At 40.1% G+C, this 71,449-nt stretch overlaps 5 protein-coding genes across 5 annotated transcripts; 4 read left to right on the top strand and 1 right to left on the bottom strand.

The window, feature by feature from the left end:
• Window positions 1-11,330: 11,330 nt before the first annotated feature.
• Window positions 11,331-18,313, bottom strand: mtfr2 (mitochondrial fission regulator 2). The gene is made up of 7 exons (XM_030787332.1): window positions 18,242-18,313; window positions 17,738-17,842; window positions 17,517-17,641; window positions 16,822-17,039; window positions 15,662-15,965; window positions 14,071-14,254; window positions 11,331-11,375 (listed from the first exon to the last, which is right to left on the bottom strand). Exons 1-7 carry the CDS (start codon window positions 18,311-18,313, stop codon window positions 11,331-11,333), a joined length of 1,053 nt encoding a protein of 350 aa, XP_030643192.1.
• A 1,547-nt stretch (window positions 18,314-19,860) lies between these two features.
• armc1l (armadillo repeat containing 1, like) lies at window positions 19,861-21,934 on the top strand. Its single transcript, XM_030787160.1, has 6 exons — window positions 19,861-20,013; window positions 20,361-20,452; window positions 20,546-20,735; window positions 20,907-21,023; window positions 21,556-21,630; window positions 21,743-21,934. The coding sequence occupies exons 1-6, from the start codon at window positions 19,861-19,863 to the stop codon at window positions 21,932-21,934; spliced, it is 819 nt and encodes a 272-aa protein (XP_030643020.1).
• A 3,288-nt stretch (window positions 21,935-25,222) lies between these two features.
• On the top strand, window positions 25,223-39,253 carry si:dkey-119f1.1 (Structural maintenance of chromosomes protein 6-like). Its single transcript, XM_030787362.1, has 26 exons — window positions 25,223-25,363; window positions 25,574-25,691; window positions 26,019-26,124; window positions 26,419-26,555; window positions 26,832-26,893; window positions 27,141-27,221; window positions 27,414-27,515; window positions 27,786-27,905; window positions 28,227-28,325; window positions 28,975-29,121; window positions 29,309-29,397; window positions 29,719-29,883; window positions 30,278-30,456; window positions 30,715-30,916; window positions 31,120-31,234; window positions 31,326-31,486; window positions 31,845-31,980; window positions 34,745-34,825; window positions 35,071-35,241; window positions 35,585-35,722; window positions 36,172-36,317; window positions 37,246-37,371; window positions 37,778-37,883; window positions 38,036-38,188; window positions 38,285-38,382; window positions 38,828-39,253. Exons 1-26 carry the CDS (start codon window positions 25,223-25,225, stop codon window positions 38,931-38,933), a joined length of 3,285 nt encoding a protein of 1,094 aa, XP_030643222.1. The 3' UTR covers window positions 38,934-39,253.
• Window positions 39,254-41,479: 2,226 nt separating this feature from the next.
• si:dkey-126g1.9 (uncharacterized protein C1orf115) lies at window positions 41,480-45,076 on the top strand. Its single transcript, XM_030786848.1, has 2 exons — window positions 41,480-41,793; window positions 44,274-45,076. The coding sequence occupies exons 1-2, from the start codon at window positions 41,512-41,514 to the stop codon at window positions 44,409-44,411; spliced, it is 420 nt and encodes a 139-aa protein (XP_030642708.1). The 5' UTR covers window positions 41,480-41,511; the 3' UTR covers window positions 44,412-45,076.
• Window positions 45,077-45,381: 305 nt separating this feature from the next.
• tmem18 (transmembrane protein 18) lies at window positions 45,382-48,470 on the top strand. Its single transcript, XM_030787117.1, has 5 exons — window positions 45,382-45,509; window positions 45,817-45,934; window positions 46,043-46,097; window positions 46,217-46,310; window positions 47,897-48,470. Exons 1-5 carry the CDS (start codon window positions 45,417-45,419, stop codon window positions 47,990-47,992), a joined length of 456 nt encoding a protein of 151 aa, XP_030642977.1. The 5' UTR covers window positions 45,382-45,416; the 3' UTR covers window positions 47,993-48,470.
• The last annotated feature ends 22,979 nt before the right edge of the window (window positions 48,471-71,449 follow it).

Below are 71,449 nucleotides of genomic sequence, written 5' to 3' on the forward strand. Positions count from 1 at the left end.
GGGGTCATTAACTTCACTTTAAAATGGAGAAAGTCGTGAGTAAGGTATGGTAGGAGAAGATGTCCTTGCTCCGGTGTATCTTTTTCAGATGTCCTTGACCACACTGTCCAAAAAGGTCTCTAAGAGCCAAGGAGCAGACGAAGAGGGATGGGCCTCCCTGGAAGATGGGGTGCAGGGGGGAGTTGAACATCTCCTCCAGTAAATGTCTTTGAACATTTAACATCATTGCTGTGGTCACATGTGCTGGGATAGAGAGAGCAGTTCACCAGGTGTGATATAATGCTGAAAGTCAAGATCACATCAAATCACCTTAAAAAACAACAAAAAAAAAATCACATTTGGAATTACATTTGGAGACAGAGACAGAGAGACAGAGACAGAGAGACAGAGACAGAGAGGAAAAAATAATTTACTGTGTAAGTTTTTGATTCCAAAGAAACAGGTTCCTCAGGGCACCAATATTAAATTGTTGGGGTTTTTTTTTTTTTTTTTTTTGCTACCATGCCAGCCATGCCACAAAAGCATGATTTCAGCCTTTCACAAGAAACTTGTCATTTATGAGACAGACCATTATTTTCCATAATCTCAGCAAATGGATGGAATTATTCATACACCTCCCCAGCAACGTGAAGGATTATCTGAAGTCCTCCTCATGACTTTACTGAGAGACATGAGTATAATATGACAGTGCTTTCCCATACCCCCTCACCAGCCCTTCAGAGCTCTGGCATGATCTCGGCTCTATTCTCATGGGAAAGTGATGGACCGATACTCGAGCAGTCCGCATCAGTCTGGAATCCAGTCTGGTTGGTTCTCTCTGCAAGTTCTCAGTCCCGACCCAAACACGTACAGACTTGCACAAACCTAGAAAACACTGAGGCATTGAAGGTAGAGCTCAGAGAGCCTGTCTGTAGGCTTACAGTGCACTCAAAACAAAGTGGGCTGTGAAGCGAAGAGACAGAACTGAAACCTCCCTCTTCAGTCAAGTACACTGAAAGCTCCATTACGACCGAACTGTTAAAACAAACAAATAAACCATAAAGTAAGATGATAAACAAACATTTTCAAAGTTTGTTTAGGCTACTTTCTTGGCAGGATTACCTCAGCTGTGCAATAGCAAAGTGCCTGTTATTTCACTATTACAGTTACAGTTCAGATGGTCTGAATGACTGGGACCTGTGGTATTTCTTAAAGAGGATGGACCATACCAAATCTTAGGCTGTTCTTCATGGGCCGTTGTAATGCACTAATAGACTGGTGTTTGTAAAAGGATGTTGTAATACAGTGCCTGAGTCCCGCCCTCTGGCCCATTCATGAAGATCACGTGAGGGTTAATTACAGTAGGAACCCATCACTATAGATGTCAAGAAAGAGCTTCTTTGCTCCCAGAGCATAGTTGAACTCAATCCACAAGGAAGTATAAATGCTGCACATTTTCCCAGCTTTGTCTTTGCTTGTTTAGGATTAAAACAGCCAGTTAGGTGGTGTGAAGTGTTAATATACATAACTGAATGTCAGCGCAAAGCTTTGATATGTTGGCTGTACTCTTGCCTAAGTTTCTGCCTGGCTTTTGTGAGTGGCAGTGGACTACTTAACACAAAACCTTAACATTTTTAGTGAGCATAGTTCAAAGTCAAATTCAAGACATCCTTTATAATGTATCTTTCAAATACATTCAAATTTCAGTATCTAGATCTTTCAGCTAAGTGATAGACTGCACAATCTTTAAGTCTCTGTTCAGGAAAAATAAATAAAAATGAAAAAGTGGTAAAACACACGCCTTCACAAGTTATTAATGAAATCATAATGTAAAGAATGCATGTAGTTGATTTCGTAATGTGAGATGTGTAGGAGAAACAACACGAAAAACTTTTTTTGATCATATACAGAAATGATATAACATTTTATGGATCTCTCTCCATTTGTTTTTAAGTCATTAATTGGGTTAGATTAGCGACACATTTCTTTCAAAATTTGAAAAATTTAGATGTTTAGAGAAATGATCTGTCGGATTATACGTCGACACTGTGAGGAAGTCTCTTTTGTGTCTCTCTTTTTCTCTATCCACTAGGTGGCTGGAGGGGACTACACAGGCTAAGGCTAGTACTGAAGTCCCAGAGAGCATATGTCAAAAAACTCAGGCTTCGTCCAGCCACTTCAATTTGTTAAATTTCAGCATATACATCCAAAATAAGTCAGTTTTCCATCGTTTCCTGTAAAAGGAGGCTGCTGCTCATTCCGGGACCTCAGTTCCCAGCATGCCAAACAGGTTGGTCTAGACTACATTTAAAAGCTCTCCTCCCCTGACAACCTCCCTGGTTCTTTCAGTCTTTCTTTCCTCTCCCGTCCTCCTCCTGTTCTCTCATGCCATTCCCATGATGAGAAAACAGGGGTGGAAAACAGGAAAGACAGGATTTGACAGATGTGGGAAATCTGCCTGATAGGGAAAAAAAATGGATTCTCTTTCCTTACCAAGGAAACTGCCCTGGGCATTCTCAAAGGGAACTGTGTGCTGAGCATACACATTTACTGCTCAATTTTTACACTGTATATATCTCTTCATTCTCTCAGACATGGGACTGTACTGTGTGCATCATACTCAATATTATTACGACCAACTGTATGGACCAACGGGTCATATGGGGAAAGGGGATCCAGTTAGGGAAGCATTCACTGTTGGTTAAACATTCGAGGAAGTTGAGAAGCTGAAGTTCTGTGTGAATGACACAGACACAGTGTCTCTGGTTTAAAATATTAACGCTTGTTTATCGTGAAGATGTACAAATACACTACTACAAGCAGTTTGGTGCCACCAGATACGACATGTGTTAACAGAAACAATTTGCTTGTTTAGGTTGTACGTGGAACTTCACTTTATATTAACTAACATCACACAGTGTATATACGCTAAGAGATTTTTTCATTAAAAAGAAGATAAATTGTTTTCAATAATGTTTCCATGCACACACCTTACCTTACCCTTTCATATACAAACCTGCATATTTGCCAAAAGATCTCACTCCTTCACTGCTTGACTTGTTTTCTTTGAACAACAACATTCTATTGTACAGTTCAACGCCCATCTTTATGATATGTGCAATTTTTTTTCCCACTATTTTGTCCTTAGACTGCCACCTACGGCTAGTCTGTCATAAACAAAGGGCATGTTGAAGTTTGTTCAAGAATTTGTCTTATTCTAATTTGTTTAGCTTGCAGTACCCGTGCGCACAGTGAGTGACATATCTGAGCGGCAGGGAAGTTCCAATAGCAGCTCACAGCCTGGGACACACACACACACACACACACGCACCTGTTCACATTAGAACAACACACTCTACAGCTCATTTCCCAGCAAAATCTGGTCAACTTAGTTCCACTGTCATGGTTAAGGATCAAACTAGCTTTCTCTTTCACTTCCCAAAAATCTCAGATTTAATCTATATTTGAATACTAAATATGACAATTAGAGAATACAAAGAGGTGATTCCATCGTAACCCTGAGCAGAGCCAAGAGCTTGACCTGGCTTTGATTGGCTTTTTAACAATCAAGCCAAAACAACACAAGCACTGCAAAACACATTACGGAGGCCTGGTGACTCTGTTACTTCCTGGGAAAACCTCTCCTTAGCTACATGTTATTATCAGTGAGTTGTTGGAAGACACACTAGACCAACAGGTTGATTTCAAGAAGCACAGGTCTTTTGCAGTCAAGCTCAACCTGGATCAGAATGTTGCTGTGGTACTATTTGTATTACAGTGGCATAGCAGATAAACCAGGCGACTGATGGAAATTAATGTTCTTGTTGTTTTCTTTTTCCAGTTCTCTGTTTGTGGTGTAACATACAGTGGGCGGTTGGCTTAGATTTCAACAAACGTGACTTACTTTGGCCACAAATACTATGATTCCTTTCCGTAACATTATCCTGGAGAAGTCCCAAATTTCACACAGTATCAGTGCCAGATCATTTGTGTTGGAGGAAAAAAAGAAAGAGTAAGCCTTTAAGTCCTGACTGAAAGACCCTGAACTTGCATGTCTTTGTCCCTTTAACCTTGATTACTACTTCTACTACTACTACCAATAATAATAATAATAATAATAATAATAATAATAAGGAGGAGGAGAAGAAGAAGAAGAAGAAGAAGAAGAAGAAGAAGAAGAAGAAGAAGAAGAAGAAGAAGAAGAAGAATATTCCATGAAGAGACAGACAAACACACAGTTTTGTTTTGAGAGAGAGGCAGGAGCAAAGGGAGGAAACTGGGAGACATTTCACAATATATAAAAAAGGAAGTACTGGCTTGGCACCATCATCATCCCCACCCCCGTCTCTCTCTCTCTCTCTCTCTCTCTGTCTCTCTTTCTCTTTCTCTCTGATGATATTTTTCTCTGGAATTAGAACAGTGTCTCCCCTAAGTGAAAGAGATATATATTACTTTGCATTGCTTTTCATATTCTCCTCCCTGTTATGCAAAACTATGCAAATACGCCATCATGTATTTCTTGGATATAAAAAACATATCCTTACCAAAACACATTAGAACAGGGGACGTAGATACAAGCAGGAGGCTGGAGTGCTTCATACACACCTAAGCCTCTCCTCCCTCTGTACACACATGCACAACACCAACGACCACCCACACTCTCCTCCTCTTGGATCTCATCATTTGCATTAAGATTTGCAAGTCAAACGAGCTCCTGTGTTCCCAGTCTTATGCCAAGGGTCTCTCCTTTCAGGTTCCTTTTCACTGTACATAAACATGCACAGACAAACACACACTCGCTCTCTCTCACACAGACACACACACACACTCACTCACAAACAAACAAACACCTAAACCTAAAACTTTTCTGTTTCCCAGAACCCCCTCGGGAATAATCCCAGGTGATTACTAATTGCTCTGGAGGCAAGAGTAAACAGGACCAGCAAGTAATCACGTACCAAGATATGGACAGAGACAGACACACACGCACAACTGACCTAATTTTTGCTCAAACGATCAACTGTGCAAGACAGATATTATCAACAAATCTTTCTTTTTACTAATCTTTCTTTTATTCTTCTCCGTCTGAGCTGATGATAAACGTGGAGCCAGCCCACGGCCGCCTATGGCCAAGAGGATCTCAGCTTGTGAGTGATGATGCACGTCACTGAGAACCAAGGCTTCGTCTCTATTCAGTGACTCTTACATGGTATCTGATGCTAATTAGGCCAATAACAATATATAATCATATCAGACAGCAGAGAAGTCAAAGAACAGGTCAAACTGTCCCAGCAGGTTTGGAGGATATCAACACCTACTGCCCTAATTCAACCTTTCTCTTTCTCTCTTTCTTTCTTTCTTTCTTTCTTTCTTTCTTTCTTTCTTTCTGTGTGACTGCTTGTCTTTTTCTGTCACACACACACATGCATGCGTGTGTGCGCGTGTGCGCACAAATACACACACACACAAAAACAGACACACACGCACACACACACACACACACAGAAGCATGAATAAAAACATGCAGAACAAATCTACAAATCCAAATACACACAACAGGCTTACAAAACAGTCTGTTACAAACACACACAAAGCTGACACACACATGCACTCCTCCTATATTTATGATAGGAGCAGAGCAGGTGTGTGGCAGGTGTGTGTTGTGTTTCATGTTTATGAGGGTTCATAAAAAAAGACACAGCAGGTTATGTATGTGGCATTCCAGCACAAACACACAAAAAACACACAATCTGCAAACATACACTCATATATCAGCATATGAGTGCATCCATAGAGACAGACAGGTCAAGAAACACAGAGAGAGAGAGAAGACATAGAGAGAACACACAGAAAAGGGGGAGGTTTAACTCTTGCTTTCCCAGAATAACAGTCTTACTCATTTAAAAACTGCAGTGACTCTCACTGGGAAAGTACAGACCAGACAACAAAGGGTTAACATGCACGCGCGCGTGTGCGCACACACACACACACACACACAGATATGTGCATGACACACGCACACTCACTCACACAAACACAAATACATACTTTTTGGGAAATTAACTATAGTACAGGGGGAAACAGAAACACGGTAGAAATATGAATGCATTAAATATTAACAGATTTTATATAGAGCCGGCAAGAAACACTCAGGCCTTACTGTATCAGCAGGACAGATGTGTCTATGTGTCTATGTGTCTGTGTGTATGTTTGTGTGTGTGTGTGCGAGTGTGTATGTCTGTGTGTGTGAAGGGGTGCACATTCTCACACTGTCATGTTGGGGTTACGGTGTAAGGGGCTTGTATTTGGTGTAAATATTTACCCTGAAACACACACACATACGAATGAGGAGACAAAACCAGATCATGCTAGATAAGAGCTTGGCTGGTTTTTCCAAATAATATGAAACTGTGAAGGCTGGCTGATCATGTTTGAGTGTGATCACTCTTGATACAGACACTTTTGTCTTTGAGGACCTGCTTTCTGGCGGCAGGATATGTGAGTAAAATATGTATGTTTATGTGTGTGTGTGTGTGTGTGTGTGTGTGTGTGTGCGCGTGTGTGTGTGTTTGCTTGGATGCACCTGTAACTGTCAATAGTTGATTGGCTAATTAATCTCTGACCTCTGACCTAAAGTTTCTGAAGTTCCTGTCCACAGCAGTGTTTACACTCTTTGTCCAAACACCCTGAGGACAGCAAAGCTACAGTACAGCATCAGGCGAGTATTACTCTCTCTCTATTTCTCTCTCTCTCTCTCTCTCTCTCTCTCTCTCTCTCTCCCATACCATCCCACCCCCACTTTTAGACAAATCTCCTCATAGTTAAATGCTCTAAGAGTGTGCAATGACCATGTCACATGACCAATAGATCAACCAGTCAAATGACAGCAAAACTTCTCTAAATCTTTGTTAGATTTGCATTGCAAATAAGCTCTCACAGGTATGAAAATCCAGCTCAGACTGAACTCTTTAACTCTTCCATAAACCCCTCCCCTTTCTCTTTACACTGGACTGGAATTCCAAAACCTAGCTAGCTGTTCATTATCAGTCATGGCAACAATCAATTTAGAATGCAGTGTCAATGGATTTTTATGTAAATAATAATTTTTGACAACTTCATTCTTGCTGTTCTAGTTGCTGGTCCCAGTTTGACACATGATGCTCTAGTGTCCATCAAAGTCCTGTAGGGCAATGTGAGTCGTCAGTCCAACCTGCCCTTCATGACTGAGCAAAGGGAACATATTTAATTGGAGATTGTAATGTTGGCTGAAACAATTGCAATCAAAAACACTCTGCCCTAGAAAGATCATGGGCTTTTAATGCAAGAACAAATCATTTGAGGGGAAATCATTAAGACTAAGCCTTTTCTGTACATACAAATAGAAGCTGACGCTTCAGCAAAACAAATGTCAACGTTAGAGTTTGCGTCGAACAGGGGCTTGTTTTTACTAAGCGCATATTGGCCCAGGGTCTTTATCCATGACACCAGCGCCCTCTAGTGTTTTTTTCTCATTTACATACAGGCAGAGCCAAAACTATATGACTAACCCACAGCGTGACAAGAGCTATAATCAGACCTTTGTTTTGAGTCAGAATCATGACACAGTATTGTCCCAGTAAACGACTTATTTTTGGTATGTGTGATGTTTGAATATTATGAGTGTTTAAGCAATATTTTAAGTGGGGCAAACTCGTTGATCTGATGCAGAAAATGGCTGTTTTTCAAAATTAGTTACTCACTCTGACTAAATTACACTTAAAAAATCCAAAACCATTAAGATAGCACACAAAAGAAAAAAAAAAAAGTCACCAAATTCAGAAACACTTTCCACTTGTTTTCACTGAAAACTGCAGTCAATTTTTTAAGCCCTACACACTTCTCTTCTTAAATCATGATTAGCTTTATATCTTCATCCAGAAAGAACTGCTATTCAATATATCAAACTCAAGTCGCTTCAACTCAACACAATTACACAATTAATACAAATCTTCTAGCTGAAGACAGTGATAAACTCTGATACTGATAAGCTGTTTAATCTGCAATCAGAACTTCTAGGTGAGTAAAAAGGGCCACAGGGGAGTTCATATGTTTTGGAAATATGGAAACCAATAACACAGAGAGACCCACAAATCAGAAGAGGTCTGCAAGGCAGAGGAAGATGAAGGGCATGAAGGATAATTAGCTCTGATAAAATTTGTGCAAATTTGTTGACTTGTTCAAGATATAACATAACGAACACATCAACAAAAACACACAAATACTCTGTGTGTGTGTATGTGTGTGTGTGTGGTGTGTGTGTGTGTGTGTGTGGTGTGTGTGTGTGTGTGTATTTGAACATATTTGAATGAATGGAATTATTTTTTATTTTAAGTTCAGCTGAATTCAGAAAATAAATTTGTCTGTTTTGATGATGTTCATTGTTTTAACAGTGACTACTGCAAATTAAGTACATAGGTTACAGTGTCTGTGCTGCACAGGGCCATATTTACAGAATTATTAACATTACTAACTTATTAACATTTTGTATTCCAGTATTTTAAAACTGATCTCAGAAGTGTGGCATGACTTTTCAGTAGTGTCTATTTTGTCTTTGTTTGCTGACATTTGTGTATCATCTGAAGGCAACATTAAATTCAAATGAAATATAATTTTTTTTTTTTTAGTTGGATGTTTGATTTTGTTTAAGACGTCTGAGGTTTTCTTAATTTAATTCTAAATATTTTCCTTCTAGTCTTACATTTTCTGAAAATTTGTGTTAGGCTGAATGCTGCATCTAAACTACACTTGAACATTGTTGGATGATGTCAGTGACATCCAGCTATGAAGATGAATCCGTCATTAGAAATTATAAGAGCTCAAATAGTTTACTTGTACCACCTCTTTCACTGCACTTTGGCTCGAGGAAGAGTAAGACAAAGAGATCAGTCCAACTTAAGCCCTCAGAGCAAGAGAGAAATAGAGAAAGAACAAGAGCAAGAGATGAATACACAAAGAAAAACAGATCAAGAAAAAAAGAGAGAAACAGAGAGAGAGAGAGGTAGAGAGAGAGAGAGAGAGAGAGAGAGAGAGAGAGAGAGAGAGCGAGAGAAAGAAAGAATGGAAGCACAAGATTCTGGAACTGTAGCGCACAGATTTCAGAGAAAAACATCATTGCCACTGAAGGAGAGAGAGGAGACAGAGACAGAGGGAGGGGGAGGGAGAGAGAGAGAGAGAGACTAACGAGTCCGGAACAGCAGCAATACACAGTTCTTAAAATGGTAACGTTCCATCACCTGTCAGTCAGATAGAAATCATAACACAGCAACGGAAATGAAGGATCAATCAGATTTCAGTGTGTAACCATTTCCTGTCTCGGTAGACCAGTGCATCCTTCCCATGGCAACCTTTAGCGATAGGCAGGATGTGGGTTTACAGGAAGAAAAAAAGACAAATACACTATAATGCATACTGTATATATATATATATATATATATATATCATTCGCTCTCCTGCAAACAGCGTGCACTCCTACTTAAGTGCTTGGCTTAAGATAACATGATAGAGTTAACAGTAGTGCAGCTTAACCATTGTTTGATAGCATGCCAGCGTCCCGCCACAAGTTTTCTGTGCTCATTCTGAATGGAGTGAATTCTGTGCAGGTTTTATGGCCTCTTGACATGTAGCATATCAGAGACGATTCGAGTACACTTTCATTTAGTTTCACCTCAGCAATAGAGTAATACCATCAATGCCCTTTTATCATTTGTTATTCTCTTGCTCTTTCACGTTGACTCATTGCACTTGTATCTGCATGTCTTTGACTAATATGGGAGTTGTTCAGGGGAAATTCATGTTCTTATATGGGGAGGTTCAGTGCGACTAAGGATGATGCTTTGCAAATTTGCACTGTGTCCTCATATGCATTCATCTGATGTGGTTTTGACGAATGAAATTCTTACTAAATGGACTTTACCAAAAAAAAAAAAAAAAAAAGATGAGCCACTATCCCCAAAGAAATAACCAAAAATTTTTCAAAATTGCCCCTCGGCAACATTAACATCAGAGCAGAGAATGAGAAAACAGCTGTGGGCGAAGCTGTTATAACTAGCTGGTGGGTGTACCTCAGGCTAATGATAGAAACACACATGTTTTATGTGAAAGAACAGAAAGGATGTTTATTAAGTCAGAACACCTCAGCAAGTCAGACATGTTGATGAAGACAGCAGTAGACGGATATTAATATTGACAATGAGACAGATAAACAGATGAGTAGAACAGTAAAGAAAAGAAAAGAAAAGAAAAGAAAATACACACACTCTCACATTCACTCACTCTTGTGCACACATGTCGCTCACTCAGTCACTCTTTCAAAGAATTGCACAATGTAAAAGCCATTTTCTTTTCATTCAAAGGGACATGCGACCGCATGAATCACAAAGCGTTCTACATTATTACTATACATTATGAGGAGCAATCTGCACTTTGAACATGAAAAGCCAAGTGTGTCTGTTTGTATGATCCTGGTCAATTTAGCTGCCATCTGACAAACATTTAAAAATATGGAGTTCAGCTAACATGTGTATGACTGTTTCATAGTGTTTGATGCAGAAAGCAATTTTATTCAGTGCAACTTAATGGAAAAAAAAGAAAAAAAAGAAAAAGGAAAATAAACCCATAAAAAATAAACCCACACAAAAATAAACCAAGCCTGAGGCATTGCATAGATTACAGGATTCTGTGTTTTAGAACTTCTCCATCACCTTTTTCACACCTTTCCACCTACATTAAAGGTTAATTTTTACCCGACTACTTTTTTTTTTCAAAGAGAGAGGAGGAAAGAATGTTCATATTAGACAGTCTTGACTCTTGGCTTAATGTTGATAGGTTACCCAGCTATCTGAGAAATCATTCCCTGTTGTCCTAATCCTGACACTTTTTTGATTTAAATTCTTGGCTGATGTAGATCTGCTATGACTTAATACAGACCAAACAACAGCCCAGGGAACTGGTGATTAGCACTGTATTGAAAAGAAAAGAGAGGAAAACAGATGGATAAAAAAAAATCTCAATATGTACAAAAAACATTCTTAAAATGTCTGTATAAAGAAATACAACTCAATATAAACAAGCAAACAATCCATAGTACCGTTTCAAATAGAAGCCCAAATCATGACAGTGGCAAAGACACAAAAACAAACAGAGCAATTAATGCCAGAGACAGTGACAGATAAACAGAGAGAGAGAGAGAGAGAGAGACAGAGAGAGAGAGAGAGAGAGAGAGAGAGAGAGAGAGAAAGGGGGTGGGAGGTCAGAAGTAGCAGTAGTATACTATGTGCCACAGCTTGACTGGGCATTTCTCAAAAGGTCAGAGGTCACAGGTGCATACGACCCTGGCTGCGTCTAGTGTGATGGGAGATCTGAAATCAAACAAAGCACAAACATTCACCGTTATTGAGCAACCATCCATCGGCCATTAATGTCACAGCAGCCTAGCACACTTCACTTTGCATCACCTCCTCCCCACACAGAAATGGCACAAAACACATGCTAACACTCACTAGCTTTCCTGCAGAATATTTCATTAACCTAAAAGAGTTTATTAGGTTACCAAAGGGCAGTCGCAACCTGTTCGTATGGGCAGATGGGGTAGAGCCCCACTAAAAAAAAAAAAAAAAAATCATCCATCCAAAAATAAAGTCCCTCCTCATAAACTATTTTTCCACATTAATATACATCATAATGTTTTATTTCAATGAATATTACCTACTTTCTGTGCAATCAATGAACCAAACTCGTCAACAACTTTTGATCTTTGAAAGTTAAAATCGTCGTTTCAGTGACTCGGTCTCAGTTTAGGGCATCGAGCAATAACAGGAGACCTCAGAGACCTGCTCTCGCTGGCAGATTTATTACAGCACCTTGTGGTCAACGATGGGAACTGCAATAAGCGCCAACAGACACTCATTGGGGCAGCAATATGTCTGCCCTACTCCTCTACTCTGCAACCCTCTACCGCTTTCCTGAGTTAGTCCTCATGTTTAGACTACTGCAGAAATGACGATCAGTCTTGCTGCGCCTGCTGTGTCTAGCAGCGTAGAGTTTATTTTAAAAAGCTCATTTGAATGACTACAACTGCAAGACAAGTTAGTAATTAAGCAGCTTGGCCCTGATAGACCAGATATTAACATTACTCAGCAAACAGTGCACAAAGGGAAAACCTACAACAGGACATTTTCACGTGGTATGACAAGAAAACATGGCAAACATGTCATTTTCATTTTATTTTCTGCGTTCGTCAGCCCAGGTTAAGAATAAACTGAAAGGAGGAAGCAACGGTCTGTCTCCTGATCCTACCTCTTATCAATTTTGAACCTGTCATGTCCTTCTCACAATTATGAAAAATTGGAGTAAGCGATTTTCAAACATCGCTTTAGTTCAGCGTGGGTGGTTCTTTGTCGCGCACGCTCGGGTCATAGAGCCTGCTGTTCATCTTTGAAGTGTGTTGGCTACTGCGGCGTTATGTGAGCTGCTGGCTGGTGTGTTTACAGGTATGTACAGTCTATTCTCTAATATAGTTATTATTATACTTAATTAATATAATAAGTATTTAATATACTTAATTGTTAAAATAACAATATCAAAAGTGGGCATGGCGAGCGATTGATTCAGGAGCTGGAGCCAGTGTGCCCCACTAGTATTTGTGGCCACGGGCTGCTACTGCCAAAGGGTCACTCCATCTGAAATCATGCACCACGACATGCATCCACTCTTCAAAAACCAAAACAAAACAAAGAAAAACTGAGGATATTTGAGTAGACTGAAGGCATATTCTTTCAGCTACAAACATCGCCATCTACTGGCCAGGAAATGACACTGACATTAAAAGAAATACTGACAGTGATGGAGAAAAGAGGCCACCATTATTTCTTCTGAGAATACATTAGAAATATTGAAGAGACTACACCCCGAACTGCAATTTAATAATATTTGATCATCACAGAGAAGAAATGAAACATATTGTGAATAGGGGTTGGCTTGGGAAGGTATGGTAGCTGTCGGTTGATTTGGATAACCCATACACTCACAACTGTCAGTGAGGACTTCAGGACACATTAGATGTTGGAAACGATTTTTACTCCATATTTTGTGATATCTATCTGATCAAAGTACTCATTTTGCATGCAATGAATTAATCGCAAATCACATTATATTTTTACAAAATAACGTCACCAGATTTATTTTTCTTTTTAACCATACATATCATCTGAGAACATATCTTTTAAGACTGTGAGTGTGGAGGTCCACTTCTCTGTTTGTTTTGAGTTGGAATGACACCATCAAAATCACCCTTTTCACATGGAATGAAATTCCAACTGGACCAACATTGGTCCGATCGCTCCAATGTAGTTAAAGAGTTTATATCAAAGTATTGTGCTCCAAACAAGTTATTTAATTCCTCATTAAGGGAATCACATTAAGGGAATCATTCTCTGTGATTTAGAGCCCTTGCGTTCACGCTGTAACTCATAAGTGGAGAGTGGTGAAACAGCGCCACCTGCTGTGCGACTGCTGGTAATGTATTATACATGCATTTTCATGGGTCGTTTTGCCACCGGTATACAGGATGCAATAAAATGCAGTGGAAAAAACATACACAAATAAATTACACATATTTCTATAAATCAATTCAGCGTTAGGCCACCATTTGCTCTCGACACAGTTTTGGTACTTCTTCGAACATTCTGATATTTCTTTAAAAGCCTCTAGAAGCATTCTTCAAGAGTGAAAGCCCGTAGTTCTTTGAGAGAAGGCATTTATCATTGTGTATGGATTGTGTTACTGCCTTAGAAAGATGGGACATCAGCGATGACTCATGTTACAGTAATCTTACAATCAGGTGCTAACTATTTGACCTCTCAAAATGTGCTAGATCTCTGAGGTTGTGTAAGAAACTCACAATTTCAAAGGGGCTTGTACTACAGTTAGGGTGAAGTACATGTAGAATGGTTTTTTACACCGTGATTTACGCACTACACCCATTATTTTGGCTATATTCCTGTGGAGAATTATAAAATATCATCATCATCATGATGATTGTAAAATGTCACTCACGCGTGGTGTGTCTGGACTGCTGAATGGTGAGGGCTCAGCAGAGCGGTTCTCTTTGTCAAACGAATCGTCCTGCTGTCTGTGTGAAAACTTCCTCTTCAGAGCCTCTGCAATCAAAGCCGCAGGGTCTGATGGACACACGTTGCCCTTACTCCTCCTCTTCCTCACTGGAGTTCCCCCTGGAGATCTTAAAAGACCAAAAGACAAACACACACACACACACACAATAAGATTTAAACTCCATTTAGATCGTCACAGTTGATTGGTCCCTCAGAGCCACAATTCCACTCTCTTGTACACTACTCACTGGAACATTTACCGTAAGTCTTTTCAATCACTTAGAGCCAAGATGAGCTGTGATAGCTTTTATAACGGGAAATGATTTCAGACCCAATTAATAGAGCTGGGTATTAGCACAGATGCCCTGATTGAATTCAATTCTGATTCACATGCTAATGATTCAATTCAATCCGATTCAATTCTGATTTGATATCAATTCAAGAAGAATGAGATGTGAAATACTATATAGCACATTTCCATATTTGGAGGGATGTTTAAAAAGCTCTAAAGGGAACAGAAATTCACAAATGCAGAGTCACTGGAAACAAATTGTGAAAACCACTAAAGAAAAGGCCAAAGGCTTGTATACCAAAATCCTTTTCTGAGGAACACATGAGTATAGTCCGTAGGCGATTTGGAGGGGGGATGCCATCCCTCTTGTTAGCAAAATAACCAAAATGCACCCTCCTTGTTAACCTGCCATCCCCCTTCTCTATAGAGTACTGTCAGTTCACCACTGGCAATTTTATTTCAAATAAAAATAGGAAAGTCTAAAAGTCACATGCCATGTTTCACAAGGACTTTAACATAAAGATATGTGCCAAAACATAAATTAGAGTTCCTAATGAAACTTAAATATAAACAAAAACTTAAATAAAAATTTATATTATGCAAAAGTTTGGCTTTGCCTCCGCTGTTATGACAATGAGAGATTCACTGAGTGTTCGGTCATGTGACTAAGCATTGCGCGAGATCAGAAGCCTATAGTGCGATGGACGCACTCCATAGCGACATCCCTGCACTTCGGCTCAACTCCGCATATTAGCACAACTCCAAAATGTCAAAGCAGACATCCCTCAACCAGTTTCTGAAAAAACCAACTGATGGTGCAATGAAACTGCATCACAAATAAGTGGGAATTTGACGAACGCAGTTTCGGAATTTGGACCGACTAGCCCATTATTTTATTTTAGACCTAATTGCTTCTTCATTTACCCTATTTTCAAGTTGTTTAACTTGTCAGGCTTGGAATACAAAGAGACACACATTTAACGTAGGCTAATGTCTTTATTTAATTTACATCCCAAAACCCAAAATGTCTTTGCTCACAAAGCTGTGTTAAAAAGAAAGTATGATGTCAGAATGCATGTTGAATATAGGTGGACAGGCTGTAGCAGTAAGACAGTGAAATCTTACCATAACTTACCATTACCATAAACATATCAGAGAAGTGAGTAAAGAGCAGAGAGACAAAAACATGTGTGAAATCAGTAATAGAGAGGGACTGGTCAGCTCATATGAAGGCAGCACATACCTCTCGGTAGCCCGGAGTCTGACCTGGTTCAAGTCCTTTAGTACCTCCAGCATGGAGGGGACGGCAGCAGGAACTGTGCCCGCGGACGGCTCACCCTGCTTTGGCCGCTCTGCCCTGCCCTCCCGCCTCTGTTTAATCACCTCCAGTACAGATATGTCTGAAGAGCCATGAGGAGCAGCAGGTGGGAGAGGAGGAGGCAGTGGAGGTGGTGGGGGAGGTGGGCAGACAGGGGTGGATGTAAGTGCTGGAGCTGACAGAGGAACTGAACAAGGGGTACCTGGATCACATGGTAAGGTGGAAGGACCTAACAAAATAAGGGAGAAAATAGAGAGGGGAGTTGAGAGAGTGGAAAGGCACTAAAATTGTCCAGCCCATCGGCACATTTAGACTAGTTCATCCCAACCCTGGCTTATTAAATGAAACTTACTGAATGAGGATCTCCCTTCAGAGCGACCTTCACCAAACACGCTATGCCAAATCACATTTGTTTGTGAGATCAAGTTTCCCAAACCAGTATCATCAATCTTGAGTTATATATAGCTTACACTCAACATCCTACACCCTACTTAACACGTTAACACACTCTAGTTAATACGAAACAGTGCGGGTTTGTTTGAGATTGAAAGCTGAAATAATGCAGACACCTAACGCACAGATATGTGATTGCGAGAAATGGCTCCAGAATTAAGAAGTGTAAATGTCCAACTGACTGGCTCTGTGGATTCTCTTAGGTTGATTCAAGATTTGACATTCTGAGTGAATATACTATTCCCAGAACAGATTTAATCCTTGTGTCTCTAAGCCTCTGTCCAATCACAAACAGGTCATCATAATGAGAGTAGTCTGGCATTGGGCATAGTCTTAAGGATATAACATTGCATGTAGCACTGGCAATAACCAAATGAGAGACAAATGGGTCCGACACAAACAACACCAAGACATTATACTTATTTGCACACATTCTTTGAGTTTTTCGTCTTTTAATTTCAAAGTGCAGAGGAAGAGCCATTCCTCTATCATTATGGCATTTCTTAGGTTTTCACGCTCTACGACTGAGGGCTGGGGGAGCACTGAGATCTGTTTCTTTCTCTTATCCTGACCATAACACTGCCGAGACCTTACAGTTACAATGCAGAGAATCATCTGCGCAAAACAAGCACCTGAGGAAGAAGTAACAATCATGGCGATCTGTGCACGGAGCCTCATCAGCTCCGCTTCCAAAGCAGTGATCTTCTGCAGAGCCTCTGGGTGACTTCTCTGTCCAGTCACCCTGGCCCCCTGCTGGACAGGCATGATCACAGACGCCGAGCCTCCAGGATGGACTGGAGGAGTCATAAAACCTTGTGGTACAGTGTTTCTTTTAAATGGGAGAGCATTCCTGTGAAATGAACAAGAACATCACTACATAGGAGAGATAATCTGGTTTAAACACAGGTGCGATGCGAAGTTTGTGTGCACACTGAGGAGTCATTCTGTCTCAGATCACACAGAAAAGTTATCATCACAGAGTGTTATCAAACCAATGGTATAGTTAGAGAGGATAAGAGAAATATAACAGAAAAAGAAAAAAAAACAACAAAGAAAAAAAAGCCTAGTTTATTGGTGCAGAACGTTTACACTCATGATTGACACTTGAACATGGTGTATGATTTGAGGTGGATCGACCTGTTATCATAACGAAAGTGAATTCAATTCCAATTTGAACTGAACAGGTCAGCTGCTCACAGCACACATTCACAAATCATAGTAACTCTGTATTATAGCTCCACAAGACAGACTCCCGAGAGACTGCTAATCCACCACAAAAGGGAAGACACACAAAAACTATTAAGCCCAGGGCGCTGTCTTTACAAACCTGAACTTCGCGAAGCTCTCTCCCTCATCCTCCGCAAGCCACAACACATCAGCCAGCGAAGGAATGGCAGGAGTTTCCAAGGAAACATCGATGTGGCCGTGCCTCTTAGATGTCTGCAGCGGAATCTACTCACAGAGGGATTGGGATCATTAGAATTGTTCTCAGTAAGACTTACTAGCTGCTTAGCTATGCGATTGCACTTTCGATTATAAAACCTGTACCTGGAAGAAGACCCGAGGGTTAGGGCTTAGAGGTAGATTTGTCCCGATCATACGGACGATACTGCGATACTGTCCACAAAGTGGACTGTCCCAGACTGGAACGAGCTGCAAGGTTATTTGTAAACACATTTAGAACAAATATTTTGTCAAACATTTGACACAAGGATGTGTTGTATAATCTCCAAAATATTTACATTTATATCACTCGACATTAGAGAGCTAACTTCTATCAAGAGATAAGTTACATGGAACAGCCCCAATACAGTACGATAGTCCGAACATTCAAGTCACCGGTTATTGGTATTAATTACGTTAGATGTAAAACGCCCGCCGAGAGTCCAGTACACACGTTAAAAAGCATAGTTTAATACTGCGAGACTCTTCCCTGTCGATACCAAGTCATACTATGGAAGATAGTGCTGAACCGAGGCAATTAATACAACATGTTCCAAATCTACAACAGCGCAAAAATACTGGCGAAACATCTGGATAAAAGTCTCTTACCATGTCAGTTGGAACTCCAAAATATTCCAGGACATAGCGGAGCAAATCAACGATGTCTTCTAAAAGAGACATGAAATACACCTTCTTCTACAGATGCAAGGGCAGGCTGGTCTGCTGGATTTTTTGCTGATAACTGAATCGCAGAAAGGTCCCGTTACACACTGCACCAACTGCCTATAGTTACACGTGATGTGACCAATCAAATTTACCGCATCACATTGGACTCTGCAAATAAAAACAAAATACATCAGAATCAAACAGCGTTGGAATACGTATCCCTCTAATGCTGCACAAATAAATAAATAAATAAATAAATACACACAAGCATGCGATGATCCTTTACTGTATCAAGGGATTTGACATTAAGAGCTATGTTGCAATATGCTTCCCTACCCAATTAACGCTCAGCTTGTGAAGCTAGATCGGATTGTTACAGAAACGTTTTTTGAAATGTTCGGCGAAAAGTATTTCTATAGTCGATTAAATACCGAGTAAATGCCTATGTAAAAATACGTAAACGATACGACAAAGGAAAACAGTTAAAGAAAAAAACAGAGCGAATACAAAACTGAATAAATGACCGTACTTACTATATCCCTTCTCGTCACGTTCCCAGTTCAAGTCGACTCAAATAACGCTGTCGCAGCAAGCATTAGTATGATTGGACGATCTACAGACACAAACACGTTCAGCCAATCTTGGTGAAAAACTTAGCTACGTTCAACTGGAACGCCAACCAATAGGAGATTGGAGGAAAAGAAGTGCGAAATTTTGTATTTGTGTGGACGTGAAAGCTTGGACTTTTAGAGGTACGAATGTTTTATTTCGGTATAAATATATATATTTTAAAAACAACCAAAATAGCCCCTACATGTCGCAGAAGCAGTAATTAGCCAAAACTGTTAAAGTAATTCGAAAAACCGAGCTAAACGCGTTATTGCCAAAGTTGCAGTGACCTAACGTTAGCTATAGGTAACTCAAGGTTAACGTAGTGCATTGCTTTTAAACTAGGGCTCGTTGATGCTGGTTGTTAGTAACGTGCAAGCACTGTTTTCGTAGTGGTAGATACATATGTAGCGCCACTACAGATTCACGGGTTTAACTCGTTTATTGTTATATCTAGTACTCTATTATGTAGCCATAACCTACTTTTGTGAGACTGTGCAATTGCGAGAAAAGCTAGTTAAGGTCTAGTGTGAAGTAGGATGTACATCCAGTGAAATTTGTTTTTGTTTTTGTTTAACTCACGAAGTGATCTAGAAATACGCAACTAGCAACGTAGCTAGTTAGCTAACCAACGTTCTCGACGCAAACTTGGTGGATGATTTTACGTCACGTTTGTGGCTAATACCACGTTGCTAAGTTTAGTTGAAGGATACATGGAAACATATTATCCCCAGCTGCTATATTTGGATAATGCGACCCGAAGAGCGGTCTGTTCCATAGAAGTCATATTTGGCCTCCTTTATATTTATTCAGCATTTTGCTTATCTTGAAGGAAACCCTAGCAAAACTTAAAATATTCAGTTTTAATGCAGCAGTTGTCTTAATATTCAAGCGTAGTAATCGAGAAATCCTCCCTACAGCATTTTTGTTGCTCCCCACAAATAGCCTTCAAGATGATGGACGCATTGTCAGTAGTGACTCAGCTGCGAGACCTGGCCTCAGAGCCACAAAACCGGGAGACCATTGTGCGAGATCAAGGATGCCTTCCAGGACTTGTACTCTTTCTAGACCACAAAAACCCACAAGTGGTGTTTGCCACACTGCAGGTACAATCCAGTCTTTACCTGAGGTGTCTAGCTGTCTGCAAATGTGGAGGCCAAACCTGAGTACATCGATTTTCCAAATTAAATGACCTTAGCATTCAGGTCTTGATGATCTTTTTTTTTTTTTTTGTAAAAGAGACATTCCCACAAGTATTAACAATGTTAAGTAAGGACACATAAAGTAAAGAAGAGAAAGTTCATCCGTCAGTTTCATTTGCTAATATGCAACGTTTCAGTCATGAATTTTGGAAATATTTCTTTTCTTTAATGGATGTATGCGTGTTCAAGTGTCAGTGTTATATATGTGTGTTAATTGAACAGGGTATTAATACATGTTCCCCTATGCCCAGACACTGCGGTACTTGGCAGAATCACGGCAGAACATTGACACTATGAAGAATGAGCTGGGCATGATGGTGAGCCTAGATAGCCTGAAGGAGAAGTGAGTGACAGAGCAAAGATTTCAGCTGGTCAAATGGATCGTACTGTTGGCTTTGTCTTGATTGCTGTTGTTAATGCTGTCCTTGTTCTAAAGGGAAAATTTAACAGATGACATCACTACCCTTGCAAAAGAAGTGTATGGCATTTTGAATGCTCCGGTGAACGCAGAAGTTTCCAGAACCCCTGAGCGTCGGAGAAAGACAAATAAACCCCAGTTCTTCCTTAACAGCTCCAATAAGAAGGCCAAATCAGTTACCCTTCACATACAGGGTTTAAATGGAACGGTACGTACACAGTCTGTTTGTTTAAATTGTGTGTAAATATTGTCTGTCATAGTCTGAGGGTGTTGAAATAGCTCAGTTTTCAGGACCTGGTGAGTTTGTGTATGTTTAATGTGTCATTAGTTTATTTAAATATGACTAACATGGAAGTGTGTGGTACTGTTGTCATTACAGGATGAGCGGAGTATGTGTGAGGACGCCCTGTTAAAGGTGAAGGGTGTGATTAGCTTTACTTTCCAGATGGCACTGAAGAGATGCACTGTACGCATCCGAGCAGACCTGCCCACGGAGGTACCGCTTCCATTCACTATGTTCCCTAACTTACATAAAATACGGCTATCCATAATCTCTCTTTGAAAATTCAGTCTTGGAAATTTGTACCCAAAATCCACTGTCTGAATTGAGAACTCTCTGTTCTGAATTTGCATCTAAAAAAATTTTCAGCGCTTGCCCATCAAAGCTGTTTAAGTGGCCCGCCAGTCCAGGAACAGGATGTAGGGCTTGCCTCAGTCATGTCTCGTGTGTCCAATTTCTGCAGGGGAGAGAGAACTTTGTCCATGCTCATTGGCATAATCTACAGAGACACTGAAAAGCAGTTTTCTTTGCAGATTTGCATGTAATTGAACATTTACGTTAAACTAGTTATTTCTGAGTCAAGCCTTTGTATTGAACTTGTATTTTTACCTGTTGATAAAGACTCCATTTGAACCATGGTGTGAAGCACGCTGGTATGATAACAAAGCAAAGTGAAAGGCCATTTCTGTTCACCTTTAATGTCTGAGTTTCCTGTTTCTTAATGATGTCAACTCCTTCTCTCCTCCAGAGTCTGGCCACTGCCATCGCTGCCACTAATGTTCTCACAGCTCAGCAAGTTGTGAAAAATGATAGTGGAGAGGAGGTAGGTGTGTGCACGTGCATACGTGTGTGATGCTATTTGTGGCAGAGCATGTAACGTTGACTCTTCATCTCAGAAAAGCAGGGAATTTAGACACTGTCTCTTTTGACTGCAGGTTCTTATCCCACTCAGTACATGTGTCAAAGGCATTGAGGAGAATTCCCTTCTGCCAGAATATCTCCCTGAGGACGAGAGTCCAGAGAAAGAGATGGACCGCGCCATTTCTCGGACAGCCGCTAAAGAGGACGCCGGAGGTAGCTGGCTGAATGCCGCAGCAAGTTTCCTCAGCAAAACATTCTACTGGTGAACGCTGGATCCTTTGCCTGTTCCACAACTCAACCAGTCTAAGCTGGATGCAGCTTTAATTGTAAAATGTTTAAAGAATGATCTGAGGAGTTTCCCAGAGATGCTGCCCCTGCTGAGCGTGTATGTTCATCTACATTACAGGTTTCTTTTCTTATTCTGAAAGCTTAGGTTCTGAGTGATATTTTTACCCCCAAAATTGAAGTTGTTCAGTTGTCAGGGGGCATGACAGCAGAGGCAAATTCACACATCAGTCCTCAGTGTTGTTTTTTTTACTAGTTTACTGTTGTTCTCTGTGTCTTTGTCCTTGTACACGTGGTATTTTCCCGTTAATTGTTGTTCGTCCTTGTAAATATTCATACATGCGCACAGACTGATGAAATTTAAAATAATCCAGAGCTGTCTTGATTCTCACAATAAGGGAATGTCTCAGTCACAATGCATCTGTCTGTTCAGAGATTTTAAACTCTGCATTCCTGAGCAAATAAAGATGATTGTTTATCAATGTGCCATGCAGTTTTTATTTTTTTATACGATGAACATAGTCATGCAATTCAGATAAATACTATTTGAACCAATATATCTATGGCATGTTGTACACACACTTTTAAACAAGCATAGCTTGTTTAAAGCTGGATTCTGGCGAGAGGAGAATGAGACAACATAAGTATGTAGAGCACTGCTGATGAAAATAAGTTTGTATCTCCGGTTCAAATTAACTTAAATATTTCCTCCTCTGAGTTTCTATTGTTTTCACAATAGGTTTGTATTAAATGTTCCCTTGAACCATGATGTAAGTGGAGATAGATAGAAAAACTGGCTTCTAAAATAGATATAAGATCCTCCAAGACTTCATTATATAAGAGCATGTGCCATATGAATGCTTCTTTGTATGCAGGATTTTATCTACAACATAGATACATGCATAGTGTAATAAACTGATGTGTTTTTTGTAGGGAGTCTGACCAAGCTACCAAATGTTAGAAAGAAAAAGAAATTCTGTTGTTCCTTTTGAAGTGCTGAAATCCACAGCATAAACACATACTAGTTGGCTTATTGTGATGATTATATTTTTGCTTACTTTACTGTCTCATGATTACTTAGTGGCTTATTCTGTAAGGTTATCCATTGGGTCCAACAATTTAAACCTAATTCCTGTGAAATATTGCATTTGAAAGCTGCCATAATTGTGTTTAAAAATTCACAGTAAAGTAATGATTCAATATTTAAATTAACAAAGACAAGTAAGGTAGCAATATTATTACATCTTTGGTCAGCAGTAGGATTTTTACAAATATCACCATTCCAATTTTTTGTGTGTGTGCGGACACCCCGTGCCGCCCCCAGCAAGATGCCCATGTCTAAATCCGTCCCTGATTTCCACCCCCCAAAATTACTCAAAATAGAATTTACATTAATCGATATGCTCAGAGTGTTGCTGGAGTGACAAACCGTATAAATCAGAGAGACACACCGGTATTCAAAAATGAAGTTTTAATCGACTGGTTGTTTAAAAATCAGAAGTATGTTCACGGAGAACACAGGGGAAAGATAAAACAGAATGCGGCTCATACACAGTAACTCAGTTCATCTCACCACCTACGCAACAAATAAAGAAAAGAACCGTTCCCTTCAAACAACACAATCAGTTAGGTGCAGGGAAAGTCTCTATAAGGTCCCCGTGGTTTCTGAATTCCATTGCAATTCAAACTTAAATTTGTCCTAAATCTGTCCATCGCTGTCCTCTAATCACGCCTTGAATCCACTCGTGACACACAAAACACAAAACATCGCAATGAAAAATATGATTTTGTAAAGCACTACATTCAAAATGACACTGCTATCATTTGAAAACGAACAAATCCACCTGTCCTGTCCGGGTTGTTTCCTCGCCTTTCGCCCTATGAGCGCTGGGATAGGTTCCAACACCCTCCGCGATAAGCGGCTTAGGTGAGTGAGTGAACGAGCTAATAGGTCGTCTTCCCGCCCTTGGAGATGGAGGTGGGAGTCCCCTGAAAGCCCAAGGTCCACTACCAGACCCAAGGTTTGAAAAGCTGTTTCCGAGATCCAGTGCATTTTTTGAAATGTCCGCGTGCTCTTGGAAGTTCACCTTGCCTCCCAAATAATTTGTATACTACATGCAGGATAAAATAAATCGTGTTCCTGTTATGGCTTGTTTAATTTTTTGTGGATCACAAAATTCACATAGACATGATTAAATTTAATTACATCATTATTCCATGGTAAAGTGTTGTATATTAAAATGCCTGTTGTTTGTAAAATTTTAAGTATATTATAGGTGTTAATTTTGATTTCTATAAATCTGAATTTCACTCAGAGGAAACTAGGGAAATTTTGGAGGAACTTTTATTTTGACACGAGGTGCGACCGACAAAGTCACTGTAACTGGGCACTTTGCGCGCAATATCTGAGGCGAGAATCTGATTCTGGTAAGTCAGTGCAGAGTTTTGACAGTGTGTCTTATCTAATTGTATGTTGACACCTAGGTACGTTATTGTTTAAAATTAGAGAATGCATACGTCGGATATCTTGAAATAATCTCAGAACTAATCTGTTGCAGTGTCAAGAGACCAATGTGAGCATGCTAGCTGAGGAGTATTTTGCTAGCCATTTAGCTGCTAGTTTAGTAACTTAGGGTTTGTTCTGAACATATTCAATTTGGTTGAATTTGTAGGTGACATACGGCACAGTTTACTGGGTTATATATATGCTTTATTAAAAAAATTGTTGTTATGCAATATTTTTAGCTTTCGTTTTCCTTTCTGCCTCACTCGCCTGGCACCTTGGTGATGTTCCAGACTGTTAGTTATACCAAACCAAGACATCTTCGGTATCTTGTATGATACAGCTGTATGACTCACCAAATAAAATGTATTATAAATTTTGGGAGATTTTGTGTAGTACTCTCAAAATATCCACATAAATCCAACATCTAATACTCTGTATGTCATAAAGTTATCGGTGCCGTTACCCGCTGCATCCAACTTAGTAAAACTCGTGTTTGTTTTGAGGGCGAATTTACTCGGCTGTATGTAACTTGTACGCAAATGTGTAAGCGTGATGTATGTTTGTGTGTGTGTGTTTGAGATGTCAAAGAAGAAAAGCAGTCAGGAGACAGAGGAAACGCCCTTACCCGTTGCATCTAACATAGTAAAACGCTTGCTTGTACAAGGGCGAGTTTAACTAGCTTTAATGACTGTTATATCCTCGGCCGTGTATAACTTATACGCAAAATGTGTAAGCGTGCTGTGTGTTTGTGTATGTGTTAGTGATGTCAAAGAGGAAAAGCAGTCATAGGGCAGATGACACGCCCAACAAGAGGGTCCGACCCTCTGGACCCACGAGTCCGGAAAATGAAGAGGACACGGTCTATCCAAGTGTGCCCGGCTCTGAGTTCTACACATCGCACAGTGTGAGTCCTCTCTCTCTCCCTTTCTCTCTCCCGCATACATAGCTGAAGATACACCAGCGCTGTTCTCTGTATATGAAACAGTGTAGACCTTCACTGAATGTTACCTGCTACCTTGTTCACACTTTCGGAAGTCACTCTCTTGTGCTATGTCTGATAAAACTAAAATGATCGAGATAGAAGTATGATAAATTGTTAATTGAATGTGCACAGACCACAGGGGAAGTTGGTATAGTGGAGAGCATTTCCTTGAAGAACTTCATGTGTCATTCTCTGCTGGGACCCTTCAGTTTTGGCCCTAATGTCAACTTTGTTGTTGGAAACAATGGAAGTAAGTTCTCTGCCCTCATCACTCTTATTATTATTATTTTTTTTTCAAACCATGTAATGCACCAGATCAAGAACAATCTCTCGTGCCCTATTCATTTTTTAAAAAAAAGTCAATATTTGCATCATGTAGAATGATAGTGTGTACGTTATTCTTTTGTGAGGAGTCTTTGTATGAGACAGACAATATGAGCATGTGTGGATGTCAGTAGCGCATACATTGGTATGCATGTGCTTAGGTCATATTTGTCTTCTTAAAGTGGTGACATCATTTGTTGGTTTGTGTGTATGTGTGTCTGTCTGTCTCTCTGTGTGCACACACATGTGTTAGGTGGCAAGAGTGCTGTCCTGACTGCTCTCATCGTAGCTCTTGGGGGCAAAGCTCTGGCCACCAACAGAGGCTCCTCACTGAAGGGCTTTGTGAAGGAGGGAGAGAGGTGGTTGTTGTTACGTTTTCTTTTTTTGTAATTCTACTCCATGCAAAACACGAGTCACTCTTCATCCACTTTAGCAAAGATAGAGTGAGATATCCTGAATCTTTTACCGACCTGAACCATTACTTGACCCAAAATCCTTACTGATCTTTCAGATCAGCACCTAGTGCCAGGCTAATTGACTCACCAAGAGAAAATATGTTTTCACATCCCACACAGAAATTTGAGCTCTAGTTTCCCCACTGCTGGTGTCTGTATGGGTCCTTTCTTTAGCTGTGTTTGTCTGTATGGGTTTAGCTCTGCAGACGTATCCATAACTTTAAGGAACAGGGGGCAGGATGCATTCAAGCCCGAGGTCTATGGTCAAGCCATCACCATAGAGCTTCGCATCTCCAGCGAGGGGCTGAGGACATACAAACTGAAAAGCAAGACGGGTAAAGACATGCACACACCCTCACATTTGTAAAACATGGGAAAAAAAACACATATGCGTATTTCACATTAAAACACATACACATTTATTGTGCTGACATACACACATAAACATACTAATTAATTATTTAAGCCTCTGTGTAAACTTGTCTGACTTGAGCCAGTTCAGTTATTGGACCTTAGGTAGTTTAACATGTGAACATAACTCACGGGGGGAGTAATGAGTAGGAATAGGATTGAAATTTCTTGTGATTTGCTGCAAACCGTACTGATTCCAGGTCAGCTTGTGTCAACAAAGAAAGAAGAGCTGGTGTCCATTCTAGATCACTTTAACATCCAGGTACAGTTCTAGGAACTCACCCTCTGACACCTTCCTCAATGAACTGTTTACTATGTTTGCACTCAAACGAACATGCACACACTGTCTTACTCACTCACGTACATGTTCATGCTTGTATTTTCTCAGCGCATATCTTACAGCTCCTCTAATGCATGCATATTTGTGTGCATTCGTGACACTGTTATGAGGATCTATACAGCTGACTCTCTCTCTCTCACTCTCTCTCTCTCTTCTCCTCCTGTTTCAGGTGGATAACCCAGTGTCCATACTCACCCAGGAGATGAGTAAACATTTCCTACACTCTAAAGGGGAAGGAGACAAGTACAAAGTGAGTGTGTGTGTGTGTGTGTCTTTCTCTCTCTCTCTCTCTCTCTACTCTCTCTCTCTATATATACACTGATCTCTCTCTCTCTCCATATATATATATATACACACACACACACACGCTTTATAAGCAACACGGTTTTATGTTTGTGTACTGTGATGGAGCATAATGAGTAACACTGTTTTATCTGTTTAGTTCTTTATGAAGGCGACGCAGTTGGAACAGATGAAAGAAGATTACACTTACATCATGAAGACCAAAACTGTCACTCAAAACACAGTAGAAAAGCATGAGGAGGTACTCACACAGAGGCACACACACTAGCACTGCACAAAGTTTACGACAGTTGGCAGACAGTCAGGAAAGGTTAAGACTCTTAATGTTAGGGTCAAATGTTGGGTAATGTACTTGGTCACTATTTTTAATGTCATATTTTCTCTGAAATGTCTTGAAACTGAAACAAATAATTTGTAGTGGCATCATAATTTTTTCACGTGATTATCTGAAGTGAGCTTTACTGACTTTCTCCAAACACACTTGCACACTCACACACACACAAACACACAGAGCTTGCATGAGTTGAAGCGGAAGTACCAGGAGAAGGAAGAACGCTATAAGAGTTTGGCCTCTCTAGATGAAATGCATCAGAAACTGGATGAGCTGAAAAAGCAGATGGCCTGGGCACTGGTGAGACAATATGCAAATACACATACAACCTCAGAGAGTCACTTAAACACCTACCATCCCCACACATTACCAACACCGCTACACAGTGATAGTCTTCTTTTAATTGTTTTTTTGTTTTTTTTCTGGTGTAACGACTCAACTGAAAAATCACTTCTGCCCAGATTCTTTACAGCAGAGCTGACAGTTTGTCCTGCAGCCTCAGTAACTGAACTACTATGGTTTTCAAATGCACTAAATGAGATGTTCCTTAAGTTCCATAGCCTGGATTTTCAAGTGTCTCAGCTGCGTTGTATTAACTAAGCTAATGTGTGTTTGTGTCAGGTGACTGAGATGGAGCGGGAGATAAAGCCAAAAAGAGAGAGAATTGCTTATGAGGACAAATCCACCAGCAAATACAATGAGAAGATTGAGGAGTGGAAGGTCAGTTTTGTGTGTGTGTGTGTGTGTGTGCCCGGCCATTCTTTGGTTGAGACTGATCTAATATTCCCTACACACAAGACAGTCTCAGTCCAGACTGTTTGTGGTTCCCCGATGGTGGAACAAGCTACCCACTACCATCCGAGCAGGGGCATCCCTCTCTATCTTCAAGAACCTCTTGAAAACCCATCTGTTCCAAGAGCACCTGCTCTCCTAACAACTAACACTTCTAGCCCTCTAACATGCCTTATTCACACCTCAGGTGCTCTTCTGTACCTAATTTCCTCCCTCAATCTTGAGGGAAACTCACACTTACTATTTATTGCTTGCACTTAGCGTCTACTCTCAGGTCTCTCGCTATCCTGGAGCTTGAATTGTTTCCCACTTGTAAGTTGCTTTGGATAAAAGCGTCAGCCAAATAAATGTAATGCAATGTAATTTAATGTAATATTGCAGGAAATATTTGATTTTAGATAGTGTGTAAGACCTGCGACTTGCATATTCCTTTTAATGTTAAGGATTTTTCAAGCTCAGTGACAGAGCTGTTGGAGTGGATGATTTTACAACTTTTCCATGATTCTGTAGCCTCTCAGTACTGTATTGTACCAAATAAATGTTTGTTTATGTAATGTGTGTGTGTGTGTGTGTACAGACAAAGGTGACAGAGGCTGAGAGGAAGTATAAAGAGTTCCACGACCAGTTGGAAAGTGTTACTGAACGCGTGCAAAACCTTAAACCTCAGAGTGATCATCTCAAAGCCCAGGCACAGGAGAGAAGCAAAGCCCTCAAAACAGCTGAGGTACACATACACACACACACACATACACACACACACACACACACACACACACACGCACGCACATGCACACAACTGAACTGGCAAACACCATTGAGACAAAAGCGTTGCTAAAGTTGTGAGACTAACTGTGTGTGCATGGGCGTGCCTGCATCGATGCTCTGTTTGTTTGTTTGTTTGTTTTTGATAGGCTAGCTTTCATCGGCTGAAAACTAATCGGAGAGACCTGGAGAAGGACAAGGAGCAGCTCACCAAACGTATCAGTGAGCTGAAGTACAGGTATACATACCTGCACATCATACCATAACATCTAAAACATCTTAGCATCTTAAAGTACAGATGCACACTCTGTAGAGCACATAGCATAAAAGCATACTAATGTCTACAAACATTTGGAAACACCCACATCCAGTAAGACATCAGCTGCTAAAATGGAGATGCATTTCATATTTCACACATATATATACACAAGTGTGTGTGTGTGTGTGTGTGTGTATACACACACGCACAGACCTATATATATTCAACTCTCCTATATCTCTCTTATATCTCTTGTATTCTACTCATATATCTCTCATATATATCTGTATCTGCCTGCAGCATCAGTCAGATCAGTGCTGCAGACAGTCTGGCCCGGGCAAAGAGGGTGGAACAAGTTCAAACTGAGTTGGACTCCCTGAAGTTCCAGGATTCTACATTAGACCAACAGAGAGAGCAGTTTCATCAAGCCTGCACCACTGCCAAAGACCAGCTGGCCCGGATGAGGTCTGACACACATCCACTCACACAGCACACTTCCAAGCATGCATACACACACACATCACACATCGGCACGCACATCTGCACGTGACTTATCACACATCACACATCCACTCATAAGGAGTTGGACAAACATTTAAAGCTATAAACATATAGACAGCTGGCAATGTTGTGGTCTGCTATTAAATCCAATCTACTCTAAGTTTTGTTTTACTGTTGATTTGACTTCATTTAGTGTACTCTCTCATTTTATATTTTTATTTGCAATGAACTTTTGAATTTGATTAGATTTTTTTTGTATCTCTCTGTCTCTGTCTCTCTTTCTCTCTGTCTCTCTCTAACTCTCTCCCTCTCTCTCTCTCTCTCTCTCTCTCTCTCTCTCTCTCTCTCTGTGTCTCAGACGTGAAGAGCAGGACATGCAGCGCTCTGTGGAGGCAAAGCGGCGTGAGCTGGCTGCTCTGGAGGGGAGTCGTAGCAATCGACTGCGGCGTTTTGGTGAGCAGATGCCAGCGCTGCTGGCGGCAGTGGAGGAAGCTCACCAACGTGGCCAGTTCAGGAGGAAACCCAAAGGACCACTGGGTAAAAAGCTTCTCTTTGTTTGGACAGAAACTACAGTTTGAATTAAACCCTTTAAAACTTACTGTGTCCATCGAATCTTGATTATGAGTTCAAATATTACCTGCTCACAAAAGTAAGTGACATTAACTACTGAAATAAATTTCCGTTCTGTAGAATTAGTTGATTTCATCTGCGATGCAGCTCTCATTGATACACAGTGCGCTTGCTGATATCATCTCTCCATGGTGCGCTGTGGAACGGATGTTTGTCTCATAATAGGTTTCTGTATTACGCTGCGGGATGCAGAGCTGGGCCTGGCTGTAGAGAGCTGTCTGAAGACTCTAATGCTGGCTTTCTGCTGTGACAACCACAAAGACGAGAAAGTCCTACAAGCTCTTATGGGCTGTTTCTATCCCGAAGGAAGAAGACCTCAGATAATTGTTAGCGAGTTCAGCGACACGCTTTATAATATAGGCGGCAGGTATGACCTGTGCGTGTTGGATTTGAAATGTATTTACTGTGTGTTGCTGTATATGAATGTGTGTGTTTTCGTAGCGGTGTTCTTTAGCTGTGTGTGAGGTCAGTTGTGTTGGTCATGATTTCGTCACACAGTCACTATTAGTCATTAACACTGGATTGTGAACGTGGGCTGATCATCTGTATTGTTCTCTCATTTGCTCTTAGAGCTGTCAATCATCCTCGCTATCCAACTGTACTTCAGGCCCTGGAGATTGAAGACCCGGTGGTGGCAAACTGTTTGATTGACATGAGAGGCATTGAGACCATTCTTCTCATTAAGGTTTGTGAGTCTGATCTGTTGCATGTGGATATTGAATGTTGATTGTCTGATGGGATGCGATGCAGAGTTTCTCTGATGTGATTGGTTGCAGAACAAAAGTGAAGCTCGGAAAGTTATGCAGAATGGACCGCCCCCTCGGAACTGCAGAGAGGCATTTACCCGAGAGGGGGACCAGGTCTACACCAACCGCTATTACTCTTCTGACATGCAGAGGGCCCTCTACCTCAGCAAGGATGTGGATGAGGAAATCAGGTGTGTGTGTGTGTGTGTGTTTGCACACGTGAACATGCATTTTCAAGATTAAAAATGAAAAATAGTGTTTTACCTGTGCCTTTTTTTTCTTGACCTCTCTTTATTTCAGTGTTTTTCTGTTCTCTTTCTGTCTAACAGTCTTCATTATATATGAGCAGGATTAGAAACTCCATGTGGTTGAATTGAGCATCAAGCTGAGTTACAAGGGGGAAAAAAATATGAAAATCATCTTTCACTCTCTCTCTCCCGAATTGGTATGCTCCCTCGCTTGTGCGTGTGTGTGTTTGTCTGTGTCTGTGTGCCTGTGTGTGTGCGTGCATTCATGTGTGTGTGTGTGTGTGTGTATGTGTGTGTGTAGACTCACTCAGGCAGCGCTCCAGGATCAGCAGACTCAGCTGCAGACCTTTAGGCAGAACATGCAGCAGCAGACGGAGGACCTGCGCAAGAATGAGATGTTGCTGAAGAGAGCACACGAGGACTGCAAGAAAGCCAAGGTCAGTTCTCTAAGCTTGGCCCTTCACTTTAGGCCAGGCTCTTTAGTCAGAGGTACATCTCTCACCCCTTTCACTTTAGGCCAGGCTCTTTACCAGAGTTACATCTCTCACCCCTTCACTTTAGACCAGGCTCTTTACCAGAGTTATGTCTCTCTCACCCCTTCACTTTAGACCAGGCTCTTTACCAGTGTTACATCTCTCACCCCTTTCACTTTAGGCCAGGCTCTTTACCAGAGTTACATCGCTCACCCCTTCACTTTAGACCAGGCTCTTTACCAGAGTTACATCTTTCACCCCTTTCACTTTAGGCCAGGCTCTTTACCAGAGTTACATCTCTCTCACCCCTTCACTTTAGGCCAGGCTCTTTAGCCAGAGGTATGTCTCTCTCACCCCTTCACTTTAGACCAGGCTCTTTATCAGTGTTACATCTCTCACCCCTTCACTTTAGACCAGGCTCTTTACCAGTGTTACATCTCTCACCCCTTTCACTTTAGGCCAGGCTCTTTACCAGAGTTACATCGCTCACCCCTTCACTTTAGACCAGGCTCTTTACCAGAGTTACATCTTTCACCCCTTTCACTTTAGGCCAGGCTCTTTACCAGAGTTACATCTCTCTCACCCCTTCACTTTAGGCCAGGCTCTTTAGCCAGAGGTATGTCTCTCTCACCCCTTCACTTTAGACCAGGCTCTTTATCAGTGTTACATCTCTCACCCCTTTCACTTTAGGCCAGGCTCTTTACCAGAGTTACATCGCTCACCCCTTCACTTTAGACCAGGCTCTTTACCAGAGTTACATCTCTCACCCCTTTCACTTTAGGCCAGGCTCTTTACCAGAGTTACATCTCTCTCACCCCTTCACTTTAGGCCAGGCTCTTTATCAGTGTTACATCTCTCACCCCTTTCACTTTAGGCCAGGCTCTTTACCAGAGTTACATCGCTCACCCCTTCACTTTAGACCAGGCTCTTTACCAGAGTTACATCTCTCACCCCTTTCACTTTAGGCCAGGCTCTTTACCAGAGTTACATCTCTCTCACCCCTTCACTTTAGGCCAGGCTCTTTAGCCAGAGTTATGTCTCTCTCACCCCTTCACTTTAGACCAGGCTCTTTACCAGTGTTACATCTCTCACCCCTTTCACTTTAGGCCAGGCTCTTTACCAGAGTTACATCGCTCACCCCTTCACTTTAGAGTGCTTGTCTTCCGAAATCTTTGTAGATTATTACACATGAAAAACAACATTTCAGCTTTGTCCTCATCCACAGGTGTAGCGATGTTGTTTCATCTTTTTCAAGCTGTTTCCACAGAAGATATATCATCAGCTTTGCCATGGTCCTCTCTCCATACATTTCCCTCTGTCGTTTTAAGGTTCTGGCTCCTGCATGGGCTGTAGGTGTATAGTCCTGATCTGCCCTGTCTGTCTTAACACATATATGGAAGAGACTGAAGTAGATTGAGTGGAATGTACACACTGTAGCAGAGCGGAAATTTGAAATGAAATTAGAATTTTGTGGGTGGTGCTACAAACCTGGTTTTATAAATAAGGTGAACAGTTATCTGTCAACAGCCCTGCTCTGACTCAGACAGAGTAGCTGATATGAGTGTGTCAGGCAGTGCAGTCAAGCATCATGGTGTATGATGCTTGACTGGACTTGTCATCAGTTTCTACCCACCTACCATGGCCATAATCCGAAACACAAGACATGTGGTTTATCTCTTCAGTACAGGCCATCCGGCCTTTGATGATGCCAGGCTTACAGGTCACAGCGTCACAGTAGTGACCCCTGCGCCTGTTTCTGTCCATATCCTGTAAAACAACATGGCACCGATTCCTGTAGGGTCCCTCCAGTGCAGTTTTCGGTTCATAAAAATTTGAAACAGTGGTACCTCAGAATCAATGTCGGCTGGTTTTGCGCGAGAGAATTCTCGGCCTGGGCCAGATATGGCCGAGAATCCAGCCACACTGTTCGCCGGCTTAAAAAAGAGACAATCAAAATATTCAGAGATGCAGTGTAAGTGTGTTGTAAAAGCTCAAAGAAGCATCCCGGGGTGTGGCTGAAGTCATGTTCACAAAGCATCAATCTTTACAGTAACTTCTCATCAGATTCAGACACTGAATGTGCATTGTCTCAACCTCTTTCGGTTGGGGTGCACCTGCTGGTCTGGCCTTGCAAGCTCCCAAACAATTCTGTAATATACCAAGGTTTCCGTTGAGCCCATATTTTTGATTAAGGTCATCAGAATCTATCACCAATATTTATCTCTCTTCCTTACTAAAATGAATAAAGAACACAAAGAAGGCTCACACCATGTAACCTTGAATGTCTGACCATCTGCACTCTCTGCACAAAGACAAACTCAAACGACCTTTTCTATTCCTCCATTCACAGATCACATTTTTTATAAAAGAAGAGCTTAACACATTTACTTTAATACAAATGGCTATATAGTTATGAATTCTTAATACAAAATTATTATTAATACAAAATGATTATGTTGAGTAACTTACAAAAATGGCTAAATAACTTTTACAATGTTTTCATAAAACAAAGGAACATTTTATTCCTCCAACAGTTTACTTTTGTTTTACTGGAGGGCACTAAATCCTCCCTGATGACTTAGCCATTTTTCATCCTGCTTACCTTGTCTGAGAGAAAAAAAGATGATTGTAATTATGTCATGTAGATTCATGCTCATAGCACCTCTGACTGTTTGGTTGAATCAGGGCAGTGTGTGTGTTAGCACACTTACAGAGTTGTTTCTCACAGGACAGCATGTGCAAACTCAAGCTGGAAATGAACGAGTTACAGAATGTGGAGGAGCCGCAATCAGAGGACCTACGGCTTCTGGTAACACACACACACACACACACACACACAACGATCACCAAAACTCACACACAGGGTCCCTAGTAATATACACACGTGCATAACACAGAATAACATCAAGAACATCATTTATTTAGCTTTCCTAGCACATATGTATGTTTCTAAACTTAGTCAAAGGACCCACACCCACTGCCAATTCATGGATTCACACACAAAACTTATAAAATGCTCATTTTGCTCTTTCTTTCTCTCTCTCTCTCTCTCAGGAGGAGGAGTTGGAGGAATTAGGCGGCAAGCTGGGTGTTTCTGGGAAGGAGTGTGACGCGGCGCGACGGCAGGTGGCAGAACTGGACAAGGCCTTTGATGAAGCAGAGCTTCAGTACCGGCAGCACAAAGATGCCATGAGCAGAATTGCCGAGGAGGCGGAGCCTATAAAGGTTGGAAGCAAGTTGAGATTTCTGTGCAGTCAGGATAAAGGTCCATTGCATCGGACTTTATAATTTACCAAACCAACAGTCATAATTATATTAACTTGTTGCCAGTTCATGTTTTCACTGTAGTGTCACATAATACCAAAAATGTTGTATTCTACTGGATCATATCATCATATATTACATCCTACTGATATAGGTTTATACTTACCATTTCACTTTTTGAGTTCTACACTCCTTAGAGACAAAGTGCCACGTAAAAAACAAATGAAAAAGAGTTGGCCCTACAGCATAGTACTCCAGATCTTATATATATATATGTGTGTGTCCGTGTGTGTCCACTGTGCAGGAAGAACTGAGTAAGAGTGATCAGGAGGTAGAGAGGAGTAAGCATCATAGGAAACACTATGAAGAGAAACGGAAAGTTCACATTAACCAGTTAGAGAATCTGAAGAAAAACCTGGAGACAGAGGAGCAGAAGCTGAAGGTAAATGGCACATATAAACCCACACACAGTCTGGAGTAGCTGCAGTTATATTAGACACTATACATTTTTCATTTATGTGAAGGCACCAGCCTTCCCACAGATGAGAGATTCAGTGTTGAGAATGAAGTGCCTTTGAAGAGACATGACTGAGACTGAATGCTTTCTGGCCTGTGTTGATGTGTTTGATTCCAGTGTCTGAGATTGTGAAATACACCCGTTAAACTTGTCTAATTTAATCTGCCTTTCAGACCAGAACAAGTTCATTATAGTTGAAAGCCAACCAGCAAATCATTTTTTTCCATACATATTTAGTGGTGAAAAATAGCACATGGACTTGAATAGATCTCAGGATTGTAAATCTAGTGGTGAGTAGTCTAAAGTATTTTGTCAGCGTGTAAATGGTCTCCGTCATGAGGAAGCTGTTTTATTTATTGTGTTTGTTTTGACAGGAATCGATAGCCAAAGCCTCAGAGTTATGTCCGGAGCGCCTGGATGTGAGGAGAACTGCCAAGAGTCTGGACAGCGAGATCAGCCGTCTGAAACACAAGATCAGCACACAGCAAGATCAGCAGGGAGACAGAGACACCATCATCAGGTCTGTGGACACAAGGCTGGAAGAGCTCCTGTGACAGGCCGAAACATTTCAGCATAGTTACGCTAATCAAAACATGTGTAACTCTTTAAAACTTTCATGCCGTTAATTAGTTGCATTTTCTTCTTTGATTTTGGCACAGATATTGTGTGTCTTTAAGTACTCACATTCATTGCTTATTTGATTTCTCTCTTTAATCTGACTCGCAATTATAGTACTGCTGAAAGTCTGAATCCATAACCCACCAGTTAATAGGCTGTTTCCCCAAACTCTGTAACCAGATTGTTGCAAGTTCCAAAATGACTCGACCGTTTCCCGTGGCGTATTTATATTGGTTAGCAGCTATGACAGCCAGTCAGGCAGTTTCTCTGATGTATGGATAAGGACAGCAAGTAAAATAAATTTGAATTTTTGTGCTATCCATGGCTGAGTTATGGCGTTTTTAAATAAACCCGTGGTGAACCTTTATAGCCCACATCATTTTGTTTTGAGGTTGGAATTTGGGTGAAGGATTGATTTGGGTTTTGTACAAATGTCTAAGATCTGGGCAGAGGTTACTGGAGTTAGCCAGAGTTGACCTCTTGGTTTTAAGTATGATTTGAATTGACTACTGTGTCACAGGATTTGAGTTGAATGGACCATATGTTAGAGTGATTGTACTGAGTTTAATGTGTCTTATGGGTTTGTACTGAGTTTGATGTGTCTTATGGGTTTGTACTGAGTTTAATGTGTCTTATGGGTTTGTACTGAGTATATTGTGTATTATGGGTTTGTACTGAGTTTAATGTGTCCTATAGGTTTGTACTGAATTGGTTGTGTTGAGTAGGCTGAAGGATTGTTGAGCTGACTGTGATTGAGGATTTGACTGAAGTAGTATCTGTGTCAGTTAACCTGATTTTTTTTTTTTTTTTTTTTATGATGGACTCTTCAGGCAGTACCAGGAGGCCAAGGAGAGCTACAACAACGTAGCACGACAGCTCAAGAGCCTGAAACGCTTCATACAGCTACTGAGCAACATCATGGATAAAAGACACAAGGTCTTCACAGAATTGCGAATGTATGTACAGTATCTCCAGCAGGACCGCTAATGATGTTCCCTGTCAGGACAGACAGGCTGGTCTCAGCACTGGGGTTAGAGGCTGAATACTGTACTGAACTGAAAATTTATGGTTGATTCCAGTTCAGTATATTGAAACTGGACTGGAGTTGGTCTTCACCCTGGTTTTGAGAATGTAGGATTGGAATAGCAGGAAACAGAGAAATTCAGAGAAATGCCACAACAAAGTGTTTATTAATAAAGATGAATTTATTATCCCAACTCTGCTGTACACTGATACTAATACTGCTGTAATGTGTACAACACAGTTTTTCTCTCAAAACGTGCTCCTGAAGGTGATACATATGAGTTCATTTTATAAAAAGAATTAAAATCGTGTGTGTGTATGTTTGTGTTTGTGATTCAGGTATCTCTCGGTACGCTGTAAATATTACTTTGACTCCATGCTGTCACAGAGAGGATATATGGGGAAGATGATCTTTGACCACAAGAACGAGACCCTTTCCATCTCAGTAAGTATGTGCTTCATCTTTATCTCACTTTCTCTCTCTCTCTCTCTCCCTCTCTCTCTCCCCCTCTCTCTCTCTCGCTCGCTCGCTCGCTCGCGCGCGCACACACACACATACACAAAGAGTCACTGACTTTGTCTTTCTCATTATGTCAGGTGCAGCCTGGAGAAGGGGATAAGGCCTCTCTGAGTGATATGCGTTCTCTTTCGGGAGGAGAGCGTTCCTTTTCTACAGTCTGTTTCATCCTGTCTCTCTGGGCCATCGCTGAAGCTCCTTTCCGCTGCCTGGATGAGTTTGATGTCTACATGGTAAACCCAGTCTTCTAAGTACCTGTAATCAACATTAGCAACAATGGTGAATAATGTCTATAAACTGTGTGTATATGTGTGTGTGTCTGCTCTAAGGACATGGTAAACCGCAGGATATCCATGGACATGATGCTGAAGATCGCCTCTAGTCAGCGCTACAGACAGTTCATCTTCCTCACACCACAGAGCATGAGGTATGGATCTACATTCAAATGAGTTAAAGGCATTTGCTTGTTACAGCTCAGCAGAGTGTAGGTAGTCTAACATTAGCTGTTACAGCTCAGCGGACTGTAGGTAGTCTAACATTAGCTGTTACAGCTCAGTGGACTGTAGGTAGTCTAACATTAGCTGTTACAGCTCAGCGGACTGTAGGTAGTCTAACATTAGCTGTTACAGCTCAGTGGACTGTCGACAATGTAACATTACCTGTTATAGCTCAGTGGACTGTCTTCCTTTACAGTATCAGGCCTGGTGGTGCTGTCCTTGACAAATGTCCTGATGGTTGGTCCCTTGAGTTTGCACATTTATGTCTGAATGACCTGAACATCTCTTTCTCTCTTGCTCTCTCTCTCTTTCTCTCTTTCCTTCTTTCTTTCTTTCTTTCTTTCTTTCTTTCTTTCTTTCTTTTTCTTCCTCCAGTTCTCTCCCAGTCAATAAACTGATTCGAATACTGCGCCTGAAAGACCCAGACCGTGGTCAGACCGCTCTACCGTTTGGGCTGAGAAACCAAGAAGAACAGGATTAAGGAAAGATCACTCTTCACCCCATCAGACCAGATTAAACCAGATTGTACTGAGCTGGACTGAAGAGGGTCACATATTATTCTAGTCTGGACTAGATTAAAACTGGACTGAAGAGGGTCACATATTATTCTAGTCTGGACTAGATTAAAACTGGACTAAAGAGGGTCACATATTATTCTAGTCTGGACTAGATTAAAACTGGACTGAAGAGGGTCGCATATTATTCTAGTCCGGACTAGAGCAGATTTCAGAGAAGACCCTTCAGCGCTGGTCCAGAATCCGATGAACAAAACCCTCTGAGAAAAATTTACTCATTACAGATTCTCTGTGATCCCTGCCAGCTTTATCAAACTTTTGTTCTTAAGAAGAAAATTGTTCATGTTTTCATATAGAAAAAAAAGGAAAATGTATTTGGGGTTATTTAAAGGAGCTTTAATAATTGCAGCATTGTTCATGTTGTAATGTGTTCTTACCTGAGAAATAAATTGTTTTATTGTTTGTGTTTAGTTTAATAGTTAGTGTACAATTCCTGTGCATTCATGGTGCTGAGGGGAAAAAATGGACAATTCCTACCCATGAGGCAATCCCTACCCATCCACTGCCATCATTTAATGACGAATCATAAAAAAAAAATTGTCTTTTTTTTTTTTAATTATTATCATTATTATTATTACTGGTGTTTGGTTGTTACAAATTCTAAATGAGCTTTTTTGATGTGAAATGGGCTGTATAACCATAACTGAGATCTTAGAGCTGAAAATTTGTCTTTCAATGCACATAGCCTACAGCTAAAACATTAAGATGGGAATGCCACAAATGTTATTAGCTCTATGAGACAAATGTATTTAAACAGTTCTGTGCTGCTGTGTTTTAAGCTGCATTATAATGACTTTACACTGTGTAGTAGTTTAGAGTCTACTTTAATTGACATGTCTCAGTACACCATGCAGCATCAAGTCATCTTGTCTAAATTCAGTAGGTGTTTCAAAGTTGTCAAGTTAGTCATACAAATGCCATGAACACAAGGATAGTGAACTTCCTAAGCAGAATTACTGTGACATGTTTAGACGATTGTGATGGGGAGTTAATCTTCTGGAGGTAAAAATATCCAAACATGTACCATATGATTCTCAGAAATTCTATATCTGTTTGACAAAACCTTTTGCTACACGGCTATATAAGCACCTAAAAATGATATTTGCATATTTTAAACAGGTTTCAAAGAAGCTTTCTTGAACAATTACTTTCATTCTTGACCCCTACCTAAACGGGGTAGAATGATGAAATGATTTAAACTTTGCAGTGATAAGGTGCTAAATCAATGGCCATTTTGTCGTGGTCTTTTGACGTCTCTCTGGTCTCCTTGATCAGTTACCCAGTCTGAAGGGACAGACAGATTAGGGCATGAGTTGCGCTATGCACCCTTGCTCTCTTAATCGTCTTGACCTGTCTGAGCTCCACTGGATAATCAGGATTTGAACATTTTTTTTGTAGCCACCCCCTCTTTTCTGACTTTCCCACATTTTTTCTTCAAAAGCCGTCCACAAGGAAGCCTTCAGAAATACACCTAAAAGGAACAAAAGTAACATAAGATCTGTTGAATCCATCTTTGAATCACACAAATAACTACAGTGTACCACTGTATCTGAAAACAAACGTTTCTATAGCAGCCTTCACATAAAGAACATTGCTGCTCCCTCACTGCAGAGTATGGAATGTGTGAAATGTGACCACAGAAAACTGCAACAGAGGAGCAAAGCCATTTCCACAGCAGCAACCAGACAATACTCTATTAAACACATAGTCAATGCCACCAACTATGGTTTGACCAAATTCTTTTTTTTTTTCTTTTTTTTTAAAAAAAGAAAAAGAAAAGTTTCAGATCTGAGATGTCATGAAAGTTCTAATGGTTTTAAGATGGAATTAGGTATATGCAAATGCTTGCTTGGATGGTTTGTGCAAATGAACTTATATTTATGATAAATTTAAAGTTATAATATCATGAACAAACTGATAAAACACTACAGTTTTTCGAACTTTCGATGAAAAAGAGATTATACAGATAAAAAGTAGAAATTTCCATGGAAAAATGGGGATATTATAGACATTGTCCTACATAGTTATGGTGCAGGAAGACTCCCCGTGTGTGTATTGTACTTCTTTCCCGTTTATGAGCCAAGTTCTCCGCAATGGTCATTAACGAAAAAAATATTCAAAATCCACCCAAACTTCCGTATACGAATTGTAAATCATTAAGCACCACTAAATAGCCTTCCAGTCATCAAGAAACTATGGTAATGCCCGTGAAATGTTACATACAACGTAAACGCTTTGACATTGACAGAGTTTTTGGTTCTGATACAGTTCAGTTTTTTATTGTTTAAGTGCGCAGCATGAACAGCCTGCGGACACTGGCTCACTGCCAACTTATTGTGCGCTACGGGTCACAGAGCGGATCCAATAAAATGCAAGGTCGTTATCTACAGACAGTCAAGATCTAGTCAAAAACAATCAGTGCAAGTAGACCTCAGTTGCATACGGAGTGAACAAAGGCGACATTTATCTCAGAAAACAGAAGGAATGAAGCCCAAGCCTGTCATATTTGAAAGTATGGAGACGTTAGGTGTAAACTTTCATGACAGAACAACGAGGTACCGGCGTCAGGTCGACACCGATACTTCTGTCCCGGGCATTAGTGGAAATGTCGAACGAAATGATCAACCGGAGGATAAACGAGCAAGAGAAATCCATTTCGCCTTTCTGCCTGAGAGATACGAACCTCTCGTAGAGGAAGATGACAGGAGACAAACAAGTGAAGAAAAGAAAAGGAAAAAGAAAGACAAGTTTAAGAAATACAGAAAGGTAAGATTTGAAGGGAATTCAAAAAAAAAGCACTCTGCAGGAATTTCATGACATACTCACTAAATAACATAGAGTATTGTAAAGCCTTTCTCCATTTGTCTTTTGTCATTAAGATAAACTGTTGTTTCATTGTTAATCAAACTGTCATCAATTTTTAATTTCAGATCTTTCACATGTAGAATTTCAGTACTTTAAATAGGGTAAGTGAGCAACTTGGCATCAGTCTAATCAGCAATTAAAAAATAATGAATGATTTTTAAACGATTTACTCTGCCTTCTCTTTTATTTGATAGAGAAATTAAAATGACAATTAAAGGCAACACTGTGAACAATCCCAGGGTGGATGACACTATAGCCAGTGAGAATAGCCATTTGTCACTCCAACTCTTTGTTGCCTTTGGGTGTCATAAAGATATTTCAGAATGTATGTTAAGGACTTGCATAAACACACTCACATGCACACACAAGTGACCAAACTCCATAGCACATTAGCAATAGTCATGGCTGATGTGGGTCATAATTGTTGTTGTTGTTTCCCCTGCGTCATGGCTGTTGACTCTGGCACGTGTTTACAGTGGGAGGTTCCCTCATAAATGATATGATGACCGTGAACAACAGGGACTTCCAATAACTGTTGAAGGAATTACTCTTCTGTGCTTTCCAGGATCCAAACTTCCTCATCATTGCCCTTCAAAAAGATTACTCTGCACAAATAGATAAGATGAGCATTACAACCATGAAAGAGAGCAGTTGCTTGTTTAACCTGTGCTCTGAGTTTAAATGTAATTCATTTTTAAGAAGGACACTACTTAGAAGAGTAAACTATGTTCAGTATTTCATGTTTGACACAGACGCCTAATTATTGTCAGTGGTTTGTCTCATTGGTGCTTCTAAAGTGAGTGTGTATTTCTGGTCTTTGGGTGGTCTGCATTGGTCAACTCTTCCCCCAGGCAGACAGAGCTAATTTGCACCAAGACCAGTATACTTGAGTACAAAGTGAGACAAAGCAAATTTTAAACTACTGACAAGAGTTAGTAGCCTCGCACAGTGGCTGGTAATATTTGATGGTTCCAGTCCCATGGCATAGTGGCACTTATGCTCCTCCTGTATTGCCCTTTTGTTGAGATACACTGACCTGTCCTGATTTGGTAGAAATGAGTGACATGGTAACAGTGGTACTTGGAAAATAGTATTTGCTTTTGGCGTTGTTGAATTATTTCAGTATGTGCCTGGGTGTAAGCAAATACTTGTGCCCAGTATTGTCAGGTCGGTGCTATGTTGTGTGTTATAAAAGTCATTTTTACTTCAGTGTTTAGTGGAGCGCAGAATAAAATGGTGCAAGATGCCTGTGTGTGTGCATGGCCGCACATTTTCATTGTACAGGTCCAGTGATTCCAGGTAACTATAGTGAAGAGCAAACGGCAGTAATCTTTGGCGCATGAAGGACAAACGTATAGCTTTTTTTCTGTTGTGGTAAACACGGAAGCAGAGCTAACTCTGTTTGAGCCTTTGATCGTCTGTGGTTGATAAGTTTTTCTTGGTCTTGACCCTGTGTTTACCAGTTCCTTCATATTAAGTTTTGGTGGTATAATTTAGTGTAAGGGTGTGGTGTGTTATAAAACTTTGCAACTTTGTTGTAAATCTGGATCAGAGATAATAGAAATCATAAATGAACCTGATCAAGACTGATTAATCTGGGGGAAAAGGGAGGGTTTCCCCCCCCCTTTTTTACTGTTTGTTGTTTTATCCTTGAACTGTATGACTTTTTGACTCAGTAAACTTTTCACAACTCTGATTTTTTGAAGAAAAAACAAAACGGGAAGTCCACGAGGAGTGTGTGTGTGTGTGTGTGTGTGTGTGTGTGTGTGTGTGTGTGTGTGTGCATGTGTGTGTGTTCAGGGTCAGTTCTAGGTGAAATGCTTGTTTCCGGAATAATGGGAAAAACAATGAAACACAATGGTCCAGAGGAACTTGGTCTGATCTATTTTATGCTTGAGAGGATGGGGTGGATCCTGGGCTTCATGCTGTGTAGACATTGTTTACAAATGGAACTTTCCCACCAAAACATCTCCACTGTGCCTGCACTTTCCTGTTTTTAATATTTTCTGTGTAACTTTTATGTGTGAGGAACCTTGAGAAGGTGTAGCATAAACTTTTAATGAATTATAATTACCATTCATTATTATTGTTGCACTTCAGCTCCTAATATCAAACAGAATTGCAATGGTGCTCTAAATATGCATGAATAATTAATTTCACCAAAATTTATAGTTAACAGTCACGGCATCTTTCTGTGATCACATTCTTTTGATTTAACAGTGACCAAATTTACTTTTCTTAAAGCAGTTGAATATTTGAGGAGAAGCATATTTGCAGGGGTGAATCACTGGATGAGCACGTGTTGTAATAGTCATATAATGATGAACTGTGAAGCCGCACTCATGGATTTATCGCTGATTTATGCTGTTTTTTTCTTGCAGAATATGAGAAAAGCTTTACGCTACAGCTGGAAGTGTCTGATGTTTAGCTTACAGAGCCTCACCGTGGGATACTCCACCCCACTCTCCGCTGCTGCAACACTCTTCCCAGAGTTCTACACAAGACAGACTAGAAGTTAAAAACACCAGTTATGCTCCTGCTTTTCCCTCAGTGGATGTATCTTCCTACCTAACAGAATGTGCCTTTCTAGCTTTGGGGAAAGTTCTCTGATGTACATAAGAATGAATATGGACTTCTTCTTCTTCTTTTTTTTTTTTTTAAACTTTCAAACAATGATATAAGGAAGGTTTTATTGGTCTTTTTTTAGAGGAAAATTTGCTAAATTTTTAAAGTTTCATATATTACTTTTACTGCTATAACCAATGAAATGTTAGACAAAACCTACAGTTGAAATGGTTTTATGTTTATGCGAAAGTTTGTTTGCTAGATTGTGTTGTATGTTGCACCGGAGTGAAAAGAACAGAGCAGAGAACAGAGGTAAAGCAGGCAGAGGCCACTTTAAAATGCATTTGGAAATAGGAATTGTTGAAGAGAGATGCCTCACGAGTAAGCTGTGGCTAAGATGTCTGTCATAAACTCAACTGCCTGATCCTGCTCTGTATTGGGCACTGTGACAGGATAAGTAGAAGAGAAAAGTGCTGTTTTATATCTTGGTGGAACAAATCTGTTTTGGATGGAATAGGGAAAAATGATAATACACAGCTATTAGTGAAATAGGAACACATACACTTTCAAATCATACATGTTTTATTTTTTCTCAGTTATTATAAAATGTGTAATATTGTGCTATATACTTAATCAATAAAACTATTCTCCATTAATATGTGGTATCGTTGTAGTCCAAACATAAAAAAAAAAAAAATCCTTTAGAGGGTTGTGTCTTCAAATGTGATGTCAGACGTCAAAAATCGTGTTACGTAACATTTCTGCGACGGTAGATTTGTTAACCCTAACATGGCTGATCCTAGAACAGCTTTAAGATTTACTGCGGATAATTTATGAAGGTTTTTGTGTTTACAGCCTGATCTCTGAGCAGGCTCAATGCGGAAGCAAAACTTGAACGTCTAGACTGGAATGTTTACACGCCGGCGTAGCTCCGAAAGAAATTAAACATTTGGCACAAAATGACCGAAACGAAGGTGAAGAACACTAGTTCTGTTCCTTATGATGGTTACAGTAACTTGCAGATCACGTCAGTGTGGACGTTTCTTCAGTCGGTAAGTGCACAAGTAATGTGTTATAGGATTTCCCATTTTCCCACTGAGTGTCAAATTTCGCTTGGAGGTGAAGCTAAGATCTCAGAAATTTCAAATGTTTTGTCGCTTGAATTGTCTATAAGACAACACGAACATTAGCTACCTTTTCAACACGTAGCTACGTTGTTAACAGTTCGTGGAGTTAGCAGCCGAGCCCGAATGTGTGTCAATCCGCAAATCTCGCAGTTAAGTTAGCTTCCATGGTCGGCTGTACGTGCGTTTCCTACAGAATTTATCTAATAATTTTATGATGTTTCGTGTCTGACAGGTGCAATGGTCCGAACCGTGGCTCATAGGCCTGCTCGTGTTCCACATTGTATGTTTTGGCTTCACCATTCTCTCATGTAAATACTATCGACTCCAAATCTGTCAATTCCTTTTAATGGGTAAGTGGTGCAGTGACTGGCTGTTACAATAAATTTTCATTGTTGCAATACATTTCTTACTAAATTTCTTACTTTCTTACTTCTGTTCTTTTGTACTGAAACCCTCAGTTGCCATGGTATACAGTGCCGAATATCTAAATGAGGTGGCAGCCATGAATTGGAGGTATGGTCATCGCACAACTTCTTATCATCGCTCATTACGCAGGCTAATAGTACAACACTGTGCTCACGTTGCTTATCTGTGTTACCATTTAAGTTCCTGTCTCCTTTTTGAAATTACAGGTCATTTTCAAAGTTCCAGTATTTTGACTCCAAAGGGATGTTCATATCACTGGTTTACTCAGTTCCTCTTCTAATCAACACTATCATCATTGTGGTAAGCAACTCACTTAACATATTCCTTATTGCTGTGTCCCAAATAGGACACACTGTACACACTGTTACAGACCAGTCTGTGAAGTATGGATTATTTGCCCATGGTAGGAATAGGAGAGTCAAATTTCATACCAGCGTTATGAACGTACAGAAAATGACATTTGAATGTCAACAGTATGGATGAGAGCAAGAGACTTGTTTTCCTTTCTATCTAAAGCAAAAGTCACCGTTCTGGGAAAAATGTTTGGTTTAACTGGTTTATTTCAAAGAATGTCAAAATCTTGACTAGGCCATATTTATATCACACCTGTATCAGTCCTCTGATATGTATTTGTAATAAATGTGAATTTAGTAAAAATAAAATCAGACTTCACTCAATAATTAGCAATATTATTATATTGGCTGAATTCTGGCCAAAAGAACCAAGATTTTTCTGCTCTTCCTTGTCTATAATGAAAAATACAAAAGGATCTGTTTTTGAAATGTGTGTTGCATTGTCATTTTTGTCTGACCACTGATTGTAATTTATTTCTTGCCAAATATATCTAATGGTTTATTTCTTTAAATATGTTCTATAATTTGATGGTTTGCTTAAGACCTTTGTTTTTTCATGTGGGATGTGCTTAGCTTTAAATCCCACTGTAATATGTGTAGTGCTGTATTTGTATATATATTAAGAAACGCGATTTCCTGCCAAAACAAAGCTGTTTTCACCCCATAAAGTACAATAGCATCATTTCCACATCTGTTCCAGGAACAACTCATTTGTGCCTAAATTTTTCCAGATTGCGTTGGTTTTGGATATATGCCTTGAACTATATAAGAACAAGTAAAGCCTCAGTACGACCTCTGGAAAAAAAAGTTGAAATGTCATTCAGGGGTCTTTAACCTTAGTACATTTATGAACCATGTTTGGAAAACTGTGCTTTTCCCATATTTTATACATCATGAGAAAATGTGTTGTTGTATGACCTTATAAGTGTCGTAACAGTATGCAAACAAAGGTTTGTATCTAAGAGGTCATAAACACTCCGCTTCTATGGATATTTCTGAAAACATACTTGCCAGTTACCACACATACCCACTGAGTTATGATTGTTGCATGCAGAACTGAAAACCACATTTGGGACATGTATTTGCAGTTCATTCCAAAAAAACAAACACTAAACAAAGCTCCGATTGTTTGAAGAGAACATGTTGGACAAGAGTTCCTTAATCTTATTCTCTTAACTGTGATTAATCCATGTGTGAATCTGAGGAGTATGCATTTAAACCACATTATGCTGTCAGTCAGTTTTTTCACATTGGCTGGCTGTCAGGTTTTCTGAATACTATAAGACTTAGGCTATATGATAGGCTGACAGTCTCCAAATCTACAACTCTCTATTATTGTGCAGTTTATGAGTGACCTAATTTCTTTTTGGTTCCAGTTTGCTTAAAGTTGATTGTTATCTGATGGTACGACACCATCAGATATTTTGGGGGTAGCTGAATTTTATTGGTGTGAGCTCTCGAGATGGAGAAATCTTGACAGGTTTTGAGATGGAGATGGGGCTGATGTGTGTCTGATGTGTTTCATTGTCTCAGATGGTGTGGGTATGGAGGACGTTCTCGACTATGACAGAACTGAAGACACTTCAGCTGAAGAGGAAGGCGGCCCGAGAGAACCGCAAGAAAACATAATGAATGGAACCACCTCTGCATGGAGCTGTCACAGATTCTGGAATTAACTTTTCAAAGACGTTCAGTCAGCTCTCTGTCACTTATACTGTATTGATTTGTGTTGACAGTGGGAACCAGAACCACATTCACTTATGTGGAGGTGCTCTTGGGACCATAAGACTGGACCAGTTAGTGGACATGGATTCTTGAAATATTCATTTGAATATACATGGTGGGGTTTGTACTGTTTTTGACTAGTGGGTTGTGGTAGTGTGGCACTCCACATTTCTTTCTCTATATCTAAGTGTTTTGAAAGAGTGGCAAAATATGGTGACCCATTATGAATTGGAACAATTTCTTTTCAGGCTGCGTATACCTACAGATCTTGCATGTACAAAATTTCTTTAGTTTAAAATCATGTAACTCCCCATTCTCATTATGGAAGTGCAAATGTTTTTGTATTGAAAACACTGTGTCAGAACAGTTCACTAAACCGTGCTCATCAGCAGTTCACCATTTAGTCCTTATTAACTTCTGTTGAATGTTGAATGCGGTGTTCTTTCTGTCTTTAAAAAGAGTATTGTTGCATCTACACAAAAAGATCAAATGGTGTTTTGTAAGGTTCTTATGTGATCAGTAAAATGCTTTATGTATGTGTGGATGTATCAGTGTGCTCAGTTAGATTGGCATTTCACTATCTTCCTTTTCATCTTTACCATGATGCTCCTCTGTAACCCACTAGAGGGCAACAACATCTCAGGAACATCTTGGATGTAAAGTCTGTAATGCTAAAGCGCGTATGAGAGCGTTTCCTAATGTGTTAGGTACAGACAGCAGACTTATATTGCCAACACAGATACAGATAGCAGCCGAAATGTCGGAAACATTTGAGTCATTGAGGTATATATTGTGTGGTTAACCTACCGTTATACCATTCATTATGTAAATAAATAGGTGAGGGAGACCCAGTCACTAACTATTTGACTACCATGACTAGGGCAAGAAATCTGGGTGACATTGAAAGAGAAGTGATTGGCTGGGTGACACTGAAAGAAAAGTGATTGGCTGGAACCACAGGGACAGAAGCGACTCATCATAATTCACAAAGAACCGCAGCTAAAGGGGACGTTGACGTGGAAGTCTAATGGAAAGATATCATGAAGTATGATCAGCTGTGGTTCGAAGTGTATAATCCTGGATAAGAACATCTGTGTGTTTGTTTCAAATGCAAGACAGAAGAGACAAGCAGCTCCATCAGTCTATAGTGTGAGCAGGCAGTTTCATCAAGAACTTTTCAGGGACCGAAACCATGATTGCAATGCCCTGATTATAGCTAAAGATTCACCATTCTCATTAAAATGGTAAGATGAGTCGTCCCTCCCTATATCTTACAAACTAAAATGTAGCTAAAGGCCTAAAAAGGATCATTAAACACGGTTAAGGGCTTTGGTAGTTCTTGTTAGGTTGTGCTGAGCAATGATCAAGCCCAGATGTCTTCAGAAGAGAGGGACAAGATTTTTTAAAGATGTTTTTAAATAAAAGTTCCGTACACAGGGTACAAGGTGTTGCACTGTTACATACTCTCTCAGTATCCCCCTTCTCACTTTCTCTCTCTCTCTCTGTCTTATACAGTTCATACCTCGTGTCTCACACCAGTTGCACCCGGGTAGCAAAGTTTACATTGTATCATCCTGACACAGAGAGAGGCATTATCACCTTAAATGTGAGTGGAAAGATAGAAAAAACAGACCACAGCCAAAAAAAATGCACATAGCCGACAGATGACGAGGCTGCAGTCAAAAGAATGCACACAGTAGACAGATACTAAAAAGCATAGAGACATACATTTCTTAAAGAATGCATAACTAATATGGGAAAAAGAACAGGTGAGAGCAACATATAGGGAGACTTACCCAGTGAGCTCAGTGACCTCTCCTGCATTCTATTAAGATGGTAAGTGATTTTCTGGTTCGCTCATCCCCTTTGAAGGCAAGATCAACTCGAGCAAATAAAATGCCATTCCGAGTGAATACATTTATCCTATAGGGAAGCAGTTGTATCCTGATGGTAGTAGGGCCCTTCCAGGACCTCAGTGTGATGGCAATGGTGGTCACTGAACAGTCTGATGTACCACATGCCATATCTTAGTCGCCTGATCTCAGATCAGTTAAAATGCTTATGAGACATACTGGAGCAGTGCCTGAGACCAAGATTTGCTCCACCATTCCTGAAACGCCAATTGATGCGTTTTCTTATAGAAGAACAGTGCAGCATCTCCAGCGTAAAGTTAAGGACACCTGTTTAGTCTATGCCAATATGCACTGAAGCTGTCCTGGCAGGAACTGCTCTCCCAGTGCACTGTTATATTGAGCACTATATGTTAATGTTTTCTTTACTTTGTCAGTTACTTAAATGTGGTTCTATAAGAACCATTGTGCACATGCATTTATGTTGACACAAACTAATAATATCCAGCATTAGATGTGATACATCATGGTAGAGCGGCTCATTGTCTTTTAGAGAAAATTTCTACCAGTTTATTTGTTGGGCTAATTCTAATATTGAAACAAGCCTATAATAGTTCCACAGGAACCTTTAAAGACAATTCACAAATGAATCATTTAACAGCCTTCTATTGTCATCTGAAATACAACTACCACTACTACCATTACTACTACTATTAATACTATTAATACTACTAATACTTATTATTATTATTATTATTATTATTATTATTATTATTATTATTATTGTTGTTGTTGTTGTTTTTATTGCAGTAATAGTACTCATAAACAACAGTGCCACAACCAGTGGTGCCAGTGGTATCATGTCTTTCATGTTTCCCTTCAGAAAAGAAAAGCAACAATGGAATCACTGGTTTTAGAATCTCTCCAACATTCCTTCAGAATCCCCTCTTTTCCTCTTCCATATCTGCCCGGATTCAGGTGTCTGTGATTTTTGGATTTATGTACACTCTGACATGTGTTCCAAACATCGAGTATGTGATGGTATGCAGCCTTCTCTGGATTTGTCAGATTCTGAGCTAACAATCTTACAAGGGGCCCAAAGGCTTGCCTTAAAATCTGTCCATGAAGAGAGGGGAATCTGTCATAGAGCTGTGTTTGGGTGCTAGACTCTCAGTCTGTACATGTGTGTGTGAATATGGTTGATGATTCTCAATATGTTTTCTATGATCCTTACTGTAGTTCCAGCTGTGAGTGCTACAGGTGTGCTTCTGCTTCCCTGGCCCTGGGAGGAGAGTGATGTGTGATGATGTGAAGGTGCAGGGCATATCTGGACTTAGCATGTGTATGAGTGTGTGAATGTGTGTGTGTGTGTGTGTCTGTCTGCCTGTCTATCTGTTTGTGCATGTGTGTATAATTCAGGAATTGAGGATTTGATGGGAAAATCAAAGAAAAATGTAAAGGCATGAGGTAAGCTGAGACGTGCTCATAAGCATAGCATGAGTTAGAGTTTTCTGCAGATTAGTTGTTCTCCAGTGTGGATGAAATATCCACCATGCATGAAGTTTGCACTGAAATCACATGTTTGCTCTGTGTCTTAACTTTGAAGTGCAATATCAACATCAAGGTTTTTTTTTTCTGTGTGTGTGTGTGTATGTGTGACAGCAGCCTCTTCTTTCCAAAACCTAGTTTTTAAGATAACCCCATGGTTTGCATGGTGTATTTCTAGAGGGATATTTATGTGAAAGTGGATTAGGATCAGTTGTGCATAGAGCATCATTGTTAAAACAGAAGATCAGTGTAATTGTGACCTTCACACAGTCACATACGCAACTGTTCACAACCCCATGGTCTGAGGGGGGTGGTCTGTAAAGTCTTCACCTTTTTATTTTGGTCTGGGCCAATTCAGTTATGGAGGTACTTTTACTTACTACATCTCAATGTGTAATTTTACATTTGCTTTGGAAAAATCTCGCTTCAGCTCTCAAATCAAGTAGAAACGAACAAACAATCGAACAACAACAGCAAAGCAGGGGCCGAATGACAGACCACAGAATTTGAGTAGCATGTTCTAGTCAACCATTAAAATATTTACATGTTTTATTGCCTCACACTGAAAAAAAGTGAGATTATCCTTAAGTAAATTTTGTTGTTGGTATGAAAAAAGTGATTGTTCAAGTGGTAAACTCCTTCTTCAGACATTTGCAGATACAGGATTTTCCTCTGGATTTGAAGTGTCTCTTACATAACCATGCTTCTGCTCACACTCTTCACACCTCTGAACATGAACACATAATACCTTCAGTCTCCTTCTTTTTCATATTTCTTTCCATCTCTCTCTTGCTCTCTCTTGCTCTCTCTCTCTCTCTCTCTCTCTCTCTCTCTCGTCTTTCAATCTCTTGCGCCTTCCAGAATCAGTGAGGGAATTCCTGTCTTAGTCTGTTCCCAGATCCTAGCAGCTGTGGATCACACTGTTCTAAAAGCTTCTAACCTAAAGCTTAGACGCAGCATCTGCAAACCATCCTGAGAAACTTCCTGGCACAGCCTTTTGCCAAGACAGCCTAGTTAAAGCAACAATGAGTGAACAGATACTCCCCTGTTCCACTTTTTCTTTTTCTCGTACTCTTTCTTCGTCTCTCCTTCCTGCAAATCTTAGTTGATGGTGATTGCTTTCACTGGTCTCTGATCAGTGAGGAAAGGCCAGTAAACAAAACAACATGTCTGACATGACCACAAGCCAAGGCAACATACAAAATGGACTTTCAAGTCTTGTGTCCTCACTAAAGCAGGACTACAGCGAATAACGCCTGAGGGTGAACAGTGGCATCGACACAATAAACGGCATGAGACGGTATAAGAGGAACAGCACACAACATTAGCTTGACAGATGATGTTACTGCTCCTATGCTGATTGGGGCCCATTAAGAAGGCTGACTGTATAACCAAAGATTACATCAGCTAGCACTAGCTTGCTTGCAAGCTAATTGTATGCAGGTTGCTTGCCTTAGCTGGCAGCTGCTATACTACACTTAAAGATAAAGTCTGTGTTTATTGTTTTAGGAGGGAAAAAAAAGACAATCAAACTTTTAACAAGTTAGAGTTACAAGCTAAAATGTTGCTCAAAGTAGGATAAGACTAAGAAAATAAGACTTTCTGCCTCTAAATGGTTGTGAGGAGTTCATTTCTAAAAAATTACCACGAGTCATTGGTTAAAATTAAAATCCAAAGAATAAAATAAATATAAAATGTCATGTATAACATATTAACTAACTTAACTCAGTATCATTAGTCACTGTCGGTTAATCTAAGATTTTTTTTTTGTTCAGCCCACAAGAATTACTGTGCTTTGATTTTGCTGTTGAGAGCGGCTGTTTTGTAAACTCCTCCTATATGTAGGCATGCATGCATGTGCCTGTATGTGTCTGTGCATGCGCATACAGAGTCAAACCTAATACGGTTTACTGTTTACTGTAAGCATATCAAAGTTATCGATCTATTCTGGGACGTAGTGGGCAGCCAGTTCTGCATGACTGTAGCACAAGCCACTGGACATACTTAAATGACCCTCATTTACTTTCCCAGAATCCTTGGTTTGATTGCATCACACTTCCACCCAGTCATGTGACAAGAACGTACAGCATTCCCATCAGAGATCAAATGAAATAAGAGATGCATTTCATAATTCCTTTCTCCCCATCGCTGCTTCTTAGAAAGTGAGAGCGTATGCCTGATATCAGATTCGCTGTTGTGGCATATTGGCTCCTGAGGTTTCTGAGTGTTCTTATGAAGGGAGCATTTAATTATGTGACTTCAGCTTCTCTGAACAGAGCGATGAACAGTATCTGTCTCTCAACTGTGAGCAACAGCAGATGTACAAACAGAGATGTTTGACACTAACAGGAACTACACTGATATTAGGTTCTTATGGGAAGGACAAGCAATATTCATTTAATGGAAATGATACCATTGTTCAGAAGTTTTGTCTGACCTCCTAGAATAAGTACTCTTTCTCTTTTCTCTGTCTGGCTTCAGAAATCTGAGTTGGAACCAGGCCTTGCTTTGAATTAAAAGTTAAATGTCCATTGGTGGACATTGCAAGGTCTGCACTCAAAACGGCTGGAAGTGTTTGGCACCAGGGACAATTTTAAGGTGCATGACACTTTAAGTTGCAAAAACTGGAGAAATGGGGGATAAAATAACCACAGTGACTGCAAAGAGGTTGTCAATAAATGTAAGGAATTTGTAGGTGTTGTTTGGCGCCGATGCTCCATTGAGTACAGGAGTGAAAATTGCTGTTGCTATGACCTGTAAATATGGGGTTCAGGGGGATGTAGATGGTGGGAGTCTTGTGAAAGCTGTGGAAAGTATTACCCCCTCACACCCCTTGGACCACTGGACACAATCTGTCCCACCCATAGTTTTATTGTTCTGAGTCACCAGACTGGCTGATGGGAAATATATCTTATAATGCCAAAATTTACCCCAAAAAAATCTGCCTCCCAGGTCTTTAAAGGAAAACCATAACTCCCATGGAAGGAAGAGCCTGCAATCATATCAGAGTGTGGAGATTCGTATCGTCCCTGTCAATGGCATATCATAAGTTCATTTCCTTCTTGATTAGATAAAAGTGCTGCATTTAAAAAAGGCAATTTATATAATTATTTTTCAAAGAACAAAATCTGCTTTCTGTAGCACAACTTTCAAAGCGCTCACTGACTCTTTTCCCTTTTGGCTTGGGATGACTTGGGCTCTAAAGACAACTTCTGTGTTGTTGCTATCATCTGATTAATTGGAAGGACATAATATTGATTTAATTGAATAGTTTTGGCCAATTTCTGTCTGAACATACTCGTTTATAATTGAGAATTATATATATATATAGCTCTGGGGCACTTGTGTTTTTTGGGGGGAGCTGTTTGTCTTACAGAGCCCTTTCCATATCATCTGCGTCATGGAGAATCTGAGGAGAGACAGAATAAAAGACAGAGAAATGGAAGGTGAAGACGTGGACGGCAGCAGTGGAAAGCCTGGTCTCAGTGGTGTGCAATTTGGTTCCACTCTGTCCTCTCCCATCTCCTCCTCGGCGAGACATGTCCTCGACTGAAGTTTTAGTAAAGATGGTGGTGGATTCTTTGTGACTGTCCCCACTCATGCTCTCTGAGTGAGACAACTGTATATGTGATCAGTATGAAACAACACTTCAGCAGGTGGATGTATTTGTAAAGGGCTGAAATCAAAAACAGAAGAAACACATGCATGGTAAAAACACACCTAAGAGAAAGGCACACTCACAAAAATAGCTTAAAGAACACACACACGCACACATGCGCGCGCACACACACACATGCACGCACGCACACACACACACCAATGAGTCTTTGTTGTTACAACAGGAAGATTTGGCATTTGATAGGTGAGTGGCAGGGCAAACAAATCAGCAAAGCTGGCTTCACTGGACCTCATCAACCAGCCTGTGATTCGGTCTGATTCCGATTAATGTCACGCTGTTTCTCCAGGCATCTGAGGGCTGATCCAGCCACTCTGCTGAGTCAATCATTCATTACTGATGGAAAAAGTCAAAAGTGCTTGTGTAGTGTTCACAGAACTGTTAGTATGTGTATTTTGTATACTCGGAAAGGGTTTTGCATAATTGGATCACTTAAAGGAATCTAATTTGGAATGGTTGCTAAATGAAGTAGAAATCTGGTGTGTAAACTGTTTGGAAAAAAAAAAAAAAAAGCCGGTGACACAAACAGAGTGTGTTGGCCAAAGCTACACAGTAAAGGAATAACATTAGATCTAATCAAGAGCATGTCTTATCAGTCTCTCACTTGACTCTGATCCCACTCCCTGCCTCTCTGGAGATCATTAGCCTTCAGATCTAAGAGCCTATTAGTCTATAGGTCCATGGACAAAATAAAGCAGGTGGTTGTCCTCACCTTGAAAGATCATATATGGCCATAAATATTTATGTATTTTGGAAATGTATTTATTTGATTTGCCTGTAGAGCTCCTTGCTATATGCTTTTTGTTGAGAACGGGTAAACCAGTATTATTTCCTTAATCCCTTGTTTTGTATTCATCATCAACTTTGTCTTAGAAACTTATTGGTAATTACAGGGATTTTTTAAATGAGATTCACTGCCTTTCTCAATCTGTGCACGTACAGCTCGGGCTTGGATGACTAACAGGACTGTAAGCGATCACGTTAGCTGAGTTTTGTTGTGTGGTGGGAGTTACAGTGACATCAGCTACTCTCATAGTACTCCATTTTTCCATAGTTTGCCAAAATGGATTGTGCAAATGGTTGAGCACCAGGGAATTCTGTGTGTTCCAGCTAAATAAAACGTTCCAAAATTAATTTTCTGGAGCACTATTGGCCAGGAGTTTGGCAAAACTTACAACACAATGATTGTTTTGGATGCAGTTTTTCCATTTGATTTAATGGCTCGGTTACTACAGGGTTCTGTGCAGAACAAGTGATTTTTAAAAAGCATGAAATTGATTATTAAAATGAAATAAAGACCACAGTCTCTATGTTGTCTGAAGATCTTTTCTAAATAATTTACATAGTTGACTTTATTGATTTGAAGCCTTCAAATAACTGTCATTGCTGGGGTTGAGCAGGCTTTCAACTAACATAGTGAACTCTGGATTGGGAGTCTGTTAGTGGGTGTGGTTTTGTCCAGCTGGGTGGAGCTCTTGTCAGAATAGCTGGTCTGCTATTTTTGGCAGACACTAAAGTGTTCTAATGCTATAATAAAAGAGAATGATTTATTCATGCCAAAAAAGGAGGAAGATAACCCAGTTGCTTAGGATGTAAAGTAAAGGGTAAATGTGATGAGTATGTAAATAATGCATTTAACATGTAGAGAGAGATGCAGGGCCTGAGAGCAGACAATGATTCCCTCACACAAGGATGGTTCCCAAGAGAATTGACTGTTGTCACAAAACTACTATAGGGTTACTACGGAAGTGACTCATCAGTGGTCCTCCGATTCTACTGAAGTTTTGAATTGGTTCCACTATTCAGTAGCCTATCTCTTGAAATTCTATCAGTTATGTTCTCTTCATTTGGGCCTCTAGAATGAATCCCTAAATCCAGCCATTCCAGTTCGCTTATCACCCGCTCCAGTTAAATAAAGTTGTTTCCTTAAAGTGTCCAAAGTTATAAATGTATAGAAAAACCCAGATAATTATATAAGTTGATAAATAACTGATATAGTTCTATTTCCTGTGTGAAGTTTGCGTGTTCTCCCCGTGTGTGTGCGTGGGTTTCCTTCTAACAGTCCAAAGTCAGGCAAGTCAGTCTGTGTGTCTGCCCTGCAATGGACTGGTGACCTCTCCAGGGTGTTTCCCTGCCTTTCGTGCTATGAATGCTGGGATAGGCTCCAGCACCCCCTGCAACTGATGAATAATACAATTAGGATAAGCGGCTTAGAGAGTGAGTGAGTTCTACTTCCTACATATAAATTCCAGTTTGATTTTGGGTGCGTGTGTGTGTGTGTTCAAAATCCTCCTGTAGTGTGCTTTTCTGCTTAATTGTTTCAAATGGCTGTCAGATGGCAGGCTGAGATACAGAGGACTACCCAAAACAGTGTGTGCAAAAAATACACACTACAGGCCTTGAGGACTCAGCAGTCATGCTCCTAGTCACACTCTTTTCAGAGAGAGCATTAAAAAACTATGCTGTTTCTTAGAGAGCCTTTCTTTTTCTTGAACATCAGCTATACATCTCTCCATTAGCAGCATTTAGAGCCTTGAATTTGTACTGTCACTTCATCAGGCTGGGAGTGATGACATCATCAGGAGGTTAGATTCCAGCAGTAGGATGTTCCAATGCACACCATCATTTCATGGGTAAGAAGTAGATTTCTCTAGAATTCCTCAGTTGGTCAGAGACTAATGGCATAAGACACAGTAATGGTTCAATAATGGTGCAGCTGATCAGAATGCAGAATTACGTGGTTGGCTCGGTTGTGTCTGAGGCATTGTTTTTGTTTGTTTGTTTGTTTGTTTGTTCTACTGATTGATATTTTATCGAGCGTGTTGTTGTTTTACAGAATATTTTCATGGCATTTCTTTGTCTGAATAATATATTATTATCAATGCATAGATGTGTAGAATTGTAAAAATAGGTAACTGTGTGTTGCACACAACCAAGAAAACCACTCAAAGTGAACTGATGAATAATACAAACACATAGTTCAAATAGAGCATCACACAGATGTTTCATATAACCTGCATATGTAAGGATCCGTTTCCCCATACTCACCTCTCTGCTCTGAATATTTGTCGTCTTTTGTTGTTGCTGAAGTTGTTTGTATCTTTTTGTCATAAATTAATGATGTGTTTGTATCATAAGATGACTCAATACACCGTGCGGCTAAACTCTTGGGAAAGGATGTGACCTCATAAATGCGCATCTCAGCTTTCACTGACACTTGAGAGAGGAGTTTATTGCTGACCATTTCATATGACATCACGCTTATGCTCCGAATGCCTCCAGAGAAGCAGTTAATTTTATCCTATCAGCTGATCAGCTGACTCACTCACCAAATAAGAAAGCAATAGGTAACACAGTTCAAGTCAAATAGGTCTTTGTGTATGTGTTTGAAACAGTGGGGTTTTGGAGACAAGTGAAGTATTTCTAGTTTGACAAACCTTTGAGCAAAAGCATGGGGAGGTAGATTTCTCATGTTAAAGTAATTCTGCGCTTCACAGTAAAGTAATAAGCAAACTTTAATAGATTATGAACAGTAAACAGAACATTAAATATAAGCAGAAGCCTTAAATCATGAGCTTCATTAGACAGCTACCCTTTGAGGGCTGTTAAATTGCAGGGGTTAATAGCACATCTTCCAAATTACAAATGCAGTGGTTGAAAACAGTAAGTGTGTTCAAGTCAAAATTAATACTTGCTTTCCTACCCCTGTGGTGCTATACTCTTTCCTAACCTATTTCTGCCTTGTTGAATTGACACCCCCTAATTGGCTGACATACCTATCTTGTCTTCTCGGAAAAGGTTTTGCTCACATTAGACGTAATATTTCTGAAGTGTATAGGGGACCTTGGGCTTGTCCTTGGGGTTGTGAGAATCCCCGTCTGGGCCCTGTATTTTTAGTGGTAATTACATTGTGTTGGACAATGTTGTAATTTTCTGTTGTTTGGTCTGCTAGAGTTCCCGGCAATTGGAAACCCCTATGGGTCCTGACACCCCATAACGTGTCTCCCGGAATCTTCCGGAAAGAATCTGTGTGTTTTCCGGTCTTAACAAGCAAAGTGGGAATCTCTGCAAACAGATACAATGACGCAGTTCTGGGCCAGACTGATAAACAAATCAGTCTATCAGAATGAGAGCAAGTGATAAAAAACATTCTCCACTTTTGGACACATGCTATCAGCACAGGGGAGAGGAGAAATTTCCGATAAATCTCTTTCTTACCACTGGGTCAGGAGATGAAGTATCACCCCATTGCCTTAAACAAACAGCAAACTTTCACCTAGTTTCTATCTGTAAACTCTGATTGAAGGCTAAGAGGTTTTCCCCTTGATCGAAAGTTGCCCATGGCCCAGACATCGTGTGAGCCACGCTGTATCTGAACACTTTATCACGAGGCAAAGCTGGCTATCAAACAATGAGTCATTGATGGTAAACCCCAGGCTTAAATTACTCTCTCGTCTCTGACTCCATACAATCTTCTCTTCAAAACTGTCCTCACGACACCCCATATATGCTTTATTTATTCATTTATATATTTATTTTTTTAAAAAACATCATCCCTATATCACATTGTACTCTTGTGTTTAACACTGACCTCATTTTGACCTGGTCCATGGATGACAGTATTTAAACTTTATTTACACTTTGTCCATATGTACATTCCCTTGCTGACTCTACACCTATTTCAGGTGTACTACAGTCCTTGTCTTACAGTGTTATCACTTTAAACCGTCCTTACTTTAGTGTCCATATTGCTGTTACAGTCTTCATTTGGGCCACTTCTCAATGTCTGTTACTATTTTTTCTATTTTCTATTTTCCATTTTTCTATTTATCTTCTTTTTATATCAGACCTGCTACTACAGAACACCTGAAAATCAGCTCAGACTAAATCTAACTGTTTCTAATGGAGAGGAAATGTGAAAATATGTACTGGTGGGAAACTGTATTTGAAAACTGGAAATAATACAGATCCCACAATGCTTTTGATACTTGCTAGTTGTACTTTCTTTAGTCATCTGGACATACATTATGAATTAATGGGAGAATGAGGCTGTATGAGAGAGATCCTGTGCACCCAGCAGGAACTCTTCAGAGAGAGGAGGAGTCTTGCTGTGAGGAGTGACATCACATCATGTGCTATGACCTCGTAAAAAGATTCATACGTAAAAGAGGTCATAATATGGAGTTGGTGATGTGAATATGACGATGTGTTGTTCGGAGGCTAAACACACACTTACACACACATGCACTCGCACAAAAACGGTGTCTGTGTTCTGCTACCTTAGCTCAGTGTGTCTTCATTACTTATAGATATATTTTCAAAACACAGTTTTAGCTTTCACTGAGTGAGTATGACCTCGGCTTCCGTTTTGCACTCTGCAGTTTCCCAGGCTGCTTCTCTATCTCTGATTCACTCAGTCTCTCACAATACCACAGCTTTGCTATCAAAATCAATTGCAATTGTTCTGCGCAGTGACACAAAGACCCTCTTTGCCCTGGCAGTCATTAATATTGGCCCTTTGTATTGTATCTTTGATGGAAACACAGGAGATAATAACAACACCGGTCACTCAGGGCATTAAAAAAAACAACAACAAAAAAAACCAAATCGAAAGGATTGCGTTCAAACAGTAATAAAATTTGGTCTGTACAATGTGTTCAGCGCTGTTGTGTGTCAGCGGGCAATGACTACATGTTCTGATATCCGGAGGATATTGCTCAGTTGGCGCGCGATGACCGTGAGGAGGATGTTATTTATGCGAATGACAGCTTTATTGATGGTTATGACTGGTAACATAAGACAATCAGAAACATCTGTGAAGGCAGGCAAGAGAAAAAAAAATGTCAGCAGGATAATTTTAACAGACCACTGCAAAGGCTGTTCCCAATGACAGGGAGGGCGGCGACAGGGAGAGAGATGAGGGAAGAACAACTGAAAAGATAGAGGTGGCAATAGAAGCGGTAATCTGATACATTATTTTTAGTATGATTTGAGTGATTTCAGAAATTCTGGGGCAGCTTTCTTGGCATCAGATCAGTCAGTGAAAATGTCCTACGGGAATCTGGTTGTGATGTTGCAGACCAGTTTTCACAATACAAGGCACATTGTATTCATTAGCAGTCCATTATTTATTTATTTATTTATTTAAATTTTACTCCCAGAGAGGTTTATTTCAGTTTGAGTAATATCGGTGCAGTGTTTAAAGATTTAAACTTAACGCCGCTTGCTTTAAACTTATCTGTTTGCGTTACAAATTAAATATCTTGCTCTCACAATATGAACTGTATCTAAAAGCACTATGTAAAAAGCAAATTTGTATTGCTGCTTATATGCTCTGAAGGCACAGAGTTGTTTAAATACAACCTAAGGATAGGTCTTTAAATTTTTTAGACTCTGCTTTCACCCTTGTTCAAGATTTAACAAACATTTCCTTTTTTTTCTCCTTGTCTTTAAATTGGGTTGTGTCTCAGTATCGCACTGCTAATGAAACATCTGAACGGTGACTCAGCTGCTCCGACGTACCAGAGCACTGTGTCGAGAACAGTCACAGACTGACAAAGTGACTGTGCACGTTTCATAGAAATGAGAGGATGGCTTCTTCTTTCTTTTGGAATTACTACTCAGAAAATTCAGCATGAAAAAACAAAAAAACAAAAAAACCCCCCAAAAAAACCCCCCCAAAAAAACGGAGGTCTGCAACCCAGCCCAAGCCCAATGGAGCTGGACGCATGTTGAATATGGGCCGGACTGGGTCGGTTCCGTTTGAAGTTGAGCATACGATGAGCTAGGATTCGATTTGGGCTGAAATTTCAAGCTCTTGCAAAACATCTTTTGAAGCAATACTGCTCAAATAGTCAGCAAGTTACCTTATTACATTTGTTCAAGGCAACCAAACATGTGCATTTTTGTATTGATTTGAATGTGTCCTCGAGTTAACAACCACTTTTACCACAATTAAACCTGGTTGTTGTAATTATTTCTCGTTTACAGTATGGTTCAAATATAGATAAATAAACTGTGTCTTTTAGCACAATGCAACTGTTATCCACAATTAGCCTGAATACTGTAATTGTTTCCTATCTACAATGTAGTTCAAATACAGATAAATAAACTATGTATGAGCCTATAGCACAATGCAGTTGCCAAACACTAAGCAAAGCTTTGCTGTGCTCTTGAAACTGTGTGAATATGTGCGTGCGCGCACGCGCGTGTGTGTGTGTGTGCGTGTGTGTGTGAGTGAGTGCGTGTGATTGAGTGTGTGCGTGTATGTGAGGGTATATGAGTGCACGTGTGTTTATGTTTGTGTGTGGGTGAGTATATATATGAAATAGAATGTCACACCCATCATTTCTTCAACTTTTTGAACTATCAGCAATAATTTCTCTTTCGGGAAAAAAAAACCATACACATGTAAATCTATTTCATGTAAATCCACTGGGAAATCTAAAAATGTATCTGGAAATTTCCCAGACTGTTAGCAAACAGAGGTGAATTTCCTTTCTCTCAGATACATGAATGTTTTCCAAGCAATCCACTTCTATTGACAAAACCCCAACCTGTATATTAATTGAAGTTTTGACACTACAGTTCAAACTGATAGCTGAATTCAGGGTGTTACTGGCCATGAGAGTAATGGCTTTGTTTTGTGTGCGTGCCTGAGGAGCCGTGTGTGTGAACATGCTGAGTGTATTTTGGCTGGCCTCTAGACTGATGGCGTTTTAATGGTGTGGAAGAAGACCCGTTTCGGCACCTCACAGCCCTGTACAAACAGACTTCCAGGCACGCACACATGTATGCACATACTCACACGTCGACACTGAGGGAGATTTTGCATTCTGAACATAAAGATTCAAAAACTCAGGTGAACAGATATGATTTTGTTCCATCCGTGGGGGAAATAAGCGTTGGTTTTGATTACAAATCAACAACTTCATTGTTGTGTATCTGTAAAATGTTTTTGTACTGTTATTGCTGGGGTGAGTGGGTGTCATGTGGTGAGGGAGCCTTTGATCAAGATGAGAGAGCTGTGTGCTGTCAGAAGCAGTGGGGGATGAGGGAGGGACAGGAGTTGTTAAGAAGTAACATGGAAAATGAAGCTCTGTTCAATACGAGGGAAAACGAGCTTTGTCCATAGGCAAGACAAGAACCCAAATTACTATTACAGTGTCTGGTCTTTCTCTCTCTCTCTCTCTCTCTCTCTCTTTCTTTCTTTGTCGCTCCATTAAGGATAACTTGTTCTTGGCTGGTAATGAATGTGTCACGCCATATGACACTGATAGATTCGCTTCATCATGTACCCTTTCTATTTCTGTATCGCTGTCAGTTAAAGTCACTGGCCTCTCATTTTGAGACTCTAATGAGCTGAAATGTATTATATTTGCTGTCTGATTGGATGTAGCGGAGGAGAAAAAGAGCCTGATTGGATGAAACAAAGAATGAACCTAGTCTGATGGGTGAGTTGTAGGTCGACAGTTTGAGCCTGTGCCTCTTGATTTGAAACCATCACCCTTGAATAACAGAAATGAACGTAATTCTATACTTTACAATTACATGAATGAAGTTATTCCTCCACTGTATTCCACCATTGTAGTTAATTTCAATGCATCAGGATAATTTATTACAGGTACGCTTACTGATCAGACTTCTCTTATTGATGGTGGACATGTGCTTCTCTAAGCACCACAACACCTAAATAAAGACCCTGAATAACCCAGGCATTTAGTAAGAGAATGGTAATGGCTAATGGCCGTACCCTTTGGGAGACTAACAATTGAACACAAGCAGTCTGAAGAGCTGTTCCCAGACAGTTATATCCGTCTTTGCCTTGGGCCAAAACTGAACTGAACAGTTAGCCTACTGAACAACTGCCAAAAGGTCAAGAGCATGAAGTGAGTATTGATCTGCTTTATTTATATTCTGATTTCAATGTTATGCCATAAGTTATTTCCTATGTTATTTATAGTTTGCCAACACGAAAATCTCATCCCTCCACCAATCACCACACACACACACACACACGCAGATTCTCAAGACAAAGTGAAATTCCCATTCTGCTGTTCAGCAGCAGTAATCCTTTCAGCTGGGATAACATAAATTCTCTCTTTCCTTAGTCTTGTGTGCACAATCTCTGTGTTTCTCTCTCCTTTTTTCACCCGGCAGTCACTTGGCATAGAATTTGTTTCTTGTGAAGTTTATTTTGCATTTAACGAGGTGAAGAATTTGCTGGAAGCAGCAAAGATTTCCCTGAATTTTGTTACTTTAAGTGAAAACAAACACAACTCTGATTCTTCTTAACAGGAACGATGAGATTTAAAAGAAACAGTCTCATAACTCCAAACTAAGGTTTCCAAAGTAAGTTCAGTTTACATATGGATGGCAAATTACAACCAGCTTTCACTTACCAAAGCAGTCACCAAGAACTCATCTCATATTCATGTGAGATACCTGCTCTCTTCCCTACCTCTACAATCAAATGATGATGTGATATCACTTCTAGCAGTTAAAAAAGTAATTTTTCTTGTTCACATTAACCAACTGTTACATTTCTGGAAAATCTCTTGAATGAATGAATGAAGGAAGGAAGGAACGAATGAATGAATGGATAAATGAATGAATGAATGAATGGATGAGTGAATGAATGAATGAATGAATGAATGAACAAATGAATGAATGAATGAGTGAATGAATGAATGAATGAATGAATGAATGAATGAATGAAACCGTGAATGCATCTTTCTGTACCGTATGGAAGGAATACAGTCTCTGTGATGTATGACTAAAGCTGAGCACTCTTTTGAGGGTAGAACATAGGAGCATAACACAGCTGTCATCAGCCCTTCAAAAGAAACCATCCCATAATGAACAGCCCCCTCAGCGACCCTCTGGGGGGTAATGACACACCGGTCGTTGACTTTTAGTCGGATTGGGTGTGAGTGTTAACATGAGTCATGCCTCGGTCATTAATTGTGGAGGAGCTCCTGCAACTTTGAGTTCAGACAGCATGAGCAGGGTCAGGGGTGTCCAATGAATTCCGCCCCCTGACTGTTCAGCGTTAATAACAAGTGAGAGGCCCAGAGATCAAGGAAGCAGTGAGAACAAAATGCACAGAGATCCTTTTAAGTGAGATCTGCTTCCCTACATGTTCCTGTCATGTTCTTTATGGCTTGGCGTTACCATTACTTCTTACATCTCTTTTTTTCCCCAAAGAATTAAAGGTCATCATAAAAAGATACTGAGAATCTTAGGACTGGTGCCTGACCTTCTGTTTAAAATGCTCATGAGTGCACCACTTTATAAGGTTCTGTGTGTGTGTGTGTGTGTGTGTGTGTGTGTGTGTGTGTGTGTGTGTAAAAGAGAGAAACAAATTCCTTCACTGCAACGTGGATGATTATCATGACAGCAGTCAGGCGGCTCTCTCTCTATGCACAGCACCAGAGAATGTTTTTGAGCATTGAGTCTCCGTAGCCCATGGCTCCCCTGTCTGACATCACTCTCCTGGTGCCGTCTGGCCCAGGGCAGAGCTCTGTTGCCCATCAGTGAATTAAAACAGTGCTCTCTTTTAAATGTAGAGAACACTGTGTGATAAAATATGTAATAGAAGATTATGAGTTTAATTTCTAAACTCACTTCCCAGGAAGGGGTCAATTCAAATATTATTATCAAGTTCATTTTTAGAGCTTTTTGAGTGTTGAGGGTCAGTTTTTCAACAGCTATCTACAAATATGCACTGCAATACCTTGTTTAATTGATGAATTTACCTTCTTGACTCAAAGCATAAGTTAAAGTGTTTGACTGTTGCAATCAGTGACTGGTTCAAGTATCTAAAGTGGACTCAGTCATGTGTGGTGCATACCTAAGGAATGACTTGCCTCGCACAAACCGACCAAAAAACTTTCACAGAAAAGTATCCTAACTGCTTTGCTTGCCCATTAGCCAGCGATGAGGCTTGGGTTGCCTTATTAGGGATTTCCAATCTGTTGAAAATCAGCTATCTAGACAGAATGCTTTGTCTTAGTGAGCTTCACTTAACTGTTCACATGCTTTTTGCAGATGTCTGTTGGTATACATTTATGTTTATGTTACTTTATCCTGTCAGGGATGATGGAGAAAAGACTTGGGAACTAGTCTATCAACTCTTTTCCCTGTTTTTTCCGCTGCTACCTCTCTTTAACAAAAAAAGAGGTAGTTACTAACATTTATGAAATACAATTATTTTTCAGATTATTATCCCGCCCCCTCCCCGAGACCCCTGTACATCTCAGCGCATCATTATCAGTCCAACATACAAAAAAATTAAAGAGTTACAAAGCTATGTTAATGGCCATAGAACAGAAATATAACTAAGCATAAATCTGAAAAATAACAAAAAATGGAAATGAACCAGTAGTTTAAAAAAAAAAAAAATTCTTTAGGCTATCAAATTGTTGTGTAGGGCTGGATATGTATATCCATATTAGGCTTCAATGTTCAGGGATTTTCTGGAAGCGACTTCATCACTGGGTTTCAGGTGTTATAAAAGTATATTTTATCTTTTCTGGCTTGAGATAAAGCATAGGATCAGTCATCCATATTGAAATTTTGGGTGGGTATGGGGATTTACAATGTAAAAGAATTTGCTGACAGGCAATTAAAGTTGAGAAGGCAATAATATTTTTATGTGTACTAAGCCTTACATGATCAGCTGGGATTGTCCCAAAAATTGATGTGTGAACATTGGGCTCAGATTCCACAGCCACCGCTTCGGCTAGGGTTTCTGTAGGCCCCTGACCAAAACTGATTTAAGTGCAGGCATGACCAAAACATATCAGTCAAGCTTGCCAAAACAGCATGACACCTACTGCAGTTTTCATCTATGTTAGTGAAAATGTTTTCCAACCTCGCTTTGGAGAAATGCATCCGATGAATAACTTTGAACTGGATTAAACTTAGAGCACAGGATGTGGTTCCAGTCACCCTACCCACAGCTTCATCCCAGATTCTGTCTGGTATTACCTCTCTTAATTCATTGTCCCATTTTGCTTTTATCTTCTCCAGAGTAGTGTCTCCATAAGAAGTGATAATATTATAAATTCTAGAAATTAGCTCTTTTAAGTTAAAAGGTATTTCTAACATATCATCCATGACAGATGGCTGAGGTTCATTGGGGAGATCTGAAACATTACAACGAATGAACTATTCCATTCTGAAAATGTTGCATCTATTGTAGCTGGAATAAATGAATGATAGCAAATGGGGGCGAATGGAGAAGTTAATTAAGCCAAATTGTTTTCTAAATTGTTGCCAGATTTGTAAGGTATTAATGACAGTTGGATTTGAAGTGTATGTTGTGATAGCTAGGGGGATTTTAGAAGTAACTAGAGCTGGGAGAGATGTCGAAAGACAGGAATTGTTTTCAGTTTCACACCAGATCAAATATATATATTATTCGTATTAGAACTAATTTCGGACACTCACCAAGTTGCGACAGACCTTGAATCTCGTTGACAGTGTCGATAAACTTGTGTTCTGCGGGACCTAGACCAGATAAATACCTGTTAAACAAAACAATCAAACAACATCACGCATGAAAATGTTGGTAACACAACACAAAACCTAAATAAAACGTTTTCTATAAGTACATAATCAACTCACTCAGAGCAAAGGGGTCCCATGAAGTCGTCTCAAGAATCTTTTGGGCCATCGTCCGACTTGGAAAATAACAAGATATTGACGCTCACAGATTTCGGTCTTGCTTTTACACCGATTTTGGCGGGAACCTGTCAGGATTGGTCAATACGTGCCCAATGGGTGTCAAGACCTCATACCGCGACCTAGGTTCGACGTCATGGTGAGCCAGGACCGACTCCTCGTATGGGAATCTTTGTATTTTTTTTTTTTGCCCCCACGTTTGACCGGTGATCTGTCATTCGTATCGATTAGGCTAATTTAACGGGTTCTGCATAACACAATCTCAAAGAGTTTTTTCGCACATGTACCTGTCAATCATATAGGCCCCTGACAGGGCGGGAAAGGAGGAAGGGAGGGAGGGAGGGAGGAAGGGAGGGTTATCATGTATTGGAGGCCTCCTTGCCCTCAGACTTTCACTCTGGTAACTTAGGTACACCCTTTTGGTGACCAGGACCGACTCCTCGTATAGACTGTTTGTAATTTCTATTTTTTTTTGCCCTGTGTTTAACCGATGAACTGTCATTCAGTACTATTAGGATATTTAAATGGGTTCTACATAACACACTGTCTCACGCCTGTGGCAATACAAAGAATTTTTTCACACATGTGCCTGTCAATCATACAGGCCCCTGACAGGGCGGGAAAGGAGGAAGGGAGGGAGGGAGATAGGGAGGGAGGGAGGGAGGGGTCATCGATCACCAGAGGTCATCAATCATTTTGATTGACAGTTTGACAGAAAGTGTAGGATATATACTACTCACAAGTTGGAGAAGGAATGATGTTCTATCATGAATCCTGTTTGATCCGGGGAAATCACCTCCGCAATAACTTTTTCCAGATAACGTGCCACTGCTTTGGCTAATATTTTTATGTCACAGTTGAGCAGTGAAATAGGGTGAATAGACCCACACTTCCTTCTGTCTTTCCCCGGTTTCGTCAAGAGCGTTATAGAAGCTTCAGTCAGTGTCCTCGGCAAGGTCCCATTAGCTTGTGAGTTCACAAACATATCTAATAAAAGTGGAGTTAATTTCAATGAGATTTTTTTGAAAAGTTCATTTGGGTAACCATCCAGACCAGGGGCATTTCCATGGTCATAATTGCATCTGAAATTTCAGATTGCATGAGAAGACATTCTATTTCTGCTCTACTGACTGGACTTATAGTAGGCATACGTAAATTGGTGAGAAAGTCATCCATATCTATTATCTTTAGGTGCTTCAGATGAATACAGTTTTGAATAAAATGCCTTGAAGGTATCATTAATTTCGACAGAGTCAACTGTAATCTCTCCATTTTCTTTCTTTATATATGGGATATGTTGTTTGGATGACCTGCTTTTTAACTGGTGAGCCAGAAGACAACTAGACTTCTCCCTATGCTCATATATAAAACCCTGTGATTTCAATAACATTCTTTCCGTTTTTCCGATACTAACAACTCATACTTAGCCTGGAGTTCTAGTCTTTTTTTGTATAGTTCTGGGCATTGGGAAACTGAATACTGGCTATCTATGACCTGTATAGATTTTATTAGTCTTTCTTGCTCTCACTGTCAACTTTTATTTAGCATGGATTTATATCAACTAATATTTCCCCTAATCACCACCTTAAGTGTCTCCCATAGGAGTGTGGGGAATACACTGTCTACCTTATTAATTTCCAGAAAATCAACAATGGTTGATGAAATCATTTGGCAAAAGCCCTTATCTCTTAATAAAGAGGTATCCAGTCTCCAGGAGGTGCAATCCAGATGTTTATATGATAGAGAGAGATCTAGAATTACTGGGGCGTGATCAGATTCAACTATAGATGAACATTCTATTTTTTTAATTGAAGAAAGAAATGTGTTATCAATGAAGAAATAGTCAATTCTACTATATGTATGGTGGGCATGTGAAAAATAAGAAAAAATTTTCCTTGAGGGGAAAAGAAAACGCAATGGGTCAGTGCTACCTACTTGGTTCATCAACGCTGACAATTTCTTCGCCATTTTGGAGGGAGAATTAGATTTTGGGTTGGAACGATCTTAGGAAGGGTTGATTGTGCAATTTAGATCACCTCCAAAAATGAGAGAATTTGAGTTAAGGCTGGGTATAGACAATATCACTCTTTCTATAAATCTCTCATCGTCCCAATTAGGGGCATATATGTTCACCAATATAACTGTTTAAAATATAAAGACCCTGTTGCAACAATATATCGACCATGTGGGTCCTATATCACATTTGTAAGACTAAAAGGAAATTTTTTGTGAATTAAGATAGCTGTACCTTGAGAGTTATGGTTGAGTTTTGATTGAAATAGTTGGCCCAGTCATGATTTTCTTAATCTAACCTGATCTTTCACTAATAAATTAGTTTCTTGTAAGAATGCAATTTCACATTTTAAAAATTTCAAGTGTGCAAATGTTCTGGTTCATTTTATAGGTCCATTCATCCCTTCAACATTCCAGCATATAAATCTGACAGCTCCTCCTAAATCCTGATTAATACTATTCATAACCTAAACACATAAAACCATTAGACCTAATAAAAACGAGCCCATGGAACTTATTTTGAAGACCAATGATGCACTCCCCTATTCCCTTCAAACCCCTTCCCCCTCACCAACAAACACTTAACAACAAGAGAAAACATATAGCGTGAACATTGCCTATGTCTACATCCCAAACTGGGTTAAACCGCAGGCCAACTATTTTTGCCTTACCGGTGAACATCTACTTTTAGAACTACACTGACTTACAGAAATCCCAACGTCTTTCACGTAAATATTAACATCAGAATGAAAGTTCCAACCACTTATTCAAAAAAACTGAACAAGAAGTCTGAACCTGGACCAAAATAAACAGAAATGTTAGGCCTGGTCACTTGTTATATGCGTCCTATGAATATAGCCCCTATACCTTGAACAATGGAAACAGGACCATGTATAGGCTTATCCCCTTTTACTGATAAATTACAACGTGACCGAATTAAAAGCCCCTCATTTACTAATAATTGTCCATATTTAACACATAGTAATGAAAGCTACTTCTCTCCAGACCAACTTAAGAGTATCTTACAATCAAAGCTGATTCTATGTGAGCAGTCATAATTTGTATCAAAGGGAGAGTCCATTATCACTTCGCTTCAGTCCTTAGACAGAATGCGATTGTTGTAAATTCTTGTGCTTCCCCTGGTGATTCAAAGGTGAAATGCCACTCTCAGGCGGGCTGGGTGTAGCAAGCTGAACCTCGCTCCCTTCTTAAATAATGCTTGTTTAATTCCATTGAAGGCAGAGCGTTTTTTCACTAGGGCAGCACTCAGGTCAGGATAAAACCAAACGGTTCTATCATGAAACTTCACCTCGCGATTCCTCGCCCATCGTAATGCCACTTCTTTCTGTTGAAATCAACGAAAACACACAACAAATGCTCTCGCTGACTTCCCAGGTGCTTCCCAGGAGCTCTCTCCAATTCTGACAGTTCAGTGAAAACATTTGGGCCCATACATTCCATAACTAGCTCTTCTGTAAATTTAACTGCCAATTGGTTCACTTTGCAGGTAGCTTGCCTTATTCTCTTGACAATGCTGTAGGAATTAGAGGTGGACAGAAGAACTGACACTAGTTTGCCTGGCTGGGA

The sequence above is a fragment of the Chanos chanos genome, chromosome 10, assembly GCF_902362185.1.
Source record: "Chanos chanos chromosome 10, fChaCha1.1, whole genome shotgun sequence".
Lineage (NCBI taxonomy): Eukaryota > Metazoa > Chordata > Actinopteri > Gonorynchiformes > Chanidae > Chanos > Chanos chanos.

Bases quoted from the DNA above. Each gene is read 5' to 3' on its own strand.
- mtfr2 (XM_030787332.1), bottom strand. From the start codon at position 18,313: ATGTCTCTTTTAGAAGACATCGTTGATTTGCTCCGCTATGTCCTGGAA. The intron at 17,040-17,516 runs GTTTGTAAAGAC...TTCATTTCACAG, and splicing joins GAGAGCTTCGCGAAGTTCAG to GAATGCTCTCCCATTTAAAA. The intron at 11,376-14,070 runs GTGAGTGACATT...GTTTGATTTCAG, and splicing joins GCAGTCCAGACACACCACGC to ATCTCCCATCACACTAGACG.
- armc1l (XM_030787160.1), top strand. From the start codon at position 19,861: ATGATGGACGCATTGTCAGTAGTGACTCAGCTGCGAGACCTGGCCTCA. The intron at 20,453-20,545 runs GTGAGTGACAGA...CTTGTTCTAAAG, and splicing joins CTAGATAGCCTGAAGGAGAA to GGAAAATTTAACAGATGACA. The intron at 21,024-21,555 runs GTACCGCTTCCA...TCTCTCCTCCAG, and splicing joins GAGCAGACCTGCCCACGGAG to AGTCTGGCCACTGCCATCGC.
- si:dkey-119f1.1 (XM_030787362.1), top strand. From the start codon at position 25,223: ATGTCAAAGAGGAAAAGCAGTCATAGGGCAGATGACACGCCCAACAAG. The intron at 26,894-27,140 runs GTACAGTTCTAG...CTCCTGTTTCAG, and splicing joins TAGATCACTTTAACATCCAG to GTGGATAACCCAGTGTCCAT. The intron at 31,487-31,844 runs GTGTGTGTGTGT...GTGTGTGTGTAG, and splicing joins GATGTGGATGAGGAAATCAG to ACTCACTCAGGCAGCGCTCC.
- si:dkey-126g1.9 (XM_030786848.1), top strand. From the start codon at position 41,512: ATGAAGCCCAAGCCTGTCATATTTGAAAGTATGGAGACGTTAGGTGTA. The intron at 41,794-44,273 runs GTAAGATTTGAA...TTTTTCTTGCAG, and splicing joins AGTTTAAGAAATACAGAAAG to AATATGAGAAAAGCTTTACG.
- tmem18 (XM_030787117.1), top strand. From the start codon at position 45,417: ATGACCGAAACGAAGGTGAAGAACACTAGTTCTGTTCCTTATGATGGT. The intron at 45,510-45,816 runs GTAAGTGCACAA...CGTGTCTGACAG, and splicing joins TGTGGACGTTTCTTCAGTCG to GTGCAATGGTCCGAACCGTG. The intron at 45,935-46,042 runs GTAAGTGGTGCA...TGAAACCCTCAG, and splicing joins CTGTCAATTCCTTTTAATGG to TTGCCATGGTATACAGTGCC.